Raw genomic sequence first — 72089 nt, forward strand, 5'->3', positions numbered from 1 at the left:
CTTTTACTTTTAGTTTGAATGTATCACCTGTTTCAGGTGTGTTTCCTGTAAATAACATATAGTAGGATTCTGACTTTTAATCCAGTCTGCTAACTGCTTCCTCTTTATGAGGCAGTTTGCCCCATTCACATTTATGGTTAGAAGGACTAATTCTATATTGCTTGCCATCCTATTAACCCCTGCTTATGCTTTTCCCCTGTCCTTCCCTTTTACCTTCCTATCCAGTATTAAACTGGTAAACACCACTTGCTTTTCACAGCCCTCCCTTTTTAGGATCCCTCCCCCACCTTAAAGATCCTCCCCTTATTTTACCCCTTTTCCTCGAAATTACTGTATTCCCTTCCCCTTAGCTTACTCCTTCCCTTTCACTTTTCAATGAAGTGGAAGAAGTTTCACCATAAATCGAATATGTCTATTGATACACGCTATGTTCATCTCCCTCCTTTCTTTCTCTCAGATATAATAGGTTACCTTTGCCTCTTCATGAGATGTAGTACCACCACTTTATACTTTTTTATGATATAATCTCCTTTCCACCTCTAGTTTCTAAGACAAATTGTACATATGTTCTTTACATATTTTTTTGACAGAAGTATAGTTCTCAAGATTTCTTTTTACCTTTTTTAGAAGTCTCTTGAGTTCTGTATTTGAAGATGAAACCTTTTATGTAGGTCTGGTTTTTTCATCAAAAATAGATGGAATTCATTTATTTCGTTAAATGTCCATCTTCTTCCCTGGAAAACGATGCTCATTCTTGCTGGGTAAGTTATTCTTGGCTGCATACCAAGTTCCTTAGCCTTTCGGAATATCATGTTCCAGGCCCTGCGTTCTTTTAATGTGGACGCTGCTAGATCCTGTGTTATCCTTATTGTGGGTCCTCTATATCTGAATTGTTTTTTTCTAGCAGCTTCCAATATCTTTTCCTTTGTCTGATGGTTCTTGAACTTGGCCACTATATTTCTTGGCGTTTTGATTTTAGGGTCCCTTTCAGTAGGTGATTGATGAATTTTTTCAATGTCTATTTTACCCTCTGTTTCCAAAACGTCTGGGCAGTTCTCTTTGATAATTTCCTCGAAAATGGTGTCCAAGCTCTTTTTTTCCTCCCATTTTTCAGGGAGTCCGATTATTCTCAAATTGTCTCTCCTGGATCTGTTTTCCAGGTCTGTTGTCTTTCTGGTAAGGTACTTGAAAGTCTTTTAAATTGTTTCATTTGTCTGGTTTTGCTTGACTCCCTCTTGGTTTCTCCTTGAGTCATTCATTTCTACTTGTTCCAGTCTAATTTTCAATGATGTATTTTCTTCACTCACTTTTTTTATATCTCTTTGTAATTGTCCAATTACAATTATCTTCTATGGAATTTTTTTTCCATTTTATCCATTTTATTTTTTAGAGAGCTGATTTCTTTTTCCAGCTCTCTAATCCTGTTTTCCTTGGAGTTATTTACCTTTTCCAGCTCACTAATCCTGTTTTCCTTGGAGTTGTTTACCTTTTCCAGCTCACTAATCTTGTTTCTCAATGATTTGATTTCTTTATCCATTCTGTCTTTGAATGCATGGGATGACTTCTCCAGGTTCTCTTGCCAAGCTTCCCTTTCCTTTTCCCATTTCTCTTCCAGCTCTCTTGTGAGAGCCTTTTTGATTTCCTCTATGAGGTTCTTTTGTATTGAGGAGCAGCTTATATCCCTCCCAGGGGATACATCTGGGGACAGTCTGTTCCTAGTCTCCTCAGCATTTGAAGTCTGCTCCCTCTCCACACAGAAGCTGTCAATGGTTAGAGCCCTTTTGAATTTTTTGTTCATTTTGTCAGAGTAGGAATCAAAGAAAACAAACTGACAAGAGAAACAATTGGTCTGTTTTGCGGGGGATAAGGCTGGATGGTATTAATGGGCTTCCTCTACAGACTGGGGGTAGGGCAGCAGAGAGCCACTAACAGAACAGCAATGACTGTACTGATTCTGCGCTCTGAGGCTCTGAGAACTCACCGAGTCAGTCCAGGTGGGGGTTGGGGGTGGCCGGGTTCTGAGAGACACTGGCTTTCTGGGGTTTTAATCTTCACCTCCGGTGTTTACACCCTCTCCACCGCTCCTGGCTTGCTGCCAAGACGGAGCATCCACACTGGGGCAAAAGCCCTTTCACAGAAACGGCAGAGATCACACCCCTCCCCCTCCGGTCTGAGCTGTGTGAGCTGCCTGTCTTGCTCTGGCTGTCTGCCCTCAATCTGCGCCCAGTCTGATTGACCCTCCCCCGAACAAACACAGACCTTTTCTGGCGACTTTCAAGGATGTCTTCTCTTGGTGATAATTTGTGGATTTCTTTCTGGGTCAAGCATTAAGTAAGAGGCTTGTCATGAAGTAAGTTCTGAGAGAAAACGAGGAGCTCAAGCAGCTGTCTGCCTCCATGCCGCCATCTTGGCCGGAAGTCTCTGTAAATACCATTTTCTTGTTGCACATTACTTATTAGCTTCCAAAGGTATAAGTAACCTGGGTACATAGACAGTAGTGCTAACAATTTACATTCACTTCTCAGTGTTCCTTCTCTGGGTGTAGTTATTTTTGTCCATCATTGATCAACTGGAAGTGAGTTGGATCTTCTTTATGTTGAATATATCCACTTCCATCAGAATACCTCTTTATACAGCATTGAAGTGTACCGCTGGTTCTATTCATTTCGCTCAGCATCAGTTGATGTAAGACATTCCAAGCCTCTCTGTATTCCTCCTGCTGGTCATTTCTTACAGAACAATAATATTCCATAACTTCATATACCATAATTTACCCAACCATTCTCCAATTGATGACATCCATTCATCTTCCAGTTTCTACCTACAACAAAAAGAGCTGCCACAAACATTTTGGCACATACAGGTCCCTTTCCACTCTTTAGTATTTCTTTGGGATATAAGCCCAATAACAGCAATGCTGGGTCAAAGGGTATGCACAGTTTCATAACTTTTTGGGCATAGTTCCAAATTGCTCTCCAGAATGGCTGGATTCTTTCACAACTCCACCAACAATGTATCAGTGTCCCAGTTTTCCCACATCCCCTCCAACATTCATCATCATTTGTTCCTGTCATCTTAGCCAATCTGACAGGTGTGTAGTGGTATCTCAGAGTTGTCTTAATTTGCATTTCTCTGATCAATAGTGATTTGGAACACTCTTTCATATGAGTGGATATAGTTTCAATTTCACCATCTGAGAATTGTCTGTTCATATCCTTTGACCATTTATCAATTGGAGAATGGTTTGATTTATTATAAATTAGGGTCAGTTCTCTATTTATTTTGGAAATGAGACCTTTGTCAGAACCTTTAACTTTAAAAATATTTTCCCAATTTGTTACTTCCCTTCTAATCTTCTTTGCATTAGTATTGTTTGCACAGAAACTTTTTAGTTTGATATAATCAAAATCTTCTATTTTGTGATCAATCATGATCTCTAGTTCTCTTCTGGTCATAAATTCCTTCCTCCTCCACAGGTCTGAGAGGTAGACTATTTTCTGTTTCTCTAATCTATTTATTATCTCATTCTTTATGCCTAAATCATGGACCCATTTTGATCTTATCTTGGCATATGGTGCATAACATGTATTTTCAATAGTAAAATATCTTCTTTAATTTAATTTTAAAGTTTACTTTTATAGTAATTCTGTGTTTTATTGAATCACTTTCTTTTTATTTTATATCATTTTTACATCCTAGTTTGTTTTAGTTTGTATTAGAATCTGGTGTTGTAACAAATGTATCTTTTTAATGAAAATTATATTAATATCATTCATTTTAAGATCACATTAACTTTTGAATATATTTTCCTCCTTCCCTATCCATTGAATAGTTCTTATGAAACAAATCAAATTCATTTTTAAAAATGCACATTAGAAGCTATTTTCACATCTTTAGATTTTATATTACCTAGTAATATCTACTGATAAACATGAGAGTACTAAAGACAAAATTCTTTAGTGAAAAATAACCAAATTGTCAACTGTTCATTTATAAATACAACTGGGTTTGACAAGTGTAGAATAGCAGTAATTTCTTTTGAGAAGCTGGAAAGAGAGAACAAAAAAAAAAACAATAATCATACTTGTATTATTTTGAAATGTTTGAGGAAAAAATATAATGATGCAGTAGTAATTATTGTAAAAATAATGCAAAATTATTTCATATTCAGGTAACAAGGATTTTTTTTCATGACTTGATTGTAATTTCAAGAAAAAGGTTAAGCTATGTGTTGTTGGATTTAAAAGTACTGCTTTATAACATCATGCTATTTTGCAGCATTGTAAAGCCTAAAAGAAATAATGCTGTAAATTGTATTTACAGGATTTTCATTCTTAAACCCACATTTTATTGTGCTAGTATCCTTGAACAAATTGAGGCTTGCTATCTCATTAGATTGGATTGACACATTATTGAACATCCAAAAGAACAGCAAAGGTCACTGAATATTTTTGAACAAGGGTGATGATGTTCAGCTCTGTTAGATTTGTACAAAAACTCCTTTATTCATCACATTTTAGTCACATTCATAGAACATTTGTAAATTATATGTTTTTAAAATGATGCATTTGAAGATTTCTTTTGAATTAATATCAGGATGCTTGGCAATTACAGTTTAAAATAGAAATAAGGTATGTCTACAGTATAGAATTCATAGAATAACTGGAACAGAAATTATTGACCATATTTGCAGTACCTTTATCACCAATTTTTTTCACTTGGTTCCATATTCTCTCATGCTTCAGTGCTTCAATAAATTTATGATTGCCTTCATGTAATATTTCCCTCCCATGATGTAGATTGCAATTTATCCATCAGCTCACAAGATGGAGATCACATCTCCAAATATGTTAGAGGTTTTACTTCCATTTTTGGACATTGTCAGAATATTTACATATGATGTTGGCTGACCATTAATGACTACTCACCCTTATTAAACATTCACTATATTAAAGACACTATACTTGAGTGGTAGAAATAGAAATATAAACAAAAAGAAATAAATGTATTCACTTACACAATAAAGGAATAATACAACATATAAAGAGAGTTGACAAGATGATTTAAAAGGTAAAAAGGTAGAAGAAGAGGAAACATAATGAATTCAGAATAATGAAAATTAGTAAATATGGAACTTTCCTTGATATGGAGTTCTAGTAAGAACTCACCAATGTTTAAAAAAAGAAAGAACAGAGGGCCTCAGGGGCAGAGGAACATGTGGGAAAAGGATAGTGAGTGAGATATGGCCTTTCCTCAAAAAAGAAATTTTCAAAGAAACTGATTCATGGGAAAAAGAGGTCACAAGAGCAAAGGAAGAAAATTGCTAAATTTCATAGCTAGATGGCACAATGGATAGATACCAGCTCTGAAGCAGGAGGACACAAGTTCAAATCTGGCCTCAGACACTTCATACTTTCTAGTTGTGTGACCCTGAGTAAGTCACTTAATCTCAATTGCCTTAGCAAAAATTAAATAAATAGATTGTATAGCAGGTAGATGGGAGGAGATAATAGTATAAATGATTTCCCCAAAGCAATATGTGACCACAAAATATAAGGTGGTTAGATGGCAAGGGTGAGAAATCATTAATGGTCAATATGTAGTAGGACTTAAAAGAGATACATGAAAGCCTATTCAAAACTTCTGTGTCAGGAAGTCACTTGGTGTCACTCAAAAATAGAATATACACAATTTGGGTTATCAGTAAACGAAAAAAAAATAAATATGTGCCTTAGGAAGAGGAAAAGTGTCATCTCCCAGTAATATCTGCTTTCTGTGAACAAAGTGATCTTGAAAAATAGACATGTTTCAGTAATTTTTTTAAATTAGCATTGCCTCTCTGTGCTGCATACATGTGCCCATGAAGTCATTTTAGCTATGTTGGACTCCCATGTATTTTGGGCACTTTATTATTCAGTGCGTATTCTCATTTTAGTACTTCACAGCTATCTTCTTCCTCAGCCCTCTTGTATATTCAGTCCACATGATTGGATTCATTGATAAAAAGATCATTCCATGTGACTTTCATATGTACTTTTCCAACTATTTTTCCTATACTTCTCATCTGCATTCAATTTCCTTACAATTTTGTATAAAGTATCTAGTCAGACCATAACTGTGACTTTTATAATACTTTTACTCCATTGAACTTCCTCCATGAAGACACAATTAAATTGAGTAATGATATGTAAACAAATATTTTTCTTACCATGTTGAACCCTACTCAAAGTGAGCTATAAACAATATAAAAAGAATACAAGGGTACAGAATGTATGCTTTTATTGGAAACTTGAATATTAAATCTAAAGATTAACCTGGCTTCAGTACCTCCCTACACAGTATATGAATTTGAATTCAACTATTAAGGAAACTTTGCAAGTAGTATGCAGTGAATATACTTCGATGGTTCAGGGAAGAGGGCAGCAAATGAAGTCACTTCTACATAAGATAAACCAATTTACATACAACTTGCATTTTTATCAGATCATGGCTTCCTTTTTTCTTATTTTTTTTTCAGAAATGTTTCAAAATCATGGCTCTGAAAGGTAAATTATAGATAATTTCCTGAAAGATTTGAAGGGAATTCAGAGTAGAACAACAGTTTCATTCAACTTCAATATTTTTGTAATTGACATTTTTTTTTGTCAGGCCAATAAAGTTCCATTTTCATATTGCTTCCAGTCTCCTTCTAGCTATGATTTGTTTTAATTAAAGAAAATAAATTGTGAATTGCTGATAAAATGTGTAAATGAATGGGCAAGCCAGTGAGATCTCATTCTGTTATAACGTCATGAGAAATGAAGATTAACAATTATATCTTGTTAAAAATCTTAAGTGCCAGTCTTTTAGAATAATCTGCTTGAATTACATACAGGCAATTTGTGTTTATTTATTTATACTTTTGAGTATATAAATACTTCCCACTTTATTATTATAATTTATAATTACATATTATAATTATAACTTTATTATTATTATTATTATTATTATTTATTAGTACATATCCTTCATGGTTTCAGGATAAGTATAAAATAAAGGGGATGGTCTTATGACAGCAAGCGATAAGTGGCTGCTGGGCATCTAATTCTGACTAGCAGAATAGATCCCTTTGTGGAGAGGGTGATAGCGATACAGAAACTGAGAGGAGGTTGCATTCTCTGCCCTCTCTCCTCTTCCCTCTTGCCTCCAATTCATTCATTCCCAATTCACACGCAACATCTACATCAGTAAAAGTTGACTTTCAGTTCCTTCCAATGTGTTATGATTCACAGTTGTTGGGACTTTCACAGAACTAATCTGCCTCTTCACACTTAGGCATAGTCCTTAACAGGATGGAAATGGGTTATGCAGGCTCCCAAGCCTGGATGCAAAAAAAAAAAAATCTCTGAGTATTTTAGGTTTTTAAGTTCAAAAGAAACTTGGGGATAATCCCTTCCAATACTATTATTTCATACACAAGATAAACATAATCTAGAAAAAAATAAACTTACTTGTGAAAGTCATGCAGGGATATATTAGAGATATAAATTCAAGTTTATGTTCAAGGCCAACTACTGTGCTTTTTACATCATATAAGAACAAACAAATGTGTTGAATTTTCAGATTACAAAACCTTCCCCTTTCATGTCTCTGTGTCTGTAGGACTTTAGGGAGTGACATAAAGAGTGGAGATTAATTGAATTGATCCTCCTTCAAGGATATATAGTGCCATTTTCCAATTAGAATGGACATGATGCATTCCTTTTTTTTTTATTCATTTTTCAAAATTATCCCCTCCCTCCCTCCACTCCCTCCCCGCGATGGCAGGTAATCCCATACATTTTACATGTGTTACAATATAACCTAGATACAATATATGTGTGTAAATACCATTTTCTTATTGCACATTAATTATTAGCTTCCGAAGGTATGAGTAACCTGGGTAGATAGACAGTAGTGCTAACAATTTACATTCGCTTCCCAGTGTTCCTTCTATGGGTATAGTTATTTCTGTCCATCATTGATCAACTGGAAGTGAGTTGGATCTTCTTTATGTTGAAGATTTCCACTTCCATCAGAATACATCCTCATACAGTATTGTTGTTGAAGTGTCTAGTGATCTTCTGGTTCTGCTCATTTCACTCAGCAACAGTTGATTTAAGTCTCTCCAAGCCTCTCTGTATTCCTCCTGCTGGTCATTTCTTACAGAGCAATAATATTCCATAACCATCATATACCACAATTTACCCAACCATTCTCCAATTGATGGACATCCATTCAACTTCCAGTTTCTAGCTACAACAAAAAGAGCTGCCACAAACATTTTGGCACATACAGGTCCCTTTCCACTCTTTAGTATTTCTTTGGGATATAAGCCCAATAATAGCAATGCTGGATCAAAGGGTATGCACAGTTTGACAACTTTTTGGGCATAGTTCCAAATTGCTCTCCAGAATGGCTGGATTCTTTCACAACTCCACCAACAATGTATCAGTGTCCCAGTTTTCCCACATCCCCTCCAACATTCATCATTATTTATTCCTGTCATCTTAGCCAATCTGACAGGTGTGTAGTGGTATCTCAGAGTTGTCTTAATTTGCATTTCTCTGATCAGTAGTGATGTGGAACACTCTTTCATATGAGTGGAAATAGTTTCAATTTAATCATCTGAGAATTGTCTGATCATATCCCTTGACCATTTATCAATTGGAGAATGGTTTGTTTTCCTATAAATCAGGGTCAGTTCTCTATATATTTTGGAATTGAGACCTTTGTCAGAACCTTTCCTTTTAAAAATATTTTCCCAATTTGTTACTTCCCTTCTAATCTTGTTTGCATTAGTGCTGTTTGTACAGAAACTTTTTAGTTTGATGTAATCAAAATCTTCTATTTTGTGATCAATAATTATCTCTAATTCTCCTCTGGTCATAAATTCCTTCCTCCTCCACAGGTCTGAGAGGTAGACTATTCTCTGTTCCTCTAATCTATTTATGATATCATTCTTTATGCCTAAATCATGGACCGATTTTGATCTTATCTTGGTATATGGATGATGCATTCCTTAATGACACCAACTTGTAAGCAAATGAGGTGTATAGTAAAGGGATTTAGTTCATTTTTCATTGAAATCTTTATTGTGATGAACCTTAACAAAATGTTTTTTTGTATTTATGTTGTCTGCTTCCCTAAAGTCTATGGAATAAGGAACAGATTCAGAAGTGTAAATGATAATAAAGTTAGTGTGATATCTATCCTAAAAGTTCTACTTGAATCACATAGTTCAGTTTACTTCCAAGCCCACATCCTCAAAAACAATTTATTTTAAGAATCACAATTTAACACTTGTCAGTAGACTTTTTATGCATTTCCTCTATCAAACTTATTGTCTTTCCCAATAGTTCTGAAGTGAGTGCAAAGAACATTGATTGTAAAAGGTTAAAATCAAAGATGCTAACTTGCTAAGTATGTGATATAAACTCATCACACATTAAAAACACACATTGTAAGTGTTCAAATGAAAGAAGACTCAACTGATGTGTCAGACATCCTTATTTTCTTATTTAAGAAAAATAAGAGGGAAGATGATATTCTTGAAAGGCAGAAGGTGGGATTTTAACTTGGGCTTGAAGAGTGAAGAGGTAAAAATCAGGACAGGGGAGTATTATGTATGGATGGGGAAAATGGAAAAATAATGAAAAAGTCACAAAACCTATATATGAAGTATAATGGATGAGGGACAGTGAAGAGGTCAATATGTCTAGATCATAAAATATTAAGAAAGGAGTAAAATAGAAAAAGACTAGGAAGGTAGAAAAGGATAAGTTTATAAAGGGTGTTAAAAGCCAAAATGGGAATTTTACATTAGATTCTGGAGTTAATGGTGGATCACTAGGACTTATTGAGTAGGGGAAAGATATGATCAGAAATGTCCTTTAGTAAAGTCACTTTGATAGAAATAAAGGAAATGGACAGGAGTGAGAAGTTGTAATAGTTTTGATTCAAGATTATATCAATGTTTAAAGAGAAGATAAGGGCATATGCTGGAGATGTTGGGGAGAAATAACAGGACTGGTCAACAAACATGTATACCTCAGTATATTGCAGATTTGGTTTCACATCACCTCAATAAAACAAAGATATTGATAAAGTAAATCACACCTTTTTTTGGTTTCCCAGTGCATGTGACTTCTGTTTATACTATAATGCAGTCTCTCAAGTGTGCAATACTATTATGTTTAAAGAGACAATATACATACATTAATTTTTTTAAATGGTTTATTCTAAAAATAAAAAATAAAAACCCTGGTAATCATTTCAGTCTTTGTGTGGTGGTAATTTTCCTTTTGGTGGAGGGTTTTGTCTTCACATTGCTGACTGCTGACTGATCAGGATGTGGTTGCTGAAGGTTGGAGTAGTTGTGGCAATTTCTTATATAAGACAACAAGGATGTTTAACATATCAATTGATTCTTCTTTTTCTTGAACACTTACCGACCATTGTGAGACTATTAATTTGCCTAATTTCAGTGTTTTGTTTGTGTCTTAGAATAAAAGGATGTCCAAAGAGTTGGAGAGAGATAGTAGAATAAATGATTAGTGGAGCAGTCAGAACACATAAAACATGTATTGATTAAGTTTGTAATTTTAATGTGAGTGTGGTTTGTGAATCTCCTAAAACTATCACAATAATATTATCAAAGAACAGTGATCACATATCATCATAATAAATATGCTAATGATGACAAAAGTAAAATATTTCTAGAATTTCCAAAATATGGCACAGAAAATATTGTATGCCCATGTTATTGGAAAAAAGACACCGGGTTTCAGGGTTATCACAAAGTTTCCATTTGTCAAAAGTATGATGTCTGTGAAATACAATAAATAAAACATAATAAATCAAGGTTGCCTGTTTTGAATATTGGAAGTAAATTAAATCAGGAAGTAAAGCCTGACAAGTACGTTGGGGTCTGAGAGAATTTTAAAGATGGTGGTAAATGGAAGAGCATATTTGGTGGAAAATTTAATGAATTCCATTTTGGACATGTTGAGTTTGAGGTATCTAAGGTACATAAGTAAGAATTATCTAACAGGAAGTTGAAAATGTGCAGATGAGAGAACAAAAATCAGCCTTGAAATTAGGATTGGATTTATAAACCTGAAAGTAATCCATAGAGATACTTGAATTCATTGTGTCTATTGAATAAGTTTGTGCAAAGAGCAGAGTCCAGGGTAAAGACTTGGGTGACAGTCACAATCATCATATATGATTTAAGTGAAGATATAAGAAAGAAGATTAAGAAGGAATATTCAGAGATAAAGGAAGAGATGTGGAAGAGAATGGTGTCATGAAATATTACAAATAAGAATATGTCAAGTAATGGGTGATCCTCAGTGTCTAAGAGAAGTCAAAAAAGACTGAAAGGCTAAAAAGTTTAAGAGTTTAAATTTATTAATAAGATTAAAATTTAAGATATGCCAAGACAAATGTGAAATTTTAAGAGCAGAAGTGATGGCAGACTTTAGAAAGGCAAAAAGGCAGACATGCCATGTTTGAGAAAGAACAATAAAGAGAGGATGGTTGGAACAGGGAGTACCTAAAAGGGATTTATTTATATGTAAGCAAATATCTTTCAGAAGATACTGTATTTGATCCTAGAAATAATAGGCAGCAGATAAAGTTTATATAGCAGGAGAGTGACATGTTCAGAACTATGTGTTCCAAAGAAGAAAAAGGCTTTTAGGGGATCTAGACTTTGAGAGATCAGGAAGAGAATGATGAGACAATTAAAAGACCTGAAATAGTGGATGATAAAGAAAAGAATACCTCCTTGTAATGGTTAAGAAAAGCTTAAGGGTTTAAAAATGAAAAAGGTTGAAAAAGGAATGTTGCATTTTGTATCAATTGATCATTGAGATATTGAGATCCAAAGCACAACTGCAAAAAGATTAGATGGAGAAGCAGAACTCTGTTTGTGTATGTGTATAATGTGTGTGTACATGGGTACATATACACATGCAAACATTTATAAACATATAAATGCATTATCTAAATCCACACCTATACACAAAGGCATACACACATGAGCACACACACATGCTCATTCACACATAATACACATATGTGCATATGTATATATTTATATGTGTTTGTAGGCATTCATTCTTATATATACAGACATTTAATGAATGTATGTCTACTTCAAATGTATTGATACTTATAGAAATTCAAATTTTCTATATTAATAAAGCTACAAATAGAAAAATAAATGAAACAAATGACAAATTACCATATAATGGATTTACAATTGAATTCAATAAAACATTAAAAGAATAATCAATTCAAAAAAGTACAGAAACTGTTTGCAAAATACAAAAAAAAAAAAAAAAAAAAAAAAAAAAAAAAGAGAGAGAGAGAAAGAAAGCAAAGTAAGACTATAAATCACCTAAATATGGGCTTTCTTTCTAAACCAGGAAGTGTCAAAATGTAAAAAGGGAAATGTAGGTTAAGAGACCTAATAAATATTGATACTAAAATATGAAATAAAATATTAATAAAAGTTATGTAAAAATCTATTTGAAAAAAAAATCACTTTTACCAGGCTATATTTGCACCAGCAATCTGGGAATGATTCCTAGGCATTAGGCAACTATGAACATTATTGAACTTATAAACAAGATGAATTTAAATAAAATAAAATAAAACAATATAATTTAATAGATACAAATATAGTATACTCATTAGCTTTTTAATGGAGGAAAAATATAATATATTCATTTGTAAATTGATGGAGTAAAATCTTTTTTTGTTTTCTTTGTTTTGATTGAGAAAGTCTAAAATTTTTAAATTACTAAGCTGAAATGAAATTATTGAAGAAAAATGGAGAAAATAAAATCAATAGATTAATTGTTGGATGGATCTATGGCATAGTAGTAGTGGGGGTGATGTGACATTGATAAATAATGAAGACAGCAGAATTAAGTTCAGTTAAGAGTATGAACATACACAGATATAGAGATAGAGATCTATAAATATTTATATCTATAACCAAAAGATTTGAAATATAAAGTGAATGTTTATACCAAGAAGTTTTGGTAACTAGGTGAAGTTACTTAAATTTCCTTGAAGAAAGAGATTGCCATTTAAAAGTGTGAAAGATGGACTTCTGGCCAAGATGGCGGAGAGGAGACACACAGCTGCTTGAGCTCTGTGCTTTCTTTCAGAATTTACTTCATGACAAGCCTTGGAATTAATGATTGACTGGAAAAAAAAACCCACAAATAATTACCAACATAAGACATGCTTGAAATTCACCAGAAAAGGTCTGTGTTTGCTCGGGGTAGGGGACGAACATGCTGGGCACAGGCTGAGGGCAAGCAGCCAGAACTAGGCAGGCAGCTCACACTGCTCAGAGCAGAGGGGGGAGGGGTGTGATTTCTACCTTTTCTGAGGAACGACCTTTATCCCAGTGTGGATATTCTATCTGGGCAACAAGCCAGGATTAGCAGAGAAGGTGTAAACATTTGAGGTAAAGAATAAAACCCCAGAAGATAGTGTCTCTCTGACTTGGCTACCCCCACCCCACCTGGCGAGACTCAGCGCTTTCTTAGAGCCTCAGAGGGCAGACACAGTACAGCTATCCCTGTCCTGTTAGGGCCTCGCTGCTGTCTCCCGTAATCTATAGAGGAATCTCGGTAACACCATCCAGCCCAATCCCCCCACCCCCTCCAGAAACAGACTAATTGTTTCTCTCGCCAATTTGTTTTTTTTTTTTTTTTTTTTTTTTCAATTCTGCCTTGAAAAAATGAACAAAAACTTTAAAAGGCCTCTAACCATTGACAGTTTCTGTATGGATAGAGAGCAGAATTCAAACCCTGAGGAGACTAAAAACAGACTGGCCCCAGAGGAATCCCCTAAGGGGGATATGATCTGCTCCTCAATGCACAAGACTCTCATAGAGGAAATCAAAAATGCTCTCACAAGAGAGCTAGAAGAGAAATGGGAGAAGGAAAGGGAAGCTTGGCAAGAGAGTCTGGAGAAGTCATTCCATGTATTTAAAGACAGAGTGGATAAAGAAATCAAATCATTGAGAAATAAAATTAGTGAGCTGGAAAAAGAAAACAGCTCTCTAAAAAATAAAATGGATGAAATGGAAAAAAAAATCCATAGAAGAAAAAAACTCACTTAAAAACTCAATTGGACAATTACAAAAAGATATAAAAAAGTGAGTGAAGAAAATACATCATTGAAAATTAGAATCAAATAAGTAGAATTGAATGACTCAAGCAGAAATCAAAAAGTAGTCAAGCAAAACCAGAGAAATGAAACAATTGAAAAGAATGACAAGTACCTTATTGGAAAGACAACAGACCTAGAAAACAGATCCAGGAGAGACAATTTGAGAATAATCAGACTACCTGAAAAATGTGAGGAAAAAAAAGAGCCTGTACACTATTTTCCAGGAAATTATCAAAGAGAACTGCCCAGATGCTTTGGAAACAGAGGGTACAATAGACATTGAAAAATTCATCAATCACCTACTGAAAGGGACTCTAAAATCAAAACGCCAAGAAATATAGTGGCCAAGTTCAAGAACAATCAGACAAAGGAAAAAAATATTGGAAGCTGCTAGAAAAAAGCAAGTCAGATATGGAGGAGCCACAATAAGGATAACCAAGAATCTAGCAGCATCCACATTAAAGGAGTGAAGGGCCTTGAATATGATATTCCAAAAGGCTAAAGAACTTGGTATGCAGCCAAGAATAACATGCCCAGCAAAAATGAGCATCTTTTTTTCAGGGAAGAAGATGGGCATTTAACAAAATAAGTGAATTACATCTATTCTTGATGAAAAAAAACAGATCTACACAAAAAGCTTGATCTTCAAATACAGAACTCAAGAGATTTCTAAAAAGGTAAAAATAAATTTTGAGAACTATATTTCTGCCATAAAGATATGTAAAGAACACATTTATAATATATCCTAGAAAGTAGAGGTGGAAAGGGAATTATATCATAAAAAAGGGTAAATTGGTGGGACTACATCTCACGAAGAGGCAAAGGTAACCTATTATATCTGAGAGAAAGAAAGGAGGGAGATGAACATAGTGTGTATCAAGAGACATATTCTATTTATGGTGAAACTCCTTCCACTTCATTGGAAAGTGGAAGGGAAGGAGTAAGCTAAAGGGAAAGTAATATAGAAATTGTGAGGAAAGGGGGTAAAGTAGGGGGAGGAAGTTCAAGGTAGGGGAGGGTATACTAAAAAGGGAGGGCTGTGAAAAGCAAGTAATGCTCATAAGTTTAATACTGGGGAGGGGGTAAGAGGGAAGAAAAGGAGAAAAGCATAAGCATTATAGAATTAGTCATTTTAACCATAAATGTGAATGGGGTAAACTCCCTCATAAAGAGAAAGCAGTTAACAGACTGGATTAAAATCCAGAATCCTGCAATATGTTGTTTACAGGAAACACACCTGAAACAGGGTGATATAAACACAATAAAGGTAAAAGGTTGGAGCAGAATCTCCTATGCTTCAGGTAAAGCCAAAAAAGCAGGGGTAGCCATCCTCATCTCAGATCAAGCAAAAACAAAAATTGATCTAATTAAAAGAGATAAGGAAGGGCATTATATCTTGCTAAAGGGTAGCATAGATAATTAAGCAATATCAATATTAAACATATATACACCAAGTGGTGCAGCATCTAAATTCTTAAAAGAGAAATTAAGAGATCTGCAAGAAGAAATAGACAGCAAAACTATAATAGTGGGATATCTCAACCTAGCACTCTCAGAATTAGATAAGTGAAACCACAAAATAAATAAGAAAGAAGTCAAAGAGGTAAATAGAATACTAGAAAAGTTTGATATGATAGATCTTTGGCAAAAGCTAAATGGAGACAGAAAGGAGTACACTTTCTTCTCAGCAGTTCATGGAACCTATACTAGGATGTAAAAACCTCAAAATCAAATGCAGTAAGGCAGAAATAGTAAATGCATCCTTTTCAGACCGCAATGCAATGAAAATTATATTCAATAAAAATCCAGGGAAAAATAGACCAAAAATAATTGGAAACTAAATAATCTCATACGAAAGAATGATTGGGTGAAACAGCAAATCATAGACATAATTAATAACTTAACCCAGGAAAATGACAATAATGAGACATCATAGCAAAATGTGTGGGATACAGCCAAAGCAGTAATAAGGGGAAACTTTATATCTCTAGAGGCCTACTTGGATAAAATAGAGAAAGAGAAGGACAATGAATTGGGCTTACAACTAAAAATGCTAGAAAAGGAACACATTAAAAACCCCCAGACAAACATGAAACTTGAAATTCTAAAAATAAAAGGTGAGATTAATAAAATTGAAAGTTAAAAAAAAAACATTGAATTAATTAATAAAACTAAGACTTGGTTCCATGAAAAACAACAACAACAACAAAAAAAAACAAACCCCTAGTATATCTGATTAAAAAAATGAAAGAGGAAAAGCAAATTGTTAGTCTTAAAAATGAAAAGGGAGAACTCGCCCCAAATGAAAAGGAAATCAGAACAATAGTTAGGAGCTACTTTGCCCAGCTTTATGCCAATAAATTTGATAACTTAAATGAAATGGAAGAATACCTTCAAAACTATAGCTTGCCCAGATTAACAGAGGAAGAAGTAAATAGTCTAAATAGTCCCATTTCAGAAAAAGAAATAGACCAAGCTATTAACCAACTTCCTAAGAAAAAGTCCCCAGGACCACATCAATTTACATGTGAATTCTACCAAACATTTAAAGAATAATTAACTCCAATGATATATAAACTATTTGTAAAAATAGAGATTGAAGGAGTCCTACCAAATTCCTTTTATGACACAGACATGGTACTGATACCTAAACCAGGTAGGCTGAAAAGAGAGAAAGAAAATTATAGACCAATATCTCTAATGAATATTGATGGTAAAATCTTAAATAAAATATTAGCAAAAAGACTACAGAAAATCATCCCCAGGATAATACATTATGACCAAGTGGAATTTATTCCAGGAATGCAAGGCTGGTTCAATATTAGGAAAACTATTACATAATCGACAATATCAATAACCAAATTAACAAAAACCAGATCATTTCAATAGATGCAGAAAAAGCATTTGATAAAATCCAGCATCCATTCCTACTAAAAACACTTGAGAGTATAGGAATAAATGGACTATTCCTTAAAATATTCAGGAGCATATATATATATATATATATATATATATATATATATATATATATATATATATATATATATATATTTACTTATTATTATTATTTTTTATGAATTAAAGTTGTTTATTGTTTTCTCTTTGTTACATTGAGTTGCCCAATTATTTTTGAGGTAATTTCGCAATGTAAAATCCCTGAGTATATTTATTTAGTTTTTGAAACAGGAATAATTATTTTTCATTTAATAATATTAAAATCATCTTAATTGCCTTCACTGATACATGTAATGCTTTTAATCTTAATAATTAGGGTTATTTAACTTGCAAGGTAGCCAATTATGTAGGGGAAAATGAGCGCAGGGCTCCAATTACTGTGGGGAAGGAATGTTTGCATGTTTTAATACTTTAAATTAAGGAATATGGGACTTAAGTTGTTACCAGAATTATTTGGTGGAAAATTTAATGAATTCCATTTTGGACATGTTGAGTTTGAGGTATCTAAGGTACATAAGTAAGAATTATCTAACAGGAAGTTGAAAATGTGCAGATGAGAGAACAAAAATCAGCCTTGAAATTAGGATTGGATTTATAAACCTGAAAGTAATCCATAGAGATACTTGAATTCATTGTGTCTATTGAATAAGTTTGTGCAAAGAGCAGAGTCCAGGGTAAAGACTTGGGTGACAGTCACAATCATCATATATGATTTAAGTGAAGATATAAGAAAGAAGATTAAGAAGGAATATTCAGAGATAAAGGAAGAGATGTGGAAGAGAATGATGTCATGAAATATTACAAATAAGAATATGTCAAGTAATGGGTGATCCTCAGTGTCTAAGAGAAGTCAAAAAAGACTGAAAGGCTAAAAAGTTTAAGAGTTTAAATTTATTAATAAGATTAAAATTTAAGATATGCCAAGACAAATGTGAAATTTTAAGAGCAGAAGTGATGGCAGACTTTAGAAAGGCAAAAAGGCAGACATGCCATGTTTGAGAAAGAACAATAAAGAGAGGATGGTTGGAACAGGGAGTACCTAAAAGGGATTTATTTATATGTAAGCAAATATCTTTCAGAAGATACTGTATTTGATCCTAGAAATAATAGGCAGCAGATAAAGTTTATATAGCAGGAGAGTGACATGTTCAGAACTATGTGTTCCAAAGAAGAAAAAGGCTTTTAGGGGATCTAGACTTTGAGAGATCAGGAAGAGAATGATGAGACAATTAAAAGACCTGAAATAGTGGATGATAAAGAAAAGAATACCTCCTTGTAATGGTTAAGAAAAGCTTAAGGGTTTAAAAATGAAAAAGGTTGAAAAAGGAATGTTGCATTTTGTATCAATTGATCATTGAGATATTGAGATCCAAAGCACAACTGCAAAAAGATTAGATGGAGAAGCAGAACTCTGTTTGTGTATGTGTATAATGTGTGTGTACATGGGTACATATACACATGCAAACATTTATAAACATATAAATGCATTATCTAAATCCACACCTATACACAAAGGCATACACACATGAGCACACACACATGCTCATTCACACATAATACACATATGTGCATATGTATATATTTATATGTGTTTGTAGGCATTCATTCTTATATATACAGACATTTAATGAATGTATGTCTACTTCAAATGTATTGATACTTATAGAAATTCAAATTTTCTATATTAATAAAGCTACAAATAGAAAAATAAATGAAACAAATGACAAATTACCATATAATGGATTTACAATTGAATTCAATAAAACATTAAAAGAATAATCAATTCAAAAAAGTACAGAAACTGTTTGCAAAATACAAAAAAAAAAAAAAAAAAAAAAAAAAAAAAAAGAGAGAGAGAGAAAGAAAGCAAAGTAAGACTATAAATCACCTAAATATGGGCTTTCTTTCTAAACCAGGAAGTGTCAAAATGTAAAAAGGGAAATGTAGGTTAAGAGACCTAATAAATATTGATACTAAAATATGAAATAAAATATTAATAAAAGTTATGTAAAAATCTATTTGAAAAAAAAATCACTTTTACCAGGCTATATTTGCACCAGCAATCTGGGAATGATTCCTAGGCATTAGGCAACTATGAACATTATTGAACTTATAAACAAGATGAATTTAAATAAAATAAAATAAAACAATATAATTTAATAGATACAAATATAGTATACTCATTAGCTTTTTAATGGAGGAAAAATATAATATATTCATTTGTAAATTGATGGAGTAAAATCTTTTTTTGTTTTCTTTGTTTTGATTGAGAAAGTCTAAAATTTTTAAATTACTAAGCTGAAATGAAATTATTGAAGAAAAATGGAGAAAATAAAATCAATAGATTAATTGTTGGATGGATCTATGGCATAGTAGTAGTGGGGGTGATGTGACATTGATAAATAATGAAGACAGCAGAATTAAGTTCAGTTAAGAGTATGAACATACACAGATATAGAGATAGAGATCTATAAATATTTATATCTATAACCAAAAGATTTGAAATATAAAGTGAATGTTTATACCAAGAAGTTTTGGTAACTAGGTGAAGTTACTTAAATTTCCTTGAAGAAAGAGATTGCCATTTAAAAGTGTGAAAGATGGACTTCTGGCCAAGATGGCGGAGAGGAGACACACAGCTGCTTGAGCTCTGTGCTTTCTTTCAGAATTTACTTCATGACAAGCCTTGGAATTAATGATTGACTGGAAAAAAAAACCCACAAATAATTACCAACATAAGACATGCTTGAAATTCACCAGAAAAGGTCTGTGTTTGCTCGGGGTAGGGGACGAACATGCTGGGCACAGGCTGAGGGCAAGCAGCCAGAACTAGGCAGGCAGCTCACACTGCTCAGAGCAGAGGGGGGAGGGGTGTGATTTCTACCTTTTCTGAGGAACGACCTTTATCCCAGTGTGGATATTCTATCTGGGCAACAAGCCAGGATTAGCAGAGAAGGTGTAAACATTTGAGGTAAAGAATAAAACCCCAGAAGATAGTGTCTCTCTGACTTGGCTACCCCCACCCCACCTGGCGAGACTCAGCGCTTTCTTAGAGCCTCAGAGGGCAGACACAGTACAGCTATCCCTGTCCTGTTAGGGCCTCGCTGCTGTCTCCCGTAATCTATAGAGGAATCTCGGTAACACCATCCAGCCCAATCCCCCCACCCCCTCCAGAAACAGACTAATTGTTTCTCTCGCCAATTTGTTTTTTTTTTTTTTTTTTTTTTTTTCAATTCTGCCTTGAAAAAATGAACAAAAACTTTAAAAGGCCTCTAACCATTGACAGTTTCTGTATGGATAGAGAGCAGAATTCAAACCCTGAGGAGACTAAAAACAGACTGGCCCCAGAGGAATCCCCTAAGGGGGATATGATCTGCTCCTCAATGCACAAGACTCTCATAGAGGAAATCAAAAATGCTCTCACAAGAGAGCTAGAAGAGAAATGGGAGAAGGAAAGGGAAGCTTGGCAAGAGAGTCTGGAGAAGTCATTCCATGTATTTAAAGACAGAGTGGATAAAGAAATCAAATCATTGAGAAATAAAATTAGTGAGCTGGAAAAAGAAAACAGCTCTCTAAAAAATAAAATGGATGAAATGGAAAAAAAAATCCATAGAAGAAAAAAACTCACTTAAAAACTCAATTGGACAATTACAAAAAGATATAAAAAAGTGAGTGAAGAAAATACATCATTGAAAATTAGAATCAAATAAGTAGAATTGAATGACTCAAGCAGAAATCAAAAAGTAGTCAAGCAAAACCAGAGAAATGAAACAATTGAAAAGAATGACAAGTACCTTATTGGAAAGACAACAGACCTAGAAAACAGATCCAGGAGAGACAATTTGAGAATAATCAGACTACCTGAAAAATGTGAGGAAAAAAAAGAGCCTGTACACTATTTTCCAGGAAATTATCAAAGAGAACTGCCCAGATGCTTTGGAAACAGAGGGTACAATAGACATTGAAAAATTCATCAATCACCTACTGAAAGGGACTCTAAAATCAAAACGCCAAGAAATATAGTGGCCAAGTTCAAGAACAATCAGACAAAGGAAAAAAATATTGGAAGCTGCTAGAAAAAAGCAAGTCAGATATGGAGGAGCCACAATAAGGATAACCAAGAATCTAGCAGCATCCACATTAAAGGAGTGAAGGGCCTTGAATATGATATTCCAAAAGGCTAAAGAACTTGGTATGCAGCCAAGAATAACATGCCCAGCAAAAATGAGCATCTTTTTTTCAGGGAAGAAGATGGGCATTTAACAAAATAAGTGAATTACATCTATTCTTGATGAAAAAAAACAGATCTACACAAAAAGCTTGATCTTCAAATACAGAACTCAAGAGATTTCTAAAAAGGTAAAAATAAATTTTGAGAACTATATTTCTGCCATAAAGATATGTAAAGAACACATTTATAATATATCCTAGAAAGTAGAGGTGGAAAGGGAATTATATCATAAAAAAGGGTAAATTGGTGGGACTACATCTCACGAAGAGGCAAAGGTAACCTATTATATCTGAGAGAAAGAAAGGAGGGAGATGAACATAGTGTGTATCAAGAGACATATTCTATTTATGGTGAAACTCCTTCCACTTCATTGGAAAGTGGAAGGGAAGGAGTAAGCTAAAGGGAAAGTAATATAGAAATTGTGAGGAAAGGGGGTAAAGTAGGGGGAGGAAGTTCAAGGTAGGGGAGGGTATACTAAAAAGGGAGGGCTGTGAAAAGCAAGTAATGCTCATAAGTTTAATACTGGGGAGGGGGTAAGAGGGAAGAAAAGGAGAAAAGCATAAGCATTATAGAATTAGTCATTTTAACCATAAATGTGAATGGGGTAAACTCCCTCATAAAGAGAAAGCAGTTAACAGACTGGATTAAAATCCAGAATCCTGCAATATGTTGTTTACAGGAAACACACCTGAAACAGGGTGATATAAACACAATAAAGGTAAAAGGTTGGAGCAGAATCTCCTATGCTTCAGGTAAAGCCAAAAAAGCAGGGGTAGCCATCCTCATCTCAGATCAAGCAAAAACAAAAATTGATCTAATTAAAAGAGATAAGGAAGGGCATTATATCTTGCTAAAGGGTAGCATAGATAATTAAGCAATATCAATATTAAACATATATACACCAAGTGGTGCAGCATCTAAATTCTTAAAAGAGAAATTAAGAGATCTGCAAGAAGAAATAGACAGCAAAACTATAATAGTGGGATATCTCAACCTAGCACTCTCAGAATTAGATAAGTGAAACCACAAAATAAATAAGAAAGAAGTCAAAGAGGTAAATAGAATACTAGAAAAGTTTGATATGATAGATCTTTGGCAAAAGCTAAATGGAGACAGAAAGGAGTACACTTTCTTCTCAGCAGTTCATGGAACCTATACTAGGATGTAAAAACCTCAAAATCAAATGCAGTAAGGCAGAAATAGTAAATGCATCCTTTTCAGACCGCAATGCAATGAAAATTATATTCAATAAAAATCCAGGGAAAAATAGACCAAAAATAATTGGAAACTAAATAATCTCATACGAAAGAATGATTGGGTGAAACAGCAAATCATAGACATAATTAATAACTTAACCCAGGAAAATGACAATAATGAGACATCATAGCAAAATGTGTGGGATACAGCCAAAGCAGTAATAAGGGGAAACTTTATATCTCTAGAGGCCTACTTGGATAAAATAGAGAAAGAGAAGGACAATGAATTGGGCTTACAACTAAAAATGCTAGAAAAGGAACACATTAAAAACCCCCAGACAAACATGAAACTTGAAATTCTAAAAATAAAAGGTGAGATTAATAAAATTGAAAGTTAAAAAAAAAACATTGAATTAATTAATAAAACTAAGACTTGGTTCCATGAAAAACAACAACAACAACAAAAAAAAACAAACCCCTAGTATATCTGATTAAAAAAATGAAAGAGGAAAAGCAAATTGTTAGTCTTAAAAATGAAAAGGGAGAACTCGCCCCAAATGAAAAGGAAATCAGAACAATAGTTAGGAGCTACTTTGCCCAGCTTTATGCCAATAAATTTGATAACTTAAATGAAATGGAAGAATACCTTCAAAACTATAGCTTGCCCAGATTAACAGAGGAAGAAGTAAATAGTCTAAATAGTCCCATTTCAGAAAAAGAAATAGACCAAGCTATTAACCAACTTCCTAAGAAAAAGTCCCCAGGACCACATCAATTTACATGTGAATTCTACCAAACATTTAAAGAATAATTAACTCCAATGATATATAAACTATTTGTAAAAATAGAGATTGAAGGAGTCCTACCAAATTCCTTTTATGACACAGACATGGTACTGATACCTAAACCAGGTAGGCTGAAAAGAGAGAAAGAAAATTATAGACCAATATCTCTAATGAATATTGATGGTAAAATCTTAAATAAAATATTAGCAAAAAGACTACAGAAAATCATCCCCAGGATAATACATTATGACCAAGTGGAATTTATTCCAGGAATGCAAGGCTGGTTCAATATTAGGAAAACTATTACATAATCGACAATATCAATAACCAAATTAACAAAAACCAGATCATTTCAATAGATGCAGAAAAAGCATTTGATAAAATCCAGCATCCATTCCTACTAAAAACACTTGAGAGTATAGGAATAAATGGACTATTCCTTAAAATATTCAGGAGCATATATATATATATATATATATATATATATATATATATATATTTACTTATTATTATTATTTTTTATGAATTAAAGTTGTTTATTGTTTTCTCTTTGTTACATTGAGTTGCCCAATTATTTTTGAGGTAATTTCGCAATGTAAAATCCCTGAGTATATTTATTTAGTTTTTGAAACAGGAATAATTATTTTTCATTTAATAATATTAAAATCATCTTAATTGCCTTCACTGATACATGTAATGCTTTTAATCTTAATAATTAGGGTTATTTAACTTGCAAGGTAGCCAATTATGTAGGGGAAAATGAGCGCAGGGCTCCAATTACTGTGGGGAAGGAATGTTTGCATGTTTTAATACTTTAAATTAAGGAATATGGGACTTAAGTTGTTACCAGAATTATAAAAGTCATAGATGGAGAATGTCATGTTGTTTCTTCCTTTTGGGATCTTTATAGCTTATCCTTTCTTCCCCCACATCATTTAGGTTTTACTGAGGCTTAACATTAGGGAAAAAAAGGTAGCTGAAAAAATGGACTTGTTATTAGATGCTATGTGATCTGATATAAGTCATCAGACCACACTGAGCTTCAAAAGCGATAAAAGGCTTAAAAAAACCATCAACTTGTACCTCTTTCTCCAGACCCAAGAGGAGACTTCAAAAATCTTGTAACACAATGTGAAAGGGAAATTTTATGATAAATTTAGGAGACTGAAAAGTTTAATACATTATTTTTGTTTGTACTCATTATTCTTATTAATGTTTATGTAATTGGGAAATTGCCAAGTTCCCATTGCTGATGCCTGACCTTCAATTGCAAAATCATTGATTATTCCCTTATTGCAATCAATGTGGAGCAGTTAGAAAGAATGCTGAAATTGGATTCAGCCAATTGGGATCTAATTCTCACTCAGTTAAGTTTTACCTCAGGGAACTTATATAACTTAATTTACCTTCCTATGGACTTTCCAATTCTCATTCTATGATTTTTAATGGGCTGGGCTTGGACTTGTGATTTCATTGGTACAGGGAACTTACCTCTTTGGTAATGTTGATCCAGAAAAGAGTGCAGTCACATTGCCACTTGGGATACACCACTGAATTCCAATCATAGAGGAATTGGACTCATATATTCGTGATTCTTAAACTAACTCTCTTTCCATCATGATGGGTTAAATCATTCTTTTTTATTAATTTTATAATTATAAATTTTTGACAGTACATATGCATGAGTAATATTTTTTTATCACATAATCCCTTGTATTCACTTTTCCAAATTTACCCCTCCCTCCCTCTACTTCCTCCCCTAGATGACAGGCAATCCCATATATATTACATGTGTAACAGTATAACCTAAACACAATATATGTTGTGTGTAAATCCAATTTTTATGTTGGACGTTAAGAATTGGATTCTGAAGGTATAAGTAACCTGGGTAGAAAGACACTACCGTAGTACTAACATTTTACATTCAATTCCCATTGTTTCTTCTCTGGGTTTAGTTGTTTCTGTCCATCACTGATCAACTGGAAGTGAGTTGGATCTTCTATATGTTGAAGATATTTACTTCTATCAGAATATATCTTCATACAGTATTGTTGTTGAAGTGTATAGTGATCTTCTAGTTCTGTTAATTTCACTCAGCATCAGTTCATGTAAGTCTCTCCAAACCTCTCTGTATTCATCATGCTTGTCATTTCTTATATAGCAATAATATTCCATAACTTCATATACTATAATTTACCCAAACATTAACCAATTGATGGACATCCATTCATTTTCCAGTTTCTAGCCACTACAAAAATAGCTGCCACAAACATTTTGGCACACACAGGTCCCTTTCCCCTCTTCAGTATTTCTTTGGGATATAATCCCAATAACAGCACTGCTGGGTCAAAAGGTATGCACAGATTAATAACTTTTTGTGCATAGTTCCAAATTGCTCTCCAGAATGGCTGGATTCTTTCACAACTCCACCAACAATGTATCAGTGTCCCAGTTTTCCCACATCCCCTCCAACATTCATCATTATTTGTTCCTGTCATCTTAGGCAATCTGACAGGTGTGTAGTGGTATCTCAGAGTTGTCTTAATTTGCATTTCTCTGATCAGTAGTGATTTGGAACACTCTTTCATATGAGTGGATATAGTTTCAATTTCATCATTTGAGAATTGTCTGTTCGTATCCTTTGACAATTTATCAATTGGAAAATGGTTGGATTTCTTATAAATTAGGATCAGTTCACTATATATTTTGGAACCTTTAACTGTAAAAATGTTTTCCCAATTTGTTACTTCCCTTCTAATCTTGATTGCATTAGTTTTGTTTGTACAAAAACTTTTTAGTTTGATGTAATCAAAATCTTCTATTTTGTGATCAATCATGATCTCTAGTTCTCCTCTGGTCAAAAATTCCTTCCTCCTCCACAGGTCTGAGAGGTAGACTATTCTCTGTTCCTCTAATCTATTTATGATCTCATTCTTTATGCCTAAATCATGGACCCATTTTGATCTTATCTTGGTATATGGTGTTAAGTGTGGGTCCATATCTAATTTCTTCCATACTAATTTCCAGTTTTCCCAACAGTTTTTTTCAAATGATGAATTTTTATCTCAAATGTTGGTATCTTTGGGTTTGTAAAACACTAGATTGCTATAGTTGGACCTTTTTTTGTCCTTTGTACCTAATCTGTTCAACTGATCAACTGGTCTATTTGTTAGCCAATAACAACTACTATATAATATAGCTTTAGATCAGGTACACGTAGACCACCTTCATCTGACTATTTTTTCATTAGTTCCCTTGAAATTCTCCACCTTTTATTCTTCCATATGAATTCTGTTGTTATTTTTTCTAGGTCATTAAACTAGTTCTTGGGAGTCTGATTGGTATAGCACTAAATAAATAGAGTAGTTTGGGGAGTATTGTCATCTTTATTATATTCGCTCTGCCTATCCACAAGCACTGAATGTATTTCCAATTATTTAAATCTGACTTTATTTTGTGGCAATTGATTTATAATTTTGCTCATATAATTCTTGACTTTTCTGTCGTAGATGGATTCCTAAATGTTTTATACTCTCAACATTTGTTTTGAATGGAATTTCTCTTTATATCTCTTGCTCTTGCATCTTGTTAGTGATATATAAAAATGCTGAGTTTTTATGTGGATTTATTTTGTATCCAGCAACTTTGCTAAAGTTGTGAATTATTTCTAATAACTTTTTATTAGAATCTCTGGGGTTCTCTAAGTATACCATCATGTCATCTTCAAAGACTGACAGTTTGATTTCCTCATTACCTAATCTTATTCCTTTAATCTCTTTCTCAACTCTTATTGCCGAGCCTAGCATTTCTAATACAATATTGAATAGTAATGGTGTTAGTGGGCAAATTTGTTTCACTCCTGATCTTACTGGGAAAGGTTTCCGTTTATCTCCATTACATATTATGCTTATTGACAGTCTTAAATATATGCTCCTGACTGTTTTAAGGAATAGTTCATTTATTCCTATATTCTCAAGCATTTTTAGTAGGAATGGATGTTGGATTTTATCAAATGATTTTTCTGCATCTATTGAGATGATGATATGGTTTTTGTTAATTTGATTATTAATATGTTCAATTGTATTAATAGTTTTCATAATATTAAACCAGCCCTGCTCTCCTGGTATAAATCCTACTTGATCATAGTGTATTACCCTGGGGATGATTTTCTGAAGTCTTTTTGCTAATATCTTATTTACGATTTTAGCATCAATATTCATTAAGGAGATTGGTCTATAGTTTTATTTCTCAGTTTTTGATCTACCTGGTTTAGGTATCAGTACCATGTCTGTGTCATAAAAGGAGTTTGGTAGGACTCCTTCATCCCCTATTATTTCAAATAGTTTATGTATCATTGGGGCTAATTGTTCTTTGAATGTTTTGTAGAATTCACATGTAAATCCATCTGGTCCTGGGGATTTTTTCTTGGGGAGTTGGTTAATAGCTTGTGCTATTTCTTTTTCTGAAATGGGACTATTTAAACAATGTACTTCCTCCTCAGTTAATCTAGGAAGCCTATATTTTTGGAGGAATTCATCCATTTCACTTAAGTTATCAAATTTATTGGCATAAAGTTGAGCAAAGTAACTCTTTATTATTGATCTAATTTCCTCTTCATTGATGGAAAGATACCCCTTTTCAATTTTTAGACTAACAATTTGATTTTTGTCTTTCCTTTTTCTGATCAGATTTACCAAAGGTTTATCAATTTTATTGGCTTTTTCATAAAACCAACTCTTAATTTTATTTATTAATTCAATAGTGTTTTTTTTTTTACTTTCAATAATAATTATTTTTCCTTTTAATTTTAGAATTTCAAGTTTAGTATTTGGTTGGGGTTTTAATTTGTTCTTTTTCTAGCTTTTTAAGTTGCAGGCCCAATTCATTGATCTTGTTTTTTTCTATTTTATTCAAGTAAGCCTCTAAAGATATAAAATTTCCCCTTATTACCACGTTAACTGCATCCCAGAAATTTTAGTATGATGTCTCATCGATGTCATTATCTTAGGTGAAATTATTAATTGTTTCTATAATTTGCTGCTTCACCCAATCATTCTTTAAGATGTGATTATTTAATTTCCAATTATTTTTGATCTATTTACCCCTAACTTCTTGTTTAATGTGATTTTTATTGCATTATGATCTGAGAAGAAAGTATTTACTCTTTCTGCCTCCCTTCATTTAATGTTGAGATTTTTATGTCCTAATATATGGTCAATTTTTTTATAGATTCCATGAACTGCTGAGAAGAAAGTATTCTCCTTTCTATCACCATTCAGTTTTCTCCAAAGATCTATCATACCTAATTTTTCTAATGTTCTATTTACCTCATTAATTTCTTTCTTATTTGTTTAGTGGTTTGATTTATCTAGTTCTGAGAGTTCAAAGTTGAGATCTCCCACTATTATAGTTTTGCTCTCTATTTCTTCTTGCAACTCTCTTAACTTATCCTTTAGCAAATTAGATGCTATACCACTTGGTGCATATATGTTTAGTATTGATATGACTTCATTGTCTATGTTACCCTTTAGAAGGATATAGTTTCCTTCCTCATCCCTTTTAATTAGATCAATTTCTGGTTTTGCTTGATATGAGATAAGCATGGCCACCCTTGTTTTTTTGACTTCACTTGAAGCAAAATAGCCTTTTGCCTTTAATCTGGAAGTGTCTCCCTGCTTTAAATGTGTTTCCTGTAAGCAACATATTGTAGGGTTTTGACTTTTGTTACAGTCTGCTATCTGCCTCTGCTTAATGGGAAAGTTTATCCCATTCACATTTGCAGTTAAAATTACTAATTCTGTATTTCCTGCCATGATATTTTCACCAGATTATATTTTTTCCCTTGTACCTCTTGAATCCCTTCCCCAGTATTAAACCTATGGGCCCCACTTGTGTCATACAGCCCTCCCTTTTTAGTATCCTTCTCCCTTCCTTTTAAATCTCTTCCCCTTTCTTGTACCTTTCCTTTATTACTTTTTTCCTTTTGTCTTTTCCTCTTTCCCCTTTTAATGAGGTGAGAGAGAATTCTATGAAAAACAAATATGTCAATTATTAACTCTTTGAGCCTACTGTGATGAGAGTAAGATTCACACAATGTTCCTACACTTTTCTAAATTCCTTCAGATGTGGTAAATTTTCTTTGCCTCTTCCTGGGATGTATTTTCCCTTTTTTATCTCCCCTTTTCCCGTTTTCTGATATTATCCCCTTTCCTTTTCTACTTCCCATTTTTCATGTTATATCAGTAAAATCAAATTATACATGTGGACTTTCTGTATATCCACAACAGAAACACAGTTTTCAAGAGTTCCTTTTACCTTTTTCTTCTTCTCTTGAGTCTTGTGGTTGGAGATCAACTTTTTTTGTTTAGATCTGTTTTTTTTTTTTCCTTAGAAACAAATGAAATTCGTCTTTTCAATAAATGTCCATCTTCTTGTATGGAAGAAAATGCTAAACTTAGCTGAGTAGTTTATTCATGGCTGTATTCCAAGTTCCTTTGCCTTTTGGAATATCAGATTCCAGGCTCTTCAATACTTTAATGTGCATGCATGCAGCCAGATTTTGAGTGGCCTTTATTGTGGCATCTCAATATTTGAATTTTTTTTTCCTGGCTGCTTTCAATATTTTTTCCTTAGTCTGATAATTCTGCAGCTTATCCACAATATTCTGTGGAGCTTTTTTTTTTTTTTTTTTTTTTTTTTAGCGTCTTTTTCAGAATTTGTTCGATGACTTCTTTCAATGCCTATTTTCTCTTCTGTTTCTATTATCTCTGGACAGTTCTCTTTGATGATTTCCTGTAAAATAGTATCTAGATTCTTTTTTTCATCATAATATTTGGGAAGTTCAATGATCCTCAGATTATCTCTCCTAGATCTATTTTCTACCTCTATAGATTTTCCAATAAATTTTTGACATTATTCTCCAGCTTTTCATTTTTTTGATTTTGTTAGACTGATTCTTGGTGTCTCAATGGATCATTCATTTTTATATGTTCAGTCCTGATTTTTAATGAGTTATTTTCTTCATTCATATTTTTTAGTTATTTTTGTATATGTGCAATTGAGTTTTTAAATGAATTATTTTGCTCTATGGAATTTTTTTTTCCATTTCACTAACTTTTTTTAAATTTTTTAGTGAGTTAGTTTTTTTCCCAATTCACAAATCCTACTTTCTTGGGAATTTTTTACCTTTTCCAATTTAGAAATCCTACTTTCCTTTGATTTGTTAACCTTTTCCAATTAACAAATTTTGTTTCCCTGCATTTCCTGTGAATTATTTATATTTTCTAATTCAAATTTCAGGATGTTGTTACTTTCTAGCATTGCTTCTCTTTCCTTTTCCCATTCATCTTCTAACTCTCTTTTCAGGTCTTTTATAGTCTCTTCTAGGAGAGACTTATGTGATGGGGGCCAGGTAACATTTCCCTTGAGGGCATTATCTGGAGACTGTCTGCTGTTAGCCTCCTCAGGGTCAGAAATCCGCTCTTCTTCTATCCAGGAGCTGTCAATTGTTCTCTTCAATTTCTTACTCATTTTAACAACCTGTGGGGTCTGCTTTCTGATTAAGGGGTTCCCAGCTTCCTCTAAAGAACAGAGATATGGAAGGCAGCTGTCTTGAGAATGGGGTGGAAAAGGTATGAGGGTCCTCTGGGAGAGAGTGCCCTCCTCCTCACTGAAAATGATTCAGAATGGACTGTGGGTGTGCCCAGTGAAGGACCCCCACTTTGTAGCCTAGCAACTGCAGTAAGGCTAGAGGCTAAACAGTGAAAACGTCACAACCCCAGGACAGGGGCCATGGATATTAACAGCTGACTGGTAAATACCCCGGGTGCACAGACCTGGAAGTATCTCTGACTACTGATTTGGGAGTTTCACTGCTGTGGAAGTTCCACTGCCTCAGGCTTAGCCCCCCACTGTGGGATTAGAGGCTGCCCTGAGCTGTGTCCCGCCCACTGCCTTGCAGCTTCTTAATTGCCCCAAGGAAAAGCACTGGACAACAGAAGGCATGCCGAGATTTTTGCTGCCTCACTTCTGGTTTGGGATAGCTATAAGCAGTTTGGGGCTTTTTTTTTTTTTTTTTAAGTGGCTTGACTTCTCTGCTGGTCTGGTTTTTTGCAAGCAGAGTAGAGCTATCAGCCTGTGCCAGAATCCTCTGTCTTGGTAGCTTTTGTAACCCCAGAGGCCTCCTCAGCGTGATCAGCACAGTAAGCTAGCCTTTAGTCTCTCTCTCTGTCTGTGCTGGTCCTTTTCCCCTTCCTTCATTACAAACCTTTTCTGATGAAGTTCCAGATTCTGTTCAGCTGGTAAATTGTTGTGTTTCTAATCTTCATGATTTTTACCAGTCCAATGCTATTTTTTGAGGCTGAATTAAATAATTGGTATTGAGGGTAAGGGACAGTTTAGAAGTTCACATATAACTTCTCAGTCATCTTGTCTCCACCCCCCGGGTGAGGTTAAATTCTTAAAGGTAAATATGTTGGTATGGGATCCTGAAAATTCTCAGTCCATTGTTGTATCCATGCTGAATCAAATGAAACCATGGTTATTATTGTTTACCTGTAAATGCTGAATGTGTGAGAACATGTGATAAGAAAGAAAGAATTTGGAAACCATTTACATTATGATTTACATTTACATTTTATATTAACATTATAATTCTGCACCCTGTTTTTATATAATTGAATTTACAATTTCATCACTAATTGGAATCTCTAACAATGACAAGTCTAGTTCCTTGAAGACTTATTAGGAAGGAGGAAAAGGAAGGTAAGAAGAAGTTGGAGAACAAAAAGAAGACAATTGTAGTGATGATGTAAATGATGATTACTAATCATTACTTTGTAATTGTAGGGAAAATGGAAGTAACTATACCAAATGTAAAAAGAGAGTGCTTTATTTGATTGTAGCCCTTTCAAAATGGATTGTATACTTTAAAAAAATTTTTTGCTTAAGAAGGGAGCATCTTCCAACAATATATTTGTATAACAGCATTAAATGTTTTTATGCAAAATGCATCAGAACACAAATAATTGGGGAATAATTCAAATGAAGACTTGTGAGTTTTAGGTGTCCAGTAATTGGACATTATTTAAAATAATTTAAATAAATCTTCATATAAACAATAAGATTTAAAGTTCTGTGGTGGCAAAACACATAGTTATATAGAAAAATATGGTTAAATTTTATAAATATAAAATTAATAAAAAAAAGAAGAGGGGAAAAAAGAATCATATGGGTTGTTTATATTATCTAGATTTTCCAATCCTTATATTTTCTATCAGTATTTATATTGTAGTCTTGGCAGATATTAAAATACATACATAAATACAATAAATAAATATCTTTCATTTATTTACACGTGTGTATCAATATATGAATCTACATGTATATATGTTTGCATTTGCAAATATATGTGCACAAATTTGCTGATTTTATCATATATATGTATATATATACAAATAAACACAATTACATAAACATATATTTGAAAATGAAATTTCTTAAACTTCAAAAAAGTCCTAAGTCACACTTTAAAATACAAATGCATCAACAAGCTCTTTTTTATATCATATAATAATATTTTGTCATGGCAAGGACTTGTGAAGATTACACTACATGAAGGCAAGCTATGGTGTATACCATACTGTTAGGTTCTTATTAAGTGCTAATGAGATGAGATATTAGGTTTTTAATAAGTGCTAAGTCGGTACTTGACAGTCCTCTAGTTCCAGCCTTTACTGGGAGTTTTACTTGTGAATTCCTGGGGAGGAGCTTGAATGCTTAGGAGGAACAAGTTCATTGGTTGAAGTAATTTTTCCCAGAAGCCCTTGCATTATCCCACTCCCATTCTCTGGGAGGATAAAAGAGGGCAGCTCTGGAGGAAAGAGAGCATTTTGTCTGGACGAGACTTGAGGCTGCTCTCTGCAAGAAGGGAAGTCAGCTCTCTACACAAAGAAGAATCTGTCTGAGAGATTTGAGTTGACATAGCAGATCTCCTCCCAGAGAGCGATCGCCAGCTTCTGGAGACAGCAGCACATTACATATTGGTGTCCACAACGTGGAGCAAGGACTCTTGCTTATCCTGACAAGAACTTATTCTGAGCTCTTCAGAGGAGCTAGACCAGACCACTGCAATTTGGCACCTGAACAGGGACAGACATGATCTTGATTCCAATGGAAAAGCCTCTGATACAGATCTTAGTCTCTCACCCAGAACTGTGAGTAACAAGGAAACTTTGTTAAAGATTAAGTGAGCATTCTAATATACAAATAAGGAACTTAACTTGTTAAGGGCTAAACCAGCAATCTCTTATACTGAAATGGGGCAAACGCCTTCTTTTCAAGGAAAATGTTTAGAGAGCATCATCAAGATTATGAAAAACCAAGGATTGATTATAATTTTGGAAGAGATTACTGAACTTTTAAAAACTATGAAGGTCATATGTCCTTGTTTTTTCTCTGGAAAAAGAATTGGATCTAGATGAATGGGAATTAGTAGAAAAGCAATTAGGTGAACACTACAATTGCCCTTATGACATTTTGCCCTTTGGTTCCAGACCAAATTCAATTTCCAAAGATACAATTCATACCTACAATTTAATCCAAATGGCTTTAAAAAATGAAAAAATGTTATTCTAAAGGAAGAGAAGAAGGAGCAAAATGGGGAAGTGTCAACTAAACTAGGTGAAAAGGATGTATCAGATAACAATGAAGTTAAGTACAATTCTGAGCAACAGGAGCATTTCCCATCTCCTCCCTCAATTAACCCTTCAGGGGTGGAGCAAGAAGGAGGAGGGGAAGAGGCAGAAATACAAACAGAATTGCCTATGAAGCAGCCTAAGCTTATGACAAGATTAGAAAAAGCATTGGTTAAAGCTAAGAGAGAAGAACAGGATATAAGTGATTTTATACATGCATATCCTGTGATTGAAGAGATTGAATTTGTAGGTCATATGCACCTTTAGATTTGAATAAAATTAAAGATTTGAAAAAAGGTTGTATACTTTATGGGGCTACATTAGCTTATGTTAAAATGTTACTAGATGGTTTGTCTTATGAAGTCCTAACCCCAAATGATTGGAAATCCATAGTAAGGACATGCCTAGAACCTGGACAAACTTTGTTATGGCTTGTGCAGTTTCATGAATTATGTAAAATCCAAGTCAGATGCAATTTGGAAATAGGGGTTAATACACAATTCACTTTTGAGCACTTAGCTGGTGAAGGTCGGTATGGAGAGAATTCAGAAGAGATTAATTATACCGTGACAATATTCTTTCCTTTGTGTGGTAATTCTGCAGCTTAGCAACAATATTCCGTGGAGTTCTTTTTTTAGGGTCTTTTTCAGAAGGTATTCAGTGAATTCTTTCCACGCCTATTTTCCCTTTTGTTTCTATTATTATTATCTCTGGACAGTTCTCTTTAATGATTTCCTGTAAAATAGAATCTAGGCTCTTCTTTTGGTCATAGTTTTTGGGAAGTCTAATGATCCTCAGATTATCTCTCCTAGATCTATTTTCCAGGTCTATAGATTTTCCCAGTATGTATTTGACATTATTCTCCAGCTTTTCATTTTTTGTTTGTTTGTTTTGTTTGTTTTGTTTGTTTTGTTTGACTGATTCTTGGGTTCTCAATGAATCATTCATTTCTATTTGTTCCAGCCTGATTTTTAAGGAGTTATTTTCTTCATTCACAGTTTCTAGTTATTTTTGTATATGCCAAATTGAGTTTTTAAATGAATTATTTTTCTCTATTTAATTTTTTCCATTTCCCTAATTTTTGTAGATAATTTTTCCTTTTTCCAATTCAGAAATCCTACTTTCTTGAGAATTTTTTATCTTTTCCAATTCAGTAATCCTACTTTCCTGTGATTTTTTAACCTTTTCTAATTCACAAATTTTGTTTCCCTGAATCACCTGTGAATTCTTTATTTTTTCCAACTCCAATTTCAGAATGTTGTTATTCTCTATCATAGCTTCTCTTTCCTTTCTCCATTTTTCTTCAAACTCTCTTAACTTTTTAATAGTCTCTTCGAGGAGAGAGTTATGTGATGGAGGGCAGGTATCATTCCCTTTAGGCTGTTATCTGCTGACTCTCTGCTGTTAACTTCCTCGTGGTTGGATACCTGCTCTTTCTCTGTGTAGAAGGAATCAATAGTTCTCTTTAGCTTTTTACTCATATTAAAAAAATCTTTTTGGGTCAGTTCTTGGGGTAAGCAATTATTTATTTATTTCTTTACCAGATTCCTCCCAGACCAGATGGATGCAGTGGCTCCTGTGCCTGAGTTAAGAGAGAGCTCTGGGATAGAGTTCCCCTCCCCCTCCCCTGGAAGTGCCTCAGGGATGATTAGTATGGCTGAGACTGCGCTATGAGGGTTGCCCAGTGAAGGACCCCACTGTGTGTCCTAGAGACTTCCCTGAGGTTTAAGATTGAACAGTACAGGCGACACAAAGCCCAGCCAATGCATCCTGTGGGGCGTGGATATCAGCAGCTGATGTGAAAAGCCCCTGCACTCAAACTGGAAGTGTCTGCCCAGAAACCGCGGTCCCCATTTCAAAGGTCTCACTTCTCTGGGACTTCTGAGGCTGAGTTCCATAGCCTCCAGCCAAGCCAGGCACTATGTGAGTTATACATTGCCTTGGGCTGTGTCCCCGCTTTTCAAGCTCTTAACTACCCCAAGGTGAAGCCCTGGACAGCAGAAGGCAGCTGCACAGCCTTGCCGAGATCTGTTAGGTCACTTCCGGATTGGGGTGGTTCTAGTATCTGGCTTTATATTTTAAATTGGCTTGATTTCTCTTCTGAACTGCTGTTTTATAAGCAGAGAAGAGCTAACAGCCTGTGCCAGATTCTTCTATCTCAGTGGCTTCTCTGACCCCAGAGTTCTCCCCAGCTTGAACGGTGAAGTGTGCTAGCACCTAACCCTTCTGTGCTGGCCTTTTTTCTTCCTCTCCTGGGAACCGACCTTTTCTGTTGAAACTCCAGATTCTCTTCAGCTGGTAAGTCCTTGTGGTTTCTATCAGTCCAGCATTATTTTTGAGGCTGATTTAACTAATTGGTATTGAGGGAAGAAGGGAGCTCACAAAATTGCGTGTATCTTCTCTGCCATCTTGGCTCTGCCCCCATCAGACTCTTATGGTTTTGAGAAAACCACAAACTTAAAATAGTAGCCCATCCAGCCCAAACTAGTTGAGGTCAATGACCTGACTTGACCAAATCACTACTATGCCTGCTTAAAAGGCTAATTGAATATTAAACAACATATCCCAGAGGAGGAGTTTTCTGCAATTATTGAACACGGGATGTATGATGAGGGGAGGAGGCATATTTTATACATATTAAGGGGAAACAGGTAGTGGACATATCAGAAAGACTGTAACCCAGATAAAACAGACCAATCTGTTCTCTGAAGGGAGGGCTTTGCCATAATAGCAAGTATAAAGTTTCTCCCAATTCTTTACCCAGTGCCCCCTCTTCCTGGAGAGGAGTGGAGCCTACTTCTGGCCAAAAACATTAAGACGATTCCTTAGATTCTTCTTTAAAAAAAGTTCCCAGATATCTAATTTTTCAGTGTTATTTTTATCTTTCATCCATTTCACAAATTGTTCTCTTTATTCCTGCCTCATGTTCAGTGATTCAGTGAAAAGATACACCTATTGATCCTTCAAATTTAGAATTAGCTAAGGGATATTTCATATCTTTGGTCTAGCCTATAAAAATCCTTTTCATTCCCTCCCGTACATATCTAAGTTTAATGGCACCTATATACGTTTTTTTTTTAAATGGAGTCATTAGCAAACAAACAAACTATTCAACTAAAATCTATGCCATTTAGGTTTATGTCTCTAATAAACTTTGTTTGGAAAAATGAGTTGAGGTCTTAATGCTATACTCAGATTGTACAGACTGTAGTTGAAATTAAAGATATGACTCCAAAAATTATTCAGAACTGGAAACATAGATTTGGTAGGAATTTTTGCTAGAAGAAGAAATAAGAGCAAAGGAGATCCCCAGATCAGAAAGTAGAATTAGATAAGAGAACAAGGCAGAAGATAACTCCAATTCATCAATATTAAATAGCTTTGAAAAGCATGTGGGAGAAAAAGGTGGATTGAATCAGGATTAAATAGTTAAATAAACAGGAGAAGAACCAGCAGTTTTCTACCACAAAAGAAAAATATGAGGGATGTCAACAATGCAAAGTGTTGCTAAATCATCAAAGAGAAAAAGATGGAGTCTATACGATAAAAGACAAATCAGTGACGGATTTGAATTTGTAGTAGCAAACAATGTTATTTTTGTTGTTTTTGTTGCTCTTCAGTCACTTTAGCTATATATGATTTTTCCTGATCCCATTGGGATTTTCTTGGCAAATGTACTAGAGAACTTTGGAATTTCCTTCTCCAACTAATTTTACAGATGAACAACTGAGGCAAACAAGAGTAAGTGATTTGCCTAGGGTCACACAGATAGTACACATCTGAGACTGTATTTGAACTCATGAAAATGATTCTTCCTGAATGCAGACCTGACACTTTATCCATTGTGCTACCTGTTGTTGTCCTGTGAGATGACTATCAGGGATGTAAGTAAGAGGAAAATAGCAAGGAATGTAGAGGCATTAGGCATGAGAAGGAGGAAATTGATACCACTGGGGATTGGTGGGAATTTATTTATTCATGCAGGGATTTATGAGAAAATAAGCTTGTGTGGAGACAAATGTAAAGGAACTAATGAAGAAGAAAAGATTGTCAATGTATTGGGCAATATTGCTGAAGTAATAAAATCATGTAGAGAAGGAGAAAATGGTAGGAATAAAGGATTGTCAATGATAGGAATATATCTTCATGAATTCATGAAATTTAGGAAATTTTGGAAGTTTTATGTATTGATGATGATGATGATGATGATGATGATGATGATGATTTAATCACAGATAAAGAAATTTGAGGAAGAACTATAGTTTCTCTTTGCTTATATCAAATTTGTATATCTTCTCTAATTTAATCAAATTTGCCAAATTATGAAATTTTATTTTTAATGCACAATGCTTCTCTTAGATTTTTAAAAAATGATTGAATATAAATGATAAAAGAAAATAAACATTAAAAGGAAATACCATAGTACCATGGAAGGAATACTGATTAGATTCGGAAGCCCTGAGCATTATTGAACCAGGTGATGTATATCATTTTTAATAAGGTTAAGATTATGAAAATAAGTTCGGGGATATCAAGAAAATGTGACCAATGTTGAATTTATTTTATTCTATGTATTATATAAAAAAATACACACATGAATTAGTTTGATATATGTGAGGTTTTATATATAATCTCTCTTGGCCTACTGCTGTACTTCTGACAATTTATTTATTGGAAATTATTAAAAAGAATTAAGACTTATAATACCTCATTTCACTATAGCTTTTATTTGACTATCATACTGGAAAAAATGTACAAAATAGTGATATGAACCATAGTTCATTTGGTACCTACATGTTATATTACAGAATGGCTTTGAAAACAAAACCATCATTGAGTGTATTTTCAAAGCCTGACTGCTGTGCAACTCTACATAATTGTTTATGTACTGCAGCTTTTCAACTGGCACAGTTAGAACTTTTAATTATTGAACACCAAAGAAAGAGAAGGGGGAAGGAAATATACAAGAATTATTTCCTAGGAGTGTATTATTTTTAAGTTGTAAAATGAGATAATTTAACATTTTGAATGGCATTTAACAAAAAATGATAAGAATACCAATTTGTGGCACAGTGGATGGATAATTGATATTAACATCAGGAAGAATTGAGTTCAAGTCTTTCATATGAAATATGCCAGTACTGTTACTAAAAAAAAAAAAAAAAAAGCTTATCTTTTCAGTGACCAAAGCAATTCTGAATGTAAGTTGCAGAAAATTGCATCAGAAGATAGTTTTCATGGGAAATTTCAATGTCAATGAAAACATAAATCTGGAATTTAAAAAAGTACCATCATGAGCTGTTTTTAAAAAAATTATTTCTATTCATCTCAGCATATGTTGATAAGAAGATTGAGAAACATCTACCAGCTGATCACTAAGATATCTTCTGTAAATACCTTGAAACCATTTGCTCAAAGAATCATTCTTTCTTTGGGGAGGTATGTGCCCTTTAATATGGCAATAGCGGATTCATGAAATATAAACATGAGTAAAATTAACTGTTGAAGCTGGATCAAAGGTTTCATAACAACAGTTCTTCTCAGTAGAAATAGTGAATGAGCAGAGAAATCTTCCAGTTATTCCCTTTCAAAACATCAATTCCTTTTCTTACTCGTTCTTCTCTATTTCCCATTCTAGTGAGTCTAGTTTTCCATTTGTTTCTTGTGCAGTTTGGGAAATTATTATTGATGTCAATTCTTTCATATTTGTGTCAATGAAACTCTCTCTGTACAATGCATTATCTTCTTTATATTAAAAGCTGCATCAAAGGTTTCTTAACAGCACTCCTTTTCAGTGGAATATGTGATTGTTTAAAGAAATCTTCCAGTTATTCCATTTCGACACATCGATTCCTTTTTGACACATCGATTCCTTTTCTTCATTGTTTTTCTCTATTTCCTACTCTTTTGAGTCTAATTTTCACTTTGTTTCTTGTGCAGTTTGGGACATTATTATTGATATCAATTCTCTCCTATATGCCACAATGGAATTGTGTCAACACAATCCATTATCTTCTTTATATTTAAAGCTCGATCAAAGGTTCCTTAACAGCAGTCCTTTTCAGTGGAAACCGTGATTGTTCAGAGAAATCTTCCAGTTATTCCCTTTCTAAACATTAATTCCTTTACTTATTTGTTCTTCTCGATTTCCCATTCTATCAGGTCTAGTTTTTCCTTTGTTTCTTGTACAATATGGGATATTATTATTGATGTTAATTCTCTCCTATATGTGAAAATGGAACAGTGTCTGCACAATGCATTATCTTCTTTATATTTAACCCTTGATCAAAGGTTTCTTAACAGCAGTCCTTTTCAGTGGAAATAGTGAATGTGTAGATCACTCTTCCAGTAATTCCCTTTGGAAACATCAATTCCTTTTCATACTTGTTATTTCTCTACTTCCCATTCTATTGGGTCTAGTATTTCCTTTGATTCTTGTGCAGTTTGGGTCATTATTATTGATGTCAATTGCCTCCAATATGTGTCAAAGTATCTGTGTCCACACACTGCATTATCTTCTTTATATTTAGCGCTTGATGAAAGATTTCTTAACAGTAGTCCTTTTCAGTGGAATTCAAAATTGTTCGAAGAAATCTTCCAGTTATTCCCTTTCAAAACATCAATTCCTTTTAATACTTGTTATTCTCTATTTCCCATTCTATTGAGTCTACTTTTGCTATTTTTTCTTGTGCAGATTGTGACATTATTATTGATGGCAATTCTCTCCCATTTGCATCAATGGAATTCTTTCTGCACAATGCATTATTTTTTTATGTTTAAACGTTGATCAAAGGTTTTTTTTTTTAACAACAGTCCTTTTCAGTGTAAATAGTGAATGTGAAGAGAAATCTTCCAGTTATACCCTTTAGAAACCTTAATTCTTTTTCTTACTTGTTCTTCTCTATTTCTTATTTTATCAGGTCAAGTTATCCCTTTGTTTCTTGTGCATTTTGTGACATTATTATTGATGTCAATGCTCTCCTATTTGTGTCAATGGAACTCTCTCTGCACAATGCATTTTCTTCTTTATATTAAATGCTGAATGAAAGTTTTCTTAGCAGCAGTCTATTTCCATGGAAATTGTGAATGTGCAGAGAAATCTTCCCCTTATTCCCTTTTGAGACAACATTTCCTTTTCAAAGTTGTTATTCTATATTTCCCTTTCTATTTGGTCTAGTTTTCTATTTTTATCTTGTGCAGTTTAGGGCATTACTATTTTTGTCAATTCTCTCTAATATGTGCCAATGGAACTATGTCCAAACACTGCATTATCTTCTTTATATTTAGCGCTCGATCAAACTTTTCTTAACAGCAGTCCTTTTCAGTGGAATTCGTGATTGTTCAAAGAAATCTGCCAGGTATTTCCTTTAGACAAATCGATTCCTTTTCTTTCTTGATTTTTCTCTACTTCCCATTCTATTGAGTCTAATTTTCACTTTTTTTCTTGTGCATTTTGGGAAATTAATATTGATGTCAATTCTCTCCAATATGCGTCAATGGATCTATGTCCACACAGTTTCTTGACAGCAGTCCTTTTTTAGGGGAATTCTTGATTATTCAAAGAAATCTTCCAATTTTTCTTTTTAGATACATCGATTCTATTTCTTCCTTGTTTTTTCTCTATTTCCCATTCTTTTGAGTCTAGTTTTGGCATTATTGCTTGTACAGATTGGGATAGTATTATTGATGTCAATTCTCTTCTATTTGCGTCAATGGAACATTCTCAGCACCAGAAATGATCTCCTTTGCATTTAAAGCTGGATCAAAGGTTTCTTAACAACAGTCCTTTTCAGTGTAAATAGTGAATGTGCAGAGAAATCTTCCAGTTATTCCCTTTTGAAACATTAATTCATTTTCTTACTTGTTCTTCTCTATTTGTTATTCTGTTGGGTCTAGTTTTCCCTTTGTTTCTTGTGCAGTTCAAGACATTATTATTGATGTCAATTCTCTCCTTTTTTCCATCAATGGAACTGTGTACATACACTGCATGTTATTCTTTATATTTAACACTTGATCAAAGGTTTCTTAACAGCAGTACTTGTCAGTTTAATTCGTGATTGGTCAAAGAATTCTCCCAGTTTTTCCCTTTCAACACATCTATTCCATTTCTTACTTGTTTTTCTCTATTTCACATTCTATTGAGTCTAGTTTTCGCTTTGTTTCTTGTGCAGATTGAGGCATTATTATTTATATCAATTCCTTTCTATTTCTGTAAATGGAACTCTTTCTGCAAAATGCATTTTCTTCTTTATATTTAATGATGAATGAAAGTTTTCTTAGCAGAAGTCTTTTTCCATGGAAGTAGTGAATGTGCAGAGAAATCTTCTAGTTATTCCCTTTTGAAACATCAATTCCTTTACATGCTTGTTATTCTCTATTTCCCATTCTAATGGGTCTAGTTTTCTATTTGTTTCTTGTGCATTTTGGGACATTATTATTGATGTCAGTTCTCTCCGATATTTGTCAATTGGATTGTGTACACACACTGCAGGATCTTCTTTATATTTAGCGCTCGATCAAAGGTTTCTTAATAGCCGTCCTTTTCAATGTAATTCGTGATTGTTCAAACAAATCTTCCAGTTTTTCCCTTTTGAAACATCGTTTCCTTTTCTTACTTGTTTTTCTCTATTTCCCATTCTATTGAGTTTAATTTTCACTTTGTTTCTTGTGCAGTTTGGGACATTATTATTGATGTTCTCCTGTTTGGGTCTATGGAACTCTTTCTGCAAAATGCATTTTCTTCTTTATATTAAAAGCTGGATGAAAGGTTTCTTAACAACAGTCCTTTTCAGTGAAAATAGTGAATATGCAGAGAAATCTTCCAATTATTCCCTTTTGAAACATCAATTACTTTTCAAACTTGTTACTCTATATTTCCCATTCTATTTGGTCTAATTTCCCTTTGTTTCTTGGGCAGTTTGGGACATTATTATTGTTGTCAATATTCTCCATTATGCTTTAATGGAACTGTGTCCACACACTGCATTATCTTCTTTATATTATATTTCTTTAAATTTAACACTTGATCAAAGGTTTCTTAACAGCAGTCCTTTACAGTGGATATAATTAATGTGCAGAGAAATCTTCCAGTTATACCCTTTTGAAACATCCATTCCATTTCAAACTTGTTATTCTATATTTCTCATTCTATTTGGTCTTGTTTTCCCTTTGTTTCTTGGGCAGTTTGGGATATTATTATTGTTGTCAATACTTTCCAATATGCATTAATGGAACTTTGTCGTCATACTGCATTATCTTCTTTATACTTAATGCTTGATAAAAGGTTTCTTAATAGCAGTCCTTTTCAGTGGTATTCGTGATTGTTCAAACATACCTTCCAGTTATTCCCTTTCCACACACCGATTACTTTTCTTACTTGTTTTTCTCTATTTCCCATTCTATTGAGTCTAATTTTCACTTTGTTTCTTGTGCAGTTTTGGACATTATTATTGATGTCAATTCTCTCCAATATGTATCAATGCAACTGTGTCCACATACTGCATTACCTTCTTTATATTTAGCGCTCAATCTAAGGTTTCTTAACAGCAGTCCTCTTCAGCGGAATTCTTGATTCTTCAAAGAAATTTTACAGTTTTTCCCTTTATATACATTGATATCTTTTCTTCCTTGTTTTTCTCTACTTTCGATTATTTTGAGACTAGTTATCGCCTTGTTTTTTGTACAGCTGGGGATATTATTGATGTCAATTCTCTCCTATTTGCGTCAATGGAATGCTCTCTTCACAATGCATTTTCTTCTTTATATTAAATACTGGATGAAAGGTTTCTTAACAACAGTCCTTTTCAGAGGAAATAGTATATGTTCAGAGAAATCTTCCCGTTATTCACATTTGAAACACGAATTACTTTTCAAACTAGTTATTCTCTATTTCCCATTCTGTTGGGGCTAGTTTTCCCTTTGTTTTGTGGCTGTTTGAGACATTATTATTGATGTCAGTTCTCTCCATTATGCATCAATGGAACTGTGTCCACACAGTGTTTTATCTTCTTTATATTTAGCACTTGATATAAGGTTTCTTAACAGCAGTTCTTTTCAGTGGAATTAGTGATTGTTCAAAGAAAGCTTCCAGTTTTTCCCTTTTGACACATCAATTTTTTTCTCACTTGTTTTTCTCTATTTCCCATTCTATTGAGTCTAGTTTTCGCTTATTTTCTTGTAAAGTTTGGTACATTATTATTAGTGTCAATTCTCTCCTATTTGGGTCAGTGGAACATTCTCAGCACGAGGCTTTATCTCTTGATTGTTCAAATAAATCTTCCAGTTTTTCTTTTTAGATACATCGATTCTATTCTCAGTACAAGAAATTATCTCCTTTGTATTTAAAGCTGGATCAAAGGTTTCTTAACAACAGTCCTTTTCAATGTAAATAGTAACTGTGCAGAGAAATCTTCCAGTTATTCCCTTTTGAAACATTAATTCCTTTTCTTACTTTTTCTTCTCTATTTCTTATTCTATCGGGTCTAGTTTTCCCTTTATTTCTTGTGCAGTTTGGGACATTATTATTGATGTCCAAGTTCTCCTATTTGCATCAATGGAACTCTTTCTGCACAATGCATTTTCTTCTTTATATTAACAGCTTGATGAAAGGTTTGTTAGCTGCAGTCCTTTTCTGTGGAATTCATGATTTTTGAAAGAAATCTTCCAGTTATTCCCTTTCAAAACATCCATTCCTTTTCAAACTTGTTATTCCCTCTTTTCCATTCTATTTGGTCTAGTTTTCCTTTTCTTTCTTGTGTACTTTGGGGCATTATTATTGTTGTCAATACTCTCCAATATGCATAAATGGAACTTTGTCCACACACTGCATTATCTTTTTTATATTTAATGCTTGATCAAAGGTTTCTTAACAGGAGTCCTTTTCAATTGAATTCATGACTTTTGAAAGAAATCTTCCAGTTTTTCCCTTTAGATACATCGATTCCTTTTCTTCATTGTTTTTCTCTATTTCCCATTCTTTTGAGACCAGTTTTCCCTTTGTTTCTTGTATACTTTGGTATATTATTATTGATGTCAAATATCTTATTTGTGTCAATGGAACACTCTGCACAATGCATTTTCTTCTTTATACTAAATGCTGGATGAAAGTTTTCTTAACAGCAGTCCTTTTCAGTAGAAATAGTATATGTGCAGATAAATCTTTTCGTTATTACTTTTCAAAACATGGATTATTTTTCAAACTTGTTATTTATTCTCTATTTCTAATTCTATTTTGTCTAGTTTTCCCTTTCTTTCTTGTGCTGTTTGGGACATTATTATTGATGTCATTTCTATCCAATATACGTCAATGGAACTGTCCACACAGTGCATTATGTTCTTTATATTTAGCATTCAATCCAAGGTTTCTTAACAGCAGTCCTTTTCAGTGGAATTCCTGATTGTTCAAAGAAATCTTCCAGTTTTTCCCTTTCCACACATCGATTCTTTTCTCACTTGTTTTTCTCTATTTCCCATTCTATTGAGTCTAGTTTTCATTTTGTTTCTTGTACAGTTTGGGACATTATTATTGATGTCAATGCTCTCCTATTTGCCTCAATGGAACTTTCTGCACAATGCATTTTCTTTTTTATACCATCAGCTAGAAGAAAGATTTCTTAGCAACACTCCTTTTCCATGGAAATAATTAATGTGCAGAGATATCTTCTAGTTATTTCCTTTTTGAAACATTGATTACTTTTCTTTTCTTCTCAATTTCCCATTCTATTGAGTCTGCATTTGTCATTGTTGCTTGTGCATATTGGAGCATTATTATTGATGTCAATTCTCTTCTATTTGTGTCAATGGAACGCTCTCTGCAAAATGCATTATCTTCTTTACTTTTAAAGCTGGATCAAAGGTTTCTTAACAAAAGTCCTTTTCAGTGTAAATAGTGAATGTACAGAGAAATCTTCCAGTTATTCCCTTTCAAAACATCAATTCCTTTTCATACTTGTTATTCCCTATTTCTCATTTAATTGGGTATAGTTTTCCCTTTGTTTATTGTGCAGATTGGGGAATTATTATTGATGTCAATTATTTTCTGTTTGTGTCAATGGAACTCTCTTTTCACAATGCATTTTCTTCTTTATATTAAAAGTTGGATGAAAGATTTCTTGACAGCAGTCTTTTTCAGTGGAAATAGTATATGTGCAGAGAAAGCTTCCCATATTCCCTTTCAAAACATCAATTCCTTTTCAAACTTGTTATTCTCTATTTCCCATTCTCTTAGGTCTAGTTTTCCTGTTTTTTTTTTCTTTTGCAGTTTTATAAACTGGATGAAAGGTTTATTAACAGCAGTGCTTTTCAGTCGAATATGTGATTGTTCAAAGAAATCTTCCAGTTTTTATTTTTCAACACATCAATTGCTTTTCTGTCTTGTGTTTTTTTTTTAATCCCATTCTATTTTGTCTACTTTTTGCTTTGTTTCTTGTACAGTTTGAGACATTATTATAGATATCAATTCTCTACAATTTGCATCAATGGAACACTCTGCTCAGTGCATTATCTTCTTTATATTTAAAGCTGGATGAAAGGTTTCTTAACAAAATTCCTTTTCAGTGTAAAGAGGGAATGTGCAGTGAAATCTTTCAGTTAATCCCTTTCAAAACATTAATTTGTTTTGTTACTTGTTCTTCACTATTTCCCATTCTATCAGGTCTAGATTTCCCTTTGTTTCTTGTGCAGTTTGGAACATTATTATTGATGTCAATTCTCTCCTATTTGTGTCAATGGAACCCTTTATGCACAATGCATTTTCTTCTTTATATTAACAGCTAGATGAAAGGTTTCTTAGCAGCAGTCCTTTTCCGTGGAAATAGTTAATGTGCAGAGAAATATTCCAGTTATTCCCTTTTGAAACATCAATTGCTTTTCTTACCTGTTCTTCTCTATTTCCAATTCTATTGATTCTAGTTTTGCCACTGTTTCTTGTGCAATGGAGCATTATTATTCATATCAATTCTCATCTATTTGCATCAATGAAACTCTCTCTCCACAACACATTTTCTTCTTTACATTAAAAGATTGATGAAAGGTTTCTTTCTTTTTAAAAAAAATTAATTAATCAATTATTTAATTAAGTAATTTTTAATTTTTATAATTATATTTTTTTCTTTGACAGTACATATAAATAGGTAATTTTTTTTTTGCAACATTATCCTTTGTACTCCCTTCTGTTCCAAATTTTTCCCCTCCTTTCCTCCACCACCTCCCCCAGATGGCAGGCATTCCCGTACATATTAAATATCTTATTGTATATCCTAGGTACAATATACATGTGCAGAACCGAATTTTGTTGTTGTTGTTGTTGCAAAGGAAGGGTTGTTTTCAGAAGGTAAATATAATCTGTGAAGAAAAATAAAACAAAACAAAACAAAACAAACAAACAAACAAACAAACAAACAAAAAAAAAACAATGCTAACAGTTTACACAAATTTCCCAGTGTTCCTTTTCTGGATGTAACTGATTCTGTCCATCATTGATCAATTGGAACTGGATTAGCTCTTCTTTATGTTGAAGATATCCACTTCCATCAGAATACATCCTCATACAGTATCACTGTTGAAGTGTATAATGATCCCCTAGTTCTGCTCCTTTCACTCAGCATCAGTTGATATAAGTCTCTCCAAGCCTCTCTGTATTCCTCCAGTTGGTCATTTCTTACAGAACAATAATATTCCATAACATTCATATACCATAATTTACCCAACCATTTTCCAATTGATGAACCTCCATTCATTATCTAGTTTCTAGCCAATATGAAAAGGGTGCCACAAACATTTTGGCACATACAGGTCCCTTAACCTTCTTTAGTATTTCCTTGGGATATAATCCCAATAACAGCACTGCTGGGTCAAAAGATATGCACGGTTTGATAATTTTTGAGCATAATTCCAGATTGTTCTCCAGAATGGTTGGATTCTTTCACAACTCTACAAACAATGCATCAATGTCCCAGTTTTTCCACAGCCAATCCAACATTCATCGTTATTTGTTCCTGTCATGTTAGCCAATCTGACAGGTGTGTAGTGGTATCTCAGAGTTGTCTTAATTTGCATTTCTCTGATCAGTAGTGATTTGGAACACTCTTTCATATGAGTGGAAATAGTTTTAATTTCATCATCTGAAAATTGTCTGTTCATATCCTTTGACCATTTATCAATTTGAGAATGGCTTGATTTCTTTTAAATTAGTGTCAATTCTCTGTATATTTTGGAGATGAGTCCTTTATCAGAACCTTTAACTGTAAAAATGTTTTCCGAATTTGTTACTTCCCTTCTAATTTTGTTTGCTTTAGTTTTGTTTGTGCAGAAACTTTTTAATTTGGTATAATCAAAATTTTCTATTTTGTGATCAATAATGGCCTCTAGTTCTCCCTTGGACACAAATTCCTTCCTCATCCACATGTCCAAGAGGTAAACCATTCCATGTTCCTCCAATTTATTTATGATTTCGTTCTTTATGCCTAAATCTTGGACCCATTTTGTTCTAATCTTAGTATGTTGTGTTAAATGTGGGTCCATGCCTAGTTTCAGCCATACTAATTTCCAGTTTTCCCAGCAGTTTTTGTCAAATAATGAATTTTTATCCCAAAAGTTGGGATCTTTGGGTTTGTCAAACACTAGATTGCTATTTTTATTCACTATCTTACCCTGTGAACCTAACCTATTCCACTGATCAACTAGTCTGTTTCTTAGCCAATAACAAATTGTTTTGGTGACTGTTGCTTCATAATATAGTTCTAGATCAGGTACAGCTAGACCAGCTTAATTCAATTTTTTTTTTCATTACTTCCCTTGAAATTCTCGACCTTTTGTTGTTCTATATGAATTCTGTTGTTATTTTTTCTAGATCATTAAAATAGTTTCTTGGGAGTCTGATTGGTATAGCGATAAATAAATAGATCAGTTTAGGGAGTATTGTCATCTTAATTATATTCACTCAGCATATCCAAGAGCACTGAATGTCTTTCCAATTATTTAAATCTGACTTTATTTTTGTGGCAAGTATTTCGTAATTTTGCTCATATAATTCCTGACTTTCCTTTGGTAGATATATTCCCAAATATTTTATACTGTCGACCATTATTTTGAATGGAATTTCTCTTTGTATCTCTTGCTGTTGGATTGTGTTGGTAATGTATAAAAATGCTGAGTATTTATGAGGATTTATTTTGTATCCTGCAATTTTGCTAAAATTCAGAATTATTTCTAATAGCTTTTTAGCAGAGTCTTTGGGGTTCTCTAAGTATACCATTACGTGAACTGCAAAGAGTGATAGTTTGATTACCTCATTTCCTACTCAAATTCCTTGAATCTCTTTCTCGGCTCTTATTGCTGAGTCTAGCGTTTCTAGTACTATATTGAATAGTAATGGTGATAGTGGGCAACCTTGTTTCATTCCTGATCTTACAGGAAAAGATTCTAGTTTATCACCATTACATATGATGTTTACTGACAGTTTTAAATATATGCTCGTTATTATTTAAAGGAATAGTCCATTTATTCCTATACTCTCAAGCGTTTTCAGTAGGAATGGATGTTGGATTTTATCAGATGCTTTTTCTGTATCTATTGAGATGATCATTTGGTTTTTATTAATTTGATTATTAATATGGTCAATTATACTAATAGTTTTCCTAATATTGAACAGCCCTGCATTCCTTGTATAAATCCTACTTGATCTTAGTGTATTATCCTGGGGATGATTTTCTGAAGTCTTTTTGCTAATATATTATTTAAGATTTTAGCATCAATATTCATTAAGGAAATTGGTCTATAGTTTTCTTCCTCAGTATTCAATCTACCTGGTTTAGGTATCAGTACCATGTCTGTGTCATAAAAGGAATGTGGTAGGACTCCTTCAATCCCTATTTATTCAAATAGTTTATATAGTATTGGAGTTAGTTGTTCTTTAAATGTTTGGTAGAATTCACATGTAAATCCATCTGTTCCTGGGGATTTTTTCTTAGGGAGTTGGTTAATAGCTTGTTCTATTTCTTTTTCTGCAATGGGACTATTTAGACTACTTACTTCTTCCTCTATTAATCTGGGCAAGCTATATTTTTGAAGGTATTCTTCCATTTCATTTAAGTTATCAAATTTATTGGCATAAAGTTGAGCAAAGTAGCTCCTAACTATTGTTCTAATTTCCTCTTCATTAGTGGTGAGTTCTCCCTTTTCATTTTCAAGACTAACAATTTGCTTTTTCTCTTTCCTTTTTTAAATCATGTTTACTAAGGGTTTGTCTATTTTGTTGGTTTTTGCATAGAACCAACTCTTACTTTTATTTATTAATTCAATAGTTTTTTTACTTTCAATTTTATTAATCTCACCTTTTATTTTTTGAATTTCAAGTTTTGTGGTTGTCTGGGATTTTTTAATTTGTTCCTTTTCTAGCAATTTTAGTTGTAAGCCCAATTCGTTGGCCCTCTCTCTATTTTATGCAAGTAGGCCTGTAGAGATATAAAACTTCTCCTTATTACTGCTGTGGCTGTATCCCACACATTTTGGTATGATGTCTCATTATTGTCATTTTCTTGGGTGAAGTTATTAATTATGTCTATGATTTGCTGTTTTACCCAATCATTCTTTAGTATAAGATTATTTAGTTTCCAATTGTTTTTTGGTGTATTTTCCACTGGCTTTTTATTAAATGTAATTTTAATTGCATTGTGGTCTGAAAAGGATGCATTTACCATTTCTGCCTTACTGCATTTGATTTTGAGGTTTTTATGCCCTAGTATACGATCAATTTTTGTATAGGTTTCATGAACTACTGAGAAGAAAGTGTACTCCTTTCTCCATTTAGCATTCGCCAAAGATCTATCATATCAAACTTTTCTAGTATTCTATTTACCTCTTTGACTTCTTTCTTATTTATTTTGTGGTTTGATTTATCAAATTCTGAGAGAGCAAGGTTGAGATCTCCCACTATTATAGTTGTGCTGTCTATTTATTCTTGCAGCTCTCTTAATTTATGTTTTAAGAATTTAGATGCTGCACCACTTGGTGCATATTTGTTTAATATTGATACTGCTTCACTATTGATGCTACCCTTTAGTGGAATATAATGCCTTTCCTTATCTATTTTAATTAGGTCAATTTTTGTTTTTGCTTGATCTGAGATGACGATGGCTACCCCTGCTTTTTTGGCTTTGCCTGAACCATAGTAGATTCTGCTCCACCCTTTTATTTTTAGTTTGAATGTATCACCGTGTTTCAGGTGTGTTTCCTGTAAATATCATATAGTAGGATTCTGACTTTTAATCCAGTCTGCTAACTGTTTCATCTTTATGAGGGAGTTTACCCCATTCACATTTATGGTTAGAATGACTAATTCTATATTGCTTGCCATCCTGTTAACCCTGCTTATGCTTTTCTACTTTCCTTCTCTCTTACCCCCTACCCAGTATTAAACTTGTGAGCACCACTTGCTTTTCACAACCCTCCCTTTTTAGTATCCCTCCCCTACCTTAAAGTTCCTCCCCTTATTTTACCCCTTTTCCTCACAATTTCTGTATTCCCTTCCCCTTAGCTTACTCCTTCCCTCTCACTTTCCAATGAAGTGGGAGAAGTTTCACCATAAATTGAATATATCTATTGATAAACACTATGTTCATCTCCTCCTTTCTTTCTCTCAGATATAATAGGGTACCTTTGCCACTTTATGAGATGTAGTACCACCACTTTACACTTTTTTATGATATAATTTCCTTTCAACCTCTAGTTTCTAGGACAAATTTTTATATATATATATATATATATATATATATATATATATATATATATATATATATATATATATATATATATATATACTTTACATAACCTTATGGCAGAAATATACTTCTCAAGATTTCTTTATACCTTTTTAGAAATCTCTTGAGTTCTGTATTTGATGATCAAACATTTTATGTTGGTCTGGTTTTTTCATCAAGAATAGATGGAATTCATTTATTTCATTAAATGTCCATCATCTTCTTCCCTGGAAAATGATGCTCATTCTTGCTGGATAAGTTATTCTTGGCTGTATACCAAGTTCCTTAGCCTTTCGGAATATCATGTTCCAGGCCCTTCTTTATTTTAATGTGGACGCTGCTAGATCCTGGGTTATCCTTATTGTGGCTCCTCCATATCTGAATTGCTTTTTTCTAGCAGCTTCCAGTATTTTTTCCTTTGTCTGATGGTTCTTGAGCTTGGTCATTATATTTCTTAGCATTTTGATTTTAGGGTCCCTTTCAGAAGGTGATTGATGAATTTTTTCAATGTCTATTTTACTCTCCATTTCCAAACTGTCTGGGCAGTTCCCTTTGATAATTTCCTCGAAAATAGTGTCCAAGCACTCTTTTTTCCTCACATTTTTCAAGGAGTCCGATTATTCTCAAATTGTCTATCATGGATCTGTTTTCCAGGTCTGTTGTCTTTCTAATAAGGTACTTGGTATTCTTTTCTATTGTTTCATTTCTCTGGTTTTGCTTGACTACTTCTTTTTTTAACCTGATTCATTCATTCCTACTTGTTCAAGTCTGATTTTCAGTGATGTATTTTCTCCACTCACTTTTTTCATATCTTTTAGTAATTGTCCAATTGTGTTTTTAAGTGAGTTTTTTTCTTCTATGGAATTTTTTTTTTTCATTTCATCCATTTTATTTTTTAGAAAGCTGTTTTCTTTTTTCAGCTCACTAATTTTGTTTCTCAATGATTTGTTTTCTTTATCCACTCTGTCTTTAAATGTGTGGAATGACTTCTCCAGACTCTCTTGCCAAGCTTCCCTTTCCTTTTCCCAGTTTTCTTCTAGCTCTCTTATGAGAGCCTTTTTGATTTCCTCTATGAGATTCTTTTGTATTGAGGAGCAGCTCATATCCCCCTTAGGGGTTTCCTCTGGGGACTGTCTGCTTTTAGTGTCCTCAGAATTTGAAGTCTGCTCTCACTCCATACAGAAGCTGTCAATGATTAGAGCCCTTTTGAATTTTTTGTTCATTTTGTCAGAGCAGGAATCTAAGAATACAAATTGACAAGAGAAACAATAGGTCTATTTTGGGGGGATGGGATTGGATGGTGTTAATGGGCTTCCTCTACAGACTTGGGGCAGGGCAGCAGTGAGCCACTAATAGGACAGAGAGAGCTGTGCTGTGTCTGTGCTCTGAGGCTCTAAGAACACCCTGAGTCACTCTGGGTGGAGGTGGAGGTGTCTTACACCCTTTCCACTGCTCCTGGCTTGCTGCCAAGACGGAATATCCACACTGTGGTAAAAGTCTTTTCACAGAAACAGCAGAGATCTTCCCCCTCCCCACTCTGGTCTGAGCTGTGTGACCTGTCTGTCTCGCTCTTGATGCCTGCCCTCAGTCTGAGCCCAGTCTGTTCGACCCTCCCCCGAGCAAACACAAACTTTATCAGGCAAATTTCAAGGATGTCTTTTGTTGGTGATTATTTATGGGTTTCTTTTCAGGTCAAGCATTAACTCTGAGGCTTGTCATGAAGTAAGTCCTGAGAGAAAAAACAGAGCTCAAGCAGCTGTCTGCCTCCACACTGATATTTTGGCCGGAAGTCCTCCAGGATGAAAGGTTTCTTAGCAGCAGTCATTTTCAGGGAAAATAGTGAATGTGCTGAGAAATATTCCAGTTATTCCCTTTTGAAACATCAATTGCTTTTCAAACTTGTTGTTCTCTATTTCCCAATCTATTGGGTCTAGTTAACCCTTTGTGTCTTATAAATTTTGGGAAATTATTATTGTTGTCAGTGCTATCCTATTTGCCTCAATGAAACTGTTTCTGCACAATGATATTCTTTTTATATTAACAGCTGTATGAAAGGTTTCTGAACAATAGTCCTTTTCAATGTAAATAGTGATTGTGCAGAGAAATCTTTCAGTTATATCCTTTTGAAACATCAATTCGTTTTCTTACTTGTTCTTCTATATTTCCCATTCTATCGGGTCTAGTTATCCCTTTGTTTCTTGTGTAGTTTGGCATCTTATTATTGATGTCAATTCTCTCCAATATGCGTCAATGGAACTGTATCCACACACTGCAATATCATCTGTATAATTAACACTCGTTCAAAGGTTTCTTAACAGCAGTCCTTTTCTGTGAAATTCATGATTGTTCAAAGAAATGTTCCAGTTATTCCCTTTTGACACATCAATTTTTTTGCTTACTTATTGTTCTCTATTTCTCATTCCATTGATTCTACTTTTCTCACTGTTTCTTGTGCAGTTGGGGACATTATTATTGATGTCAATTTTCTCCTATTAGCGTCAATGGAACACTCTCTGCACAATACATTATCTACTTTTTATTTAAAGCTGTATCAAAGGTTTCTTTTCAACATTCCTTTTCAGTGAAAATAGTGAATGTGCAGAGAAATCTTTCCATTATATCCTTTTGAAACATTAATTCATTTTCATGCTTGTTCTTCTCTGTTTCCCATTCTATCAAGACTAGTTTTCCCTTTGTTTCTTACACATTTTGGGACATTATTATTGTTGTAAATGCTCTACTATTTGCCTCAATGAAACTTTTTCTGCACAATAATTTTCTTCTTTATATTCACAGCTTGATGAAAGGATTTTTAACAGCAGTCCTTTTAAGTAGAAATAGTGAAAGTGCAGAGAATGCTTTGAGTTATTCCCTTTTGAAACATCAATTCGTTTTCTTGCTTGTTCTTATCTATTTCCCATTATATTGGGTCTAGTTATCCCTTTGTTTCTTGTGCAGTTTGGCATATTATTTTTGATGTCAATTCTCTACAATAAGCGCCAATGGAACTGTGTCCACAAACTACATTATCTCCTTTATATTTAACGCTCAATCAAAGGTCCCTTAACAGCAGTCCTTTTCAGTGGAATTCGTATTTGTTCCAAGAAACCTTACACTTATTTCCTTTCTACACATCTATTCCTTTTCTTACTTGTTGTTCTCTGTTTCCCATTCCATTGAGTCTACTTTTTCCATTGTTTCCTGTGCATTTTGGGACATAATTATTGATGTCAATGCTGTCTTGTTTGTGTCATTGGAACTCTTTCTGCACAATGTATTTTCTTCTTTATATTAACAGTTGGGGAAAGGTTTCTTAGCAGCAGTTCTTATTCGTAGAAAGAGTGAATGTGCAGAAAAAAATTCCAGTTATTCCCTTTTGAAAAATCAATGCCTTTTCTTACCCATTTTTCTCTATTTCCCATTCTATTGATTCTACTTGTGCTATTTTTTCTTGTGCATATAGGGAAATTATTATTGATGTCAATTCCCTTCTATTTGTGTCAATGGAACTGTGTACAAACACTGCATTATCTTCTTTATATTTAGAGCACGATCCAAGTTTTCTTAATAACTGTCCTTTTCAATGTCAATAGTGAATATGCAGAGAAATCTTTCATTTAATTCCTTTTTGAAACATTGATTCGTTTTATTACTTGTTCCTCTCTTTTTCCCATTCCATTGTGTCAAGTTATTCTATTCTTTCTTGTGCACTTTGGGACATTATTATTGACATCAATGCTCTTCTATATGCATCAATGGAATTCTTTCTTCACAACGCATTTTCTTCTTTATATTAACACGTAGATGAAAGTTTTCTTAAGAATAGTTCCTTTCTTTGTAAATATTGAATTTACAGTGAAATCTTCTATTTTTATCCGTTCTAAAAATCAATTCGTTTTCTTATTAGTTCTTCTCCATTTCCCATTCTATCGGGTCTAGTTATCCCATTGTTTCTCGTGCAGTTTACCATATTATTTTTGATGTCAATTTTCTCCAATGTGCATTAATAAAACTGTGACCGCACACTGCATCATCTACTTTATATTTAACGTTCCATCAAAGGTTGATTATGAGCAGTCCTTTTCAGTGGAATTTGTGATTGTTCCAAGAAATCTTACACTTATTTCCTTTCTACACAACTATTCCTTTTTTTATTTCTTGTTCTCTGTTTCCCTTTCCAGTGAGTCTACTTTTTGCATTATTTCCCGTGCATTTTGGGCCATAATTATTGATGTCAACGCTGTTTTATTTGTGTCAATGGAACACTTTCTGCAAAATGCATTTTCTTCCTTATAGTAACATCTGGAAGAAAGGTTTCTAAGCAACACTTCTTTTTCGTGGAAATAGTGAATGTGCAGAGAAATCTTGCACTTATTCCCTTTCAAAACATCAATTCCTTTTCTTATTTGTTGTTCTCTATTTCCCATTCTATTGGATCTAGTTATCCCTTTGTTTCTTGTGCAGTTTGGCATCTTATTATTGATGTCAATTTTCTCCAATATGCATCAATAAAACTGTGTCCGCACACTGCATCATCTTCTTTATATATAATGTTCCATCAAAGGTTTCTTAACAGCAGTCCTTTTCAGTGGAAATCGGGATTGTTCAAAGAAATCTTACACTTATTCCTTTCTACACATCTATTCCTTTTCTTACTTGTTTTCCTCTGTTTCCCATTCCATTGAGTCTACTTTTCACATGGTTTCCTGTGCATTTTGGGTCATAATTATTGATGTCAATGCTGTCTTAGTTGTGTCAATGGAACTCTTTCTGCAAAATGCATTTTCTTCTTTATAGTAACAACTGGGAGAATGGTTTCTTAGCAGAACTTTTTTTTTTTTTTTTTTTTTTTGGAAATAATGAATGTGCAGAGAAATATTGCAAATCTTGCAGTTATTCCCTTTTGAAACATCAATTCGTTTTCTTACTTGTTCTTCTGCATTTCCGATTCTATGGGGAAGAGTTATCTGTTTGTTTCTTGGGCAGTTTGGCATATTATTATTGTTGAACAATTTTCTCCAACATGCATCAATAGAACTGTGTCTGCACACTGCATCATATTCTTTATATTTAACATTCCATCAAGGTTTCTTAACAGCAGTCCTTTTCTGTGGAATTTGTGATTGTTCCAAGAAATCTTACATTTATTTCCTTTCTACACAACTATTCCTTTTTTTACTTCTTGTTCTCTGTTTCCCTTTCCAGTGAGTCTACTTTTTGCATTATTTCCCGTGCATTTTGGGTCATAATTATTGATGTCAACACTGTTTTATTTGTGTCAATGGAACACTTTCTGCAAAATGCATTTTCTTCCTTATAGTAACATCTGGAAGAAAGGTTTCTAAGCAACACTTCTTTTTCGTGGAAATAGTGAATGTACAGAGAAATCTTGCACTTATTCCCTTTCAAAACATCAATTCCTTTTCTTATTTGTTGTTCTCTATTTCCCATTCTATTGGATCTAGTTATCCCTTTGTTTCTTGTGCAGTTTGGCATCTTATTATTGATGTCAATTTTCTCCAATATGCATCAATAAAACTGTGTCCGCACACTGCATCATCTTCTTTATATATAATGTTCCATCAAAGGTTTCTTAACAGCAGTCCTTTTCAGTGGAAATCGGGATTGTTCAAAGAAATCTTACACTTATTCCTTTCTACACATCTATTCCTTTTCTTACTTGTTTTCCTCTGTTTCCCATTCCATTGAGTCTACTTTTCACATGGTTTCCTGTGCATTTTGGGTCATAATTATTGATGTCAATGCTGTCTTAGTTGTGTCAATGGAACTCTCTCTACAAAATGCATTTTCTTCTTTATAGTAACAACTGGGAGAATGGTTTCTTAGCAGAACTTTTTTTTTTTTTTTTTTTTTTGGAAATAATGAATGTGTAGAGAAATATTGCAAATCTTGCAGTTATTCCCTTTTGAAACATCAATTCGTTTTCTTACTTGTTCTTCTGCATTTCCGATTCTATGGGGAAGAGTTATCTGTTTGTTTCTTGGGCAGTTTGGCATATTATTATTGTTGAACAATTTTCTCCAACATGCATCAATAGAACTGTGTCTGCACACTGCATCATATTCTTTATATTTAACATTCCATCAAGGTTTCTTAACAGCAGTCCTTTTCTGTGGAATTTGTGATTGTTCCAAGAAATCTTACATTTTTTTCCTTTCTACACAACTATTCCTTTTTTTACTTCTTGTTCTCTGTTTCCCTTTCCATTGAGTCTACTTTTTGCATTATTTCCCGTGCATTTTGGGTCATAATTATTGATGTCAACACTGTTTTATTTGTGTCAATGGAACACTTTCTGCAAAATGCATTTTCTTCCTTATAGTAACACCTGGAAGAAAGGTTTCTAAGCAACACTTCTTTTTCGTGGAAATAGTGAATGTGCAGAGAAATCTTGCACTTATTCCCTTTCAAAACATCAATTCCTTTTCTTATTTGTTGTTCTCTATTTCCCATTCTATTGGATCTAGTTATCCCTTTGTTTCTTGTGCAGTTTGGCATCTTATTATTGATGTCAATTTTCTCCAATATGTGTCAATAAAACTGTGTCCACACACTGCATCATCTTCTTTATATTTAACGTTCCATGAAAGGTTTCTTAACAGCAGTCCATTTCAGTGCAATTCGAGATTGTTCCAAGAAATCTTACCCTTATTTTGATCCAAACATCTATTCCTTTTCATACTTGTTGTTCTCTGTTTCCCGTTCCATTGGGTCTACTTTTCACATGGTTTCCTGTGCATTTTGATTCATAATTATTTATGTCAATGCTATCTTAGTTGTGTCAATGGAACTCTCTCTACAAAATGCATTTTCTTCTTTATATTAACAGCTGGGAAAAAGGTTTCTTAGCAGCTCTTCTTTTTCATGGAAATAGTGGATGTGCAGAGAATTCTTGCCGTTTTCCCTTTTGAATCATCAATTCGTTTTCTTACTTGTACTTCTCCATTTCCCATTCTATCAGGTCTAGTTATCCCTTTGTTTCTTGTGCAGGTTGGCATATTATTATTGTTGTCAATATTAAACAATATGTGTCAATAGAACTCTTTCCACCTGCTGCATCTTCTTCTTTATATTTAACGTTCCATCACAGCTTTCTTAACAGCAGTCCTTTTCAGTGGAATTCGGGATTGTTCTAAGAAATCTTACACTTATTCCTTTCTACATATCTATTCCTTTTCTTACTTGTCGTTCTCTGTTTCCCATTCCATTGAGTCTACTTTTCGTATTGTTTCTTGTGCATTTTGTGTCAAATTATTGATGTCAATGCTGTCTTATTTGTGTCAATGGAACTCTTTCTGCAAAATGCATTTTCATCTTTATATTAACAGCTGAGAGAAATGTTTCTTAGCAGCTCTTCTTTTTCGTGGAAATAGTGAATGTGTAAAGAAATCTTTCAGTTAGTGTCTTTTGCAACATCAATTTGTTTTCTTACTTGTACTTCGCATTTTCCCATTCTATCAGGTCTAGTTATCCCTTTGTTTCCATTCCTTTTTTGTTATAATTATTGATGTCAATGTGTTCTTATTTGTGTCAATGGAACTCTTTCGGCAAAATACTTTTTCTTCTTTATACTAACAATTGGGAGAAAAGTCTCTAAGTAGCACTTCTTTTTCGTGGAAATAGTGAATGTGCAGAGAAATCTTTCAGTTATTGTCTTTTGAAACATCAATTCATTTTCTTACTTGTTTTTCTCCATTTGCCATTCTTTGGGCTCTAGTTATCCCTTTGTTTCTTGTGCAGGTTGGCATATTATTATTGATTTCAATTTTCTCCAATATGGGTCAATAGAACTGTGTCCGCACATTGTTTCATCTTCTTTATATATAATGTTCCATCAAAGTTTTCTTAACAGCAGTCCTTTTCAGTGCAATTCAGGATTGTTCAAAGAAATCTTACACATATTCCTTTCTACATATCTATTCCTTTTCTTACTTGTTGATCTCTGTTTGCCGTTCCATTGAGTCTATTTTTCGCATTGTTTCCTGTGCATTTTGGGTCATAATTATTGAAGTGAATGCTGTCTTATATCTGTCAATGGAACTCTTTCTGCAAAATGAATATTCTTCTTTATATAAACGACTGGCAGAAAAGTTTCTATGCAGCACTTCTTTTTCATGGAAAGAGTGAGTGTGTAGAGAAATCTTTCAATTATTGTCTTTTGAAACATCAATTCGTTTTCTTACTTCTTCTTCTCCATATCCCATTCTATTGGTTCTAGTTGTCCCTTTTTTGTTGTGCAGTTTGACACATTATTATTGTTGTCAATTTTCTCCAACATGCATCAATCGAACAGAGTCCACACACTGTATCATCTTCTTTATATTTAATGTTCCATCAAAGGTTTCTTAACAGCAGTCCATTTCATTGGAATTTGGGATTTTTCCAAGAAATCTTACAGTTATTTCCATCCAAAAATCTGTTACTTTTCTTACTTGTTGTTCTTTGTTTCCCATTCCATTGAGTCTACTTTTCCCATTGTTTCCTTTGCATTTTGGGTCATAATTATCAATGTTAATGCTGTCTTATTTGTGTCATTGGGACTCTTTCTGCAAAATTCAGTTTCTTCTTTATATTAACAGCTGGGAGAAATGTTTCTTAGCAGCTCTCTTTTTTCTTGAAAATACTGAATGTACAGAGAAATCTTGCAGTTATTCCCTTTTTGAAACATCAATTACTTTTCTTACTCATTCTTCTATATTTCCCTTTCTATTGAGTCTACTAGTGCCATTTTTTCTTGTTCATATAGCGAAATTACTATTGATGTCAATTCCCTTCTTGGTATGTCGATGGAACTGTGTGTACACACTGCATTACCTTCTTTATATTTAGTGCAGGATCCAAGGTTTCTTAACAGTCCTTTTCAGTGTCAATAGTGAATGTGCAGAGAAATCTTTCAGTTAAATTCTTTTGAAACATTAATTCGTCTTATTACTTGTTCTTCTGTACTTCCCATTCAATCGGGTCTTGTTATCCCTTTATTTTGTGTGCACTTTGGGACATTGTTATTGATGTCAGCGCTCTCCCATTTGCATCAATGGAACTCTTTCTTCACAATGCATTTTCTTCTTTATATTGACAACTAGATGAAAGGTTTCTTAAGAATAGTTCCTTTCTTTGTAAATATTGAATTTACAAAGAAATCTTCCATTTATATCCTTTGGAAACATCAATGCGTTTTCTTACTTATTCTTCTCCATTTCCCATTCTGTCGGGTCTAGTTATCCCTTTGTTTCTTGTGCAGTTTGGCATATTATTATAAATGTAAATTTTCTCCAATATGCGGCAATAGAAATGTGTCGGCATATTCCATCATCTTCTTTACATTTAATGGTCCATCAAAGGTTTCTTAACAGCAGTCCATTTCAGTGGAATTCGAAATTGTTCCAAGAAATCTTACACTTATTCCATTCTACACATCTATTCCTTTTCTTACTTGTTGTTCTGTTTCCCATTCCATTGAGTTTACTTTTCATATAGTTTCTTGTGCATTTTGTGTCATAATTATTGAAGTCAATGCTGTCTTATTTGTGTCAATGGAACTCTTTCTGCAAAATGGATTTCCGTCTTTATATTAACAGCTGGGAGAAAAGTTTCTAAGCAGCACTTCTTTTTTGTGGAAATAGTGAATGTGTCAAGAAATCTTTCAGTTATTGTGTTTTGAAACATCAATACGTTTTCTTACTTGTACTTTACCCTTTCCCATTCTATCAGGTCTAGTTATTACTTTGTTTCCTTTCCTTTTTTGTCACAATTATTGATGTCAATGAGGTCGTATTTGCATCAATAAAATGCCTTTCTTCTTTATATTAACAGGAGAAAGGTTTCTAAGTAGCACTTCTTTTTCGTGGAAATAGTGAATGTGCAGAGAAATCTTTCAGTTATTGTCTTTTGAAACATCAATACGTTTTCTTACTTGTTCTTCTCCGTTTTCCATTCTATCAGGTCTAGTTATCCCTTTGTTTCTTGTGCAGTTTGGCTTATTATTATTGATGACAATGTTTTTCCAATATGGGTCAATAGAACTGTGTCCTCACACTACATCATCTTCTTTACATATAACGTTCCATCAAAGGCTTCTTAACAGTAGTCCTTTTCAATGGAAATCAGGATTGTTCAAAGAAATCTTACACTTATTCCTTTCTACACAGATATTCCTTTTCTTACTTGTTGTTCTGTTTCCCATTCCATTGAGTCTACTTTTCGTATTGTTTCTTATGCATTTTGTGTCATAATTATTGAAGTAAAAGCTGTCTTATTTGTGTCAATGGAACTCTTTCTGCAAAATGCATTTTTGTCTTTATATTAATAGCTGGAAGAAAAGTTTCTAAGCAGCACTTCTTTTTTGTGGAAATAGTGAATGGTAAAGAAATCTTTCAGTTATTGTCTTTTGAAACATCAATTCGTTTTCTTACTTGTTCTTCTCCATTTCCCATTCTATCGGGTCTAGTTATCCCTTTGTTTCTTGTGCAGGTTGGCATATTATTATTGATGTCAATTTTCTCCATTCTGCGTCAATAGAACTGTGTCCACACAGTGCATCAACTTCTTTACATATAGCGTTCCATCAAAGGTTTCTTAATAGCAGTCCATTTCAGTGGAATTCGAGATTGTTCCAAGAAATCTTACAGTTATTTTGATCCAAACATCTATTCCTTTTCTTACTTGTTTTTCTCTATTTCCCGTTCCATTTAGTCTATTTTTCGCATTGTTTTCTGTGCATTTTGGGTCATAATTATCAATGTTAATGCTGTCTTATTTGTGTCATTGGGACTCTTTCTGCAAAATTCAGTTTCTTCTTTATATTAACAGTTGGGAGAAATGTTTCTTAGCAGCTCTCTTTTTTCTTGAAAATACTGAATGTGCAGAGAAATCTTGCAGTTATTCCCTTTTTGAAACATCAATCACTTTTCTTACTCATTCTTCTATATTTCTCTTTCTATTGAGTCTACTAGTGCCATTTTTTCTTGTTCATATAGCGAAATTACTATTGATGTCAATTCCCTTCTTGTTATGTCGATGGAACTGTGTGTACACACTGCATTACCTTCTTTATATTTAGTGCAGGAACCAAGGTTTTTAACAGTCCTTTTCAGTGTCAATAGTGAATGTGCAGAGAAATCTTTCAGTTAAATTCTTTTGAAACATTAATTCGTCTTATTACTTGTTCTTCTGTACTTCCCATTCAATCGGGTCTTGTTATCCCTTTATTTTGTGTGCACTTTGGGACATTGTTATTGATGTCAGCACTCTCCCATTTGCATCAATGGAACTCTTTCTTCACAATGCATTTTCTTATTTATATTGACAGCTAGATGAAAGGTTTCTTAAGAATAGTTCCTTTCTTTGTAAATATTGAATTTACAAAGAAATCTTCCATTTATATCCTTTGGAAACATCAATGCTTTTTCTTACTTATTCTTCTCCATTTCCCATTCTGTCGGGTCTAGTTATCCCTTTGTTTCTTGTGCAGTTTGGCATATTATTATAAATGTAAATTTTCTCCAATATGCGGCAATAGAAATGTGTCAGCACATTCCATCATCTTCTTTACATTTAAAGGTCCATCAAAGGTTTCTTAACAGCAGTCCATTTCAGTGGAATTCGAAATTGTTCCAAGAAATCTTACACTTATTCCATTCTACACATCTATTCCTTTTCTTACTTGTTGTTCTCTGTTTCCCATTCCATTGAGTTTACTTTTCATATAGTTTCTTGTGCATTTTGTGTCATAATTATTGAAGTCAATGCTGTCTTATTTGTGTCAATGGAACTCTTTCTGCAAAATGGATTTCCGTCTTTATATTAACAGCTGGGAGAAAAGTTTCTAAGCAGCACTTCTTTTTTTGTGGAAATAGTGAATGTGTCAAGAAATCTTTCAGTTATTGTGTTTTGAAACATCAATACGTTTTCTTACTTGTACTTTACCCTTTCCCATTCTATCAGGTCTAGTTATTCCTTTGTTTCCTTTCCTTTTTTGTCATAATTATTGATGTCAATGAGGTCTTATTTGCATCAATAAAATGCCTTTCTTCTTTATATTAACAGGAGAAAGGTTTCTAAGTAGCACTTCTTTTTCGTGGAATTAGTGACTGTGCAGAGAAATCTTTCAGTTATTGTCTTTTGAAACATCAATACGTTTTCTTACTTGTTCTTCTCCGTTTTCCATTCCATCAGGTCTAGTTATCCCTTTGTTTCTTGTGCAGTTTGGCTTATTATTATTGATGACAATTTTTTTCCAATATGGGTCAATAGAACTGTGTCCTCACACTACATCATCTTCTTTACATATAACGTTCCATCAAAGGCTTCTTAACAGTAGTCCTTTTCAATGGAAATCAGGATTGTTCAAAGAAATCTTACACTTATTCCTTTCTACACAGATATTCCTTTTCTTACTTGTTGTTCTGTTTCCCATTCCATTGAGTCTACTTTTCATATTGTTTCTTATGCATTTTGTGTCATAATTATTGAAGTAAAAGCTGTCTTATTTGTGTCAATGGAACTCTTTCTGCAAAATGCATTTTTGTCTTTATATTAATAGCTGGGAGAAAAGTTTCTAAGCAGCACTTCTTTTTTGTGGAAATAGTGAATGGGTAAAGAAATCTTTCAGTAATTGTCTTTTGAAACATCAATTCGTTTTCTTACTTGTTCTTCTCCATTTCCCATTCTATCGGGTCTAGTTATCCCTTTGTTTCTTGTGCAGGTTGGCATATTACTATTGATGTCAATTTTCTCCATTCTGCGTCAATAGAACTGTGTCCACACAGTGCATCAACTTCTTTACATATAGCGTTCCATCAAAGGTTTCTTAATAGCAGTCCATTTCAGTGGAATTCGAGATTGTTCCAAGAAATCTTACAGTTATTTTGATCCAAACATCTATTCCTTTTCTTACTTGTTTTTCTCTATTTCCCATTCCATTTAGTCTATTTTTCGCATTGTTTTCTGTGCATTTTGGGTCATAATTATCAATGTTAATGCTGTCTTATTTGTGTCATTGGGACTCTTTCTGCAAAATTCAGTTTCTTCTTTATATTAACAGCTGGGAGAAATGTTTCTTAGCAGCTCTCTTTTTTCTTGAAAATACTGAATGTGCAGAGAAATCTTGCAGTTATTCCCTTTTTGAAACATCAATTACTTTTCTTACTCATTCTTATATATTTCCCTTTCTATTGAGTCTACTAGTGCCATTTTTTCTTGTTCATATAGCGAAATTACTATTGATGTCAATTCCCTTCTTGTTATGTCGATGGAACTGTGTGTACACACTGCATTACCTTCTTTATATTTAGTGCAGGAACCAAGGTTTCTTAACAGTCCTCTTCAGTGTCAAAAGTGAATGTGCAGAGAAATCTTTCAGTTAAATTCTTTTGAAACATTAATTCGTCTTATTACTTGTTCTTCTGTACTTCCCATTCAATTGGGTCTTGTTATCCCTTTATTTTGTGTGCACTTTGGGACATTGTTATTGATGTCAGCGCTCTCCCATTTGCATCAATGGAACTCTTTCTTCACAATGCATTTTCTTCTTTATATTGACAGCTAGATGAAAGGTTTCTTAAGAATAGTTCCTTTCTTTGTAAATATTGAATTTACAAAGAAATCTTCCATTTATATCCTTTGGAAACATCAATGTGTTTTCTTACTTATTCTTCTCCACTTCCCATTCTGTCGGGTCTAGTTATCCCTTTGTTTCTTGTGCAGTTTGGCATATTATTATAAATGTAAATTTTCTCCAATATGCGGCAATAGAAATGTGTCGGCACATTCCATCATCTTCTTTACATTTAATGGTCCATCAAAGGTTTCTTTCTTTTTTTTTTTTTTTAATATATATATATATATATATATATATATATATATATATATATATTTTATAATATTATCCCTTGTATTCATTTTTCCAATTTACCCCCCCTCCCTCTATTCCCTCCCCCCGACGACAGGCAATACCATACATTTTACATGTGTTACAATATAGTCTAGGTACAATACATGTGTGGAATATCATTTTCTTGTTGCACAATAAACATTAGAATCCGAAGGTACATGCAACCTGGGAAGACAGATATTAGTGCTAACAATTTTCATTCCCCTCCCAGTGTTTCTTCTCTGGGTGCAGCTACCCCTGTCCATCATTGATCAACTGGAAGTGAGTTGGATCTTCTTTATGTTGAAGATTTCCACTTCCATCAGAATACATCCCCATACAGTATTGTTGTTGAAGTGTACAGTGATCTTCTGGTTCTGCTCATTTCACTCAGCATCAGTTGATTTAAGTCTCTCCAGGCCTCTCTATATTCCTCCTGCTGGTCATTTCTTACCGAGCAATAATATTCCATAACCTTCATATACCACAATTTACCCAACCATTCTCCAACTGATGGACATCCATTCATCTTCCAGTTTCTAGCTACAACAAAAAGAGCTGCCACAAACATTTTGGCACATATATGTCTCTTTCCGCTCTTTAGTATTTCTTTGAGATATAATCCCATTAATAGCGCTGCTGGGTCAAAGGGTATGCACAGTTTGATAACTTTTTGGGCATAATTCCAGATTGCTCTCCAGAATGGCTGGATTCTTTCGCAACTCCACCAGCAATGTATTAGTGTCCCAATTTCCCCACATCCCCTCCAACATTTGTCATTATTTGTTCCTGTCATCTTAGCCAATCTGACAGGTGTGTAGTGGTATCTCAGAGTGGTCTTAATTTGCATTTCTCTGATCAGTAGTGATTTGGAACACTCTTTCATGTGAGTGGATATAGTTTCAATTTCTTCCTCTGAGAATTGTCTGTTCATATCCTTTGACCATTTATCAATTGGAGAATGGTTCGGTTTCTTATAAATTATGGTCAGTTCTCTATATATTTTGGAAATGAGACCTTTGTCAGAACCTTTGTTTTTAAAAATATTTTCCCAATTTGTTACTTCCCTTCTAATCTTGTTTGCATTAGTATTATTTGTACAGAAACTTTTTAGTTTGATGTAATCAAAATCTTCTATTTTGTGATCAATAATGATCTCTAGTTCTCCTCTGGTCATAAATTCCTTCCTCCTCCACAAGTCTGAGAGGTAGATTATCCTCTGTTCCTCTAATCTATTTATTATCTCCCTCTTTATGCCTAAATCATGGACCCATTTTGATCTTATCTTGGTATATGGTGTTAAGTGTGGATCCATATCTAATTTCTGCCATACTAATTTCCAGTTTTCCCAACATTTTTTTCCGAATAATGAATTTTTATCCCTAATGTTGGAATCTTTGGGTTTGTCAAAGATTAGATTGCTATAGATGTACCCTTTTTTGTCCTTTGTATCTAATCTGTTCCACTGATCTACTGGTCTATTTCGTAGCCAATACCAAATGGTTTTGGTGACTGCTGCTATATAATATAGCTTTAGATCAGGTACACTTAGACCACCTTCCTCTGAGTTTTTTTTCATTAGTTCCCTTGCAATTCTTGACCTTTTATTCTTCCATATGAATTTTGTTGTTATTTTTTCTAGGTCATTAAAATAGTTTCTTGGGAGTCTAATTGGTATAGCACTAAATAAATAGATTAGTTTGGGGAGTATTGTCATCTTTATTATATTCGCTCGGCCTATCCAAGAGCACTGAATGTCTTTCCAATTATTTAAATCTGATTTTATTTTTGTGGCAAGTGTTTTGTAATTTTTCTCATATAATTCCTGACTTTTCTTTGGTAGATGGATTCCCAAATATTTTATACTCTCAACATTTGTTTGGAATGGAATTTCTCTTTGTATCTCTTGCTGTTGCATTTTGTTAGTGATATATAAAAATGCCGAGGATTTATGTGGATTTATTTTGTATCCTGCCACTTTGCTGAAATTTTGAATTATTTCTAGTAGCTTTTTAGCAGAGTCTTTGGGGTTCTCTAAGTATACCATCATGTCATCTCTAAAAGGGATAGTTTAATTTCCTCATTTCCTACTCTAATTCCTTGAATCTCTTTCTCGGCTCTTATTGCCGAGGCTAGCGTTTCTAGTACTATATTGAATAGTAATGGTGATAGTGGGCAACCTTGTTTCACTCCTGATCTTACTGGGAAAGGTTGCAGTTTATTTCTATTGCATATTATGCTTACTGACGGTCTTAAATATATACTCCTGATTATTCTAAGGAATAATCCACTTATTCCTATACTCTCAAGAGTTTTTAGTAGGAATGGATGTTGGATTTTGTCAAATGCTTTTTCTGCATCTATTGAGATGATCATATGGTTCTTATTAATTTGATTATTAATATGGTCAATTATATTAATAGTTTTTCTAATATTAAACCAGCCCTGCATTCCTGGAATAAATCCTACTTGATCATAGTGTATTATCTTGGAGATGATTTTCTGAACTCTTTTTGCTAATATCTTATTTAAGATTTTAGCATCAATATTCATTAAGGAGATTGGTCTATAATTTTCTTTCTCAGTTTTCGATCTACCAGGTTTAGGTATCAGTACCATGTCTGTGTCATAAAAGGAGTTTGGTAGGACTCCTTCATCCCCTATTTTTTCAAATAATTTATGTAACATTGGGGCTAATTGTTCTTTAAATGTTTGGTAGAATTCACATGTGAATCCATCTGGCCCCGGGGATTTTTTCCTGGGGAGTTGATTAATAGCTTGTTCTATTTCTTTTTCTGAAATGGGACTATTTAAGCAATTTATCTCCTCCTCTGTTAATCTAGGGAGCCTATATTTTTGGAGAAAGTCATCCATTTCACTTAAGTTATCAAATTTATTGGCATAAAGTTGGGCAAAATAACTCCTTATTATTTCTCTAATTTCCTCTTCATTGGTGGAAAGATCCCCCTTTTCATTTGTAAGACTATCAATTTGATTTTCCTCTTTCTTTTTTTTGATCAAATTTACCAAAGGTTTATCTATTTTATTGGCTTTTTCATAAAACCAACTCTTGGTTTTATTTATTAATTCAATAGTTTTTTTACTTTCAATTTTATTGATTTCTCCTTTTAATTTTTGTATTTCGAGTTTAATTTTTGGTTGGGGGTTTATAATTTGGTCTTTTTCTAGCCTTTTAAGTTGTAAGCCCAATTCGTTAATCTTCTCTTTCTCAATTTTCTTCAAATAAGCCTCTAAAGATATAAAATTTCCCCTTATTACTGCTTTAGCTGCATCCCAAAGATTTTGATATGATGTCTCATCATTATCATTATCTTGGGTGTAATTATTAATTGTTTCTATAATTTGCTCTTTCACCCAGTCATTCTTTAAGATGAGATTATTCAGTTTCCAATTACTTTTTGGTCTATTTACCCCTAACTTTTTACTGAATGTAGCTTTTATTGCATTGTGATCTGAGAAGAAGGCATTTATTATTTCTGCCTTCCTACATTTAATTTTGAGATCTTTATGTCCTAGTATATGGTCAATTTTTGTATAGGATCCATGAACTGCTGAGAAGAAAGTATATTCCTTCCTATTGCCATTCAGTTTTCTCCAAAGGTCTATCATACCTAGTTTTTCTAATGTTCTATTTACTTTTTTAATTTCTTTCTTGTTTGTTTTGTGGTTTGATTTGTCTAAATCTGAGAGTGCAAGGTTGAGATCTCCCACTATTATAGTTTTACTGTCTATTTCTTCTTGCAGTTCTCCTAACTTTTCCTTTAGAAAGTTAGATGCTATACCACTTGGTGCATATATGTTTAGTATTGATATGGCTTCATTATTTATGCTACCTTTCAGCAGGATATAGTTTCCTTCCTTATCTTTTTTAACAAGATCTACTTCTGCTTTTGCTTGATCTGAGATAAGGATAGCTACCCCTGCTTTTTTGGCTTTACCTGAAGCATAATAGGCTCTGTTCCAACCTTTTACCTTTACTCTGTATGTATGTCCCTGCTTTAAGTGTATTTCCTGTAGACAACATATTGTAGGGTTCTGCTTTTTGATCCAATCTGCTATCCGTCTCCGTTTTATGGGATCGTTCATCCCATTTACATTTACAGTTAAAATTACTAATTCTGTGTTTCCTGCCATCGTATTATCCCCAGATTATACTTTTTTCCCTTGACCCCCCTGATCCCCCTCCCCGATATTTAATTTACAGACCCCCCTTGTGACGCGCAACCCTCCCTCTTTTTTTTTTTTTTTTTTTTTTTTAGGATCCCTCCTTCCTCCCTCCAAGTCCCTTCACTTATTCTCCTTTTCCTTTCCCCTTTTCCTCTCCCCCCTTTTAATGAGGTGAGAGAAAATTCTCTGAAAAACAAATATGTTAATTATTTACTCTTTGAGCCTCTTCTGATGAGAGTAAGATTCACACAATGATTCTCCCCCTCACTAAGTTCCCTCAGATATGGTGTATTTTCTATGTCTCTTCCTGGGATGTAGTTTCCCTCTTTTTATCACTCCTTCCCCTTTTTCTGAACCGACCTCCTTCCCTTTACCACACCCCCCTTTTTTCTTTTATATCAGTAAAATCAAATTATCCTTGAGTATTTTTTATATACCGACAACAGAGTTACAGTTCTCAAGGGTTCTGTGTACCTTTTTCTGTTTCTCTTCAGTCTTGTGGATGTAGATCAAATTTTTTGTTTAAGTCTGGTTTTTTTCTTAGAAACATATAGAATTCCTCTGTTTCATTGAATGACCATCTTCTTCCATGGAAAAAGATGCTAAACTTAGCTGGGTAGTTCATTCTTGGTTGCAGTCCTTGATCTTTTGCCTTTCGGAATATCAGGTTCCAGGCCCTTCTATCTTTTAATGTGGAGGCAGCCAGATCTTGGGTGACCCTTATTGTGGCACCTTGGTATTTAAATTGTTTTTTTCTAGCTGCTTGCAGGATTTTCTCCTTTGTGTGGTAATTCTGCAGCTTAGCCACAATATTCCGTGGTGTTCTTTTTTTAGGGTCTATTTCAGAAGGAGTTCGATGAATTCTTTCCACATCTACTTTCCCTTCTGTTTCTATTATCTCTGGACAGTTCTCTTTGATAATTTCCTGTAAAATAGAATCTAGGCTCTTTTTTTGGTCATAGTTTTCTGGAAGTCCAATAATCCACAGATTATCTCTCCTAGATCTATTTTCCAGGTCTATAGATTTTCCCAGTAAGTATTTGACGTTGTTCTCCAGCTTCTCATTTTTTTTTGTTTTGTTTGACTGATTCTTGGGTTCTCTGTGAATCATTCATTTCTATTTGTTCCATCCTGACTTTTAAGGAGTTATTTTCTTCTTTCACAGTTTTTAGTTCTTTTTGTAAATGCCCAATTTCGTTTTTAAATGAATTATTTTGCTCTATTGAATTTTTTTCCATTTCCCTAATTTTTTTTTTGAGAATTATTTTCTTTTTCCAATTCAGAAATTCTATTTTCTTGAGACTTTTTTATCTTTTCCAGTTCAGAAATCCTACTTTCCTGTGTTTTTATAACCTTTTCTAATTCACTAATTTTGTTTCCCTGAATCTCCTGTGAATTCTTTATTTTTTCCAACTCCAATTTCAGGACGTTGTTATTCTCTATCATAACTTCCCTTTCTTTTCCCCATTTTTCTTCGATCTCCCTCAATTTTTTAAGAGCTTCTTCTAGGAGAGAGTTATGTGATGGGGGGCAGGAATCGTTCCCCTTTAGGTTGTTATCTGATTCTCTGCTGTCAACTTCCTCGGGGTTGGATACCCGCTCTTTCTCTGTATAGAAGGAATCTATGGTTCTTCTAGCTTTTTTGCTCATACTTAAAAAAATCTTTTGGGGTCTGTCTCTGGGGTAGGAAATTATTTACTTCTTTACCAGCTTCCTCCCAGACCGGATGGATGCAGTGGCTCCTGAGCCTGAGCTAAGAGAGAGCTCTGGGAGAGAGTTCCCCACCCCCTCCCTGGAAGTGCCTCAGAGGTGATTAGCACTACTGTGCTTCGAGGGCGTAGAATAGTGAAGACAGCATGATGCCCAGCCTATGTGTCTGGGTGGGGCGTGGATGTCTGCAGCAGGTGACATGAGAAGCCCCTGCGCTCAAACTGCCAGAAACTGCGGTCCCTAGTTCAAAGGTTCCGCTTCTCTGGGACTTCCTTGAGCTAAGTTCCACTCCCTCCAGCTAAGCTAGGCAGTGTGTGTTGCCTTGGGCCGTATCCACCCACTTGTCAATCTCTTAACTATTCTCAGGTGGTAGCTGAGGCCACACCCCCTGGTGCCGAGTCTGTTGAGTCACCCCCAGGGTCCGGGGGGAAAATCTAATCTGAGTTTTAAAATATTTTGGCTTTCT

This window comes from Sminthopsis crassicaudata, chromosome 6 (genome assembly GCF_048593235.1).
Source record: "Sminthopsis crassicaudata isolate SCR6 chromosome 6, ASM4859323v1, whole genome shotgun sequence".
NCBI lineage: Eukaryota > Metazoa > Chordata > Mammalia > Dasyuromorphia > Dasyuridae > Sminthopsis > Sminthopsis crassicaudata.